We start from the raw sequence: 54677 nt of genomic DNA on the forward strand, positions 1-54677 counted from the left end.
ATGAAACTTTATAGTTGACAATCTTTTGATTTGAAATCGTTTAGAGCTTCAAACAATCAATTTACAAGTGATTTGGTATAATATATGAGAAACCAAAATATAATATGAATACAAGTAATAGTGGATAGGGAGGAAGGCACACGCGACAGAGCTTGATGGGGGGTGGGGGGGGGGGGGGGCGTTGCTTGTTGGGGGCCTCACCTGAAAAAAAAATCCTATTATTTTTTGGGGTTTTTTTGTTTCTATACTCAGCAATGACCCTTTTGCCGACCAAACATTTACCGTGTGGTCAGATTTTGCTAAGTATATTTGAATCTTTGCCAAGTGCCCCACACACTCAGCAAAGCACCAGTGTCCCGTAGTAGCTAGCAGCACCCATTAGATTTGATCCATGGTTTCAAACTTTGGATGTGAGGAAGGCAAAACGCTAACATGCAAAGTAGACGTCCCTGAAGCTGACACTGAACCTCCTCTCGATACGTACTGTTAAGTATGATCCCATCAAGCTTTTTCGCAAAGAGAATTAATTACATTGAAGTTTGGCATTCATGCATAAACATAACCAGTGTTCTTAAGTTAATCATGTCCATGATAATACAGAACATGTGAAATAGTAGAAGACAAGTTCTAGATATAGATGGTTGATCGGTGATCACCATACATCATGTCATCTAGCTGTGCGCCTGAGCCACAAGACAGCAGCCTCAATTTTTCCATGTACCGTACATCAAAAGATTAAACTATATATCCCTCAGTCACATAATAGAAGTCGTTATGGGATGCAAAAATACGTGCAACATTTATATCTCAAAATAAGTTTATTATGAATTAGGAAACCAAACCATCAAAGCATAACATATCAAGGAAACAACAGCTTAGCCGAACTTCTTAACACATTCAAAGGAACCATGATATGAATACTACTTCCACATTTAGCAGAGATAGAAGTAAGCAATATACAGGCCACTGTCACAAGTCATTAACTTTGGAGTTCAGATATGACAAGCATCTAGCATGGATAGAATGGAGGCTAGGCCCAATGAGATCAAGTCGGACCAAAACAATTCTCTCTGGACCTAACTGAAACTAGGTTCCAGTTGAAGCAAAAGCATACTGTTCTCGTTCGGTAGTAGCCCCTCCACAGCATATCTGTGATATCCAAATTCTGAAAAAGAGACCAGGTGTAGACAAAGTGAGAAGCTTTACTTTGGAAAACAAAGTGATCAAACTGAATGAAAGGCTTTATCAGCTAAAACACATGTCTCATAACAGATGCCAATTTGAATCTAGCTACTCCATCAGAGTAATGTTTTTACTCAAAAACAAATCGCACTGAACTAATTTTGAGACTAATGCAATCGAGCAGAGTACACAGCTACACAATATAAGCCTGCCACGTGTGCTTGCATGCCAGCACAATATCCAAATTAGACAACTGGATGCATGAATCACAAATATGCTACTGCTTATCGATGGAGCAAGGTCGAACTTTTTACGCTCAGAGATAGGTAGCTTGCGCAATGCATCCACGAATACATGTCACTGCTCAATGGGTTAAATAAGCTGTTGGCTAGTACACAAAAGATGCACTTTCATAGAGTTCCAGTGTTCACAAGAATATAACAAAACAGATGACATATCTTGCACAAATTCAATAGAATACAAAAGGGAAAAACAACTGACATACAAACTGATCAAACAAACTTAGCACGATGTCTCTAGTATAAGCATTCAGTTAGGAGCAGTACATTGGTTGCAATCACAGTTAAAGTTCTGACCATACACAATCAACCGAACTTGCTAACGTGTGCTTCGAATTGAAATCAGATCATGATACCAAGTTTTAGCCATGAACAAAACATCAGACTTAGGCCGACTTAATTGGATTTGTTTTAGTTAATACTTGATAGAAATGGATTGGTTGCAATAGCATGTCAAAATCACATTTTAGAGACTCCTGATATATGCAGTATACTCCTTGGCGACCATCGCTTTGAACTAGAACAAGAATTTAAAGGCAAGATATTGTCATCAAGATACTGTAACTACTTCTTAACAATATATATTAACTAATCAGATTTGTAAGGCAAGACATGGCAACTACTGTTTAACAATATGGAGCAAGTTAGAACTTTTTTACGCTAAGGGTACAGTTTGGGCAATTGAACGACACAAACATGAACAGTACATTTGCATCCCAACTCTACCTAGTGCTAGTGACCTAAAGACATGGTTGCAGAACCGTGGAAACAAATTCAGCTTTGTCGCTACACAGTACAACATCTGTTTGGGGTCTCTGAAGAATTCAGCAACCAACTATAGCCAGCACTGTACCTCCACACAATCTCTACTATTCCAGGGTTTTCATGGTCTAAACCATACTAAAGGCTAGAAGACCAATAATGTCTGGACTAATACATGAACACTAGCAATTATAGGGTTAACAAGCAAGGTAATACACTACTAACAGGATACTGGAATTTCTGAAATAATACACTAGTACAGTATAAATATTGATAATGACTGGCAAAGGAAAACTAACTTCTTGTCACTCACAGAAAGAAGACAGTATGGGGATCAATGGATCGCTTAGGGTACTGACTAGTACTCAAAATATGCACTTCCATAGAGTTTCGGTATTCACAGTAATACGAATAAAAACGGATAACATATCTTGCACAATTCAATACAATACAAAAGGGAGAAACAACAGATATGCGAACTGATTAGATAAACTTAGCACAATGTCTCTAGCATGAGCATTAAGTTAGGACCAGTAGATAGCTTGCCAAAATCACAGTTAAACTTCAGAGGATATGCAATCAACTCATTCTGCTACTCTGTGGTTTAAAATAAAATCGGATTATGATGCCTTGTTCTAGTCATGAAAGAAACATCAGGCTTAGGGCAACTTAGAATGATGGACCACAACAGACTTAGTCCCTGATTAAGGGATCAGATAAGCTGCTCGCTAATACACAATAGATGCACTTTCATAGAGTTCCAGTGTTCACAAGAATACGAAAAACGGATGACATATACTGCACAAATTCAATAGAATACGAAAGGAGAAAACAACATGTACAGCAAACTGATCAAACAAACTTAGCATAATGAATTCAGTTAGCAGTAGATTGGTTGCAATAGCATGTCAACTGAACTTGCTAATCTGTGCTTCAAATTAAAATCAGATCATGATGCCAAGTTTTAGCCATGAAAGAAACATCAGATCAGGCCAACTTAACAGGATGTTTTTTAGTTAATATTTGACAGAAATGGATTGGTTGCAGTGGCATGTCAAAATCACATTTTAGAGACTACTCCATCAGATTAATGGTTAATCACATTTTGCTCGTTCTGCCATTGAGTGTTCCACGAGTGCTCCAAATTAAACAACTGGATGCATGAATCACAAAGACATGCTACTGATTAACAATATGCAGCAAGAAAGAACTTTTTAAGCTGTGAGAGAGGTAGCTTACGGCAATGCATCCACGGAAAGCACGTCACTGATCCTCCACTGCCACTGGAGAGGCTCCCTGAATCAGATGGCTGTGGTCAAGTAGCAGCTCGACCTTCAGCTCATCAGGACTGATGACGCCCTTGCACATGGCGAGGGCGAGGTCCCTCATATCGCTCGCGCCCATGGTGTAGCCCTCGTGCTTGAGCTGTTCTGCGTCGTCCGCGAGTTCCTCCTTCAGCTGTTTTACCGCGGCCGCAAGCTCCTCCTTCAGCTGGGCGCTCTTGACGGCATGCTCTTCCTTGAGCTGCGCGACTTCAACACTGGCTGCCTGGAGCCGCGCGACTTGAACACTGGCCGTGCGCAGCTGACCCATGAGCTGGTCACGCTCGGCGACATACTCTTTCTCGAGCCGAACGAGCTCCTCATTCAGATGGTTGTTGCGGTCCTTGGCTGCACGGAGGTGGGCGATGAGCTTGGCGGTCTCGGCGGCGTGCTTGGCTCCGGCAGCCCTCAGCTCCTTTTGCCATTGAGTGTTCCAGGCTTTCACCAGGTGCAGCTCCTGATTTAGCTTCCCAATCATGGCCGCCTGCTCGCTAGCTTTGACTCTGGCCTCCCACAACTGCAGAGCATCGCTAGCACACATCGTGTGCGGCGCCGGCGGGGTGATTTCGCTGCTGCCTCCGATACTAATAACATCTTGAGCTCGAGCTCTCATAGCACGCAACTCCCACGGCGTTGATGTGGACTCACCGAAGCTCCGTTGCTGCCACGGCGGAATATGCCCGCTGTGGCCTCCAGTGCTAGAAGCTCTGAATCTGATAGGAGCCAAGCCCAAGCCCAGCGGCGGAATATGCACGATGCGGCCTCCAGTGCTAGAAGCTCCGATAGGAGCGAAGCCCACCGGCGGAATGTGCTCCCTGCGCCCTGCAGCCTCCAGTGCTAGAAGCTATGAAAGGAGCCAAGCCCGCCGGCGGTGATGTCGGCAGAGGTTGTGGTTGGGATTGGGAGTGGGACAAGACCGCCGCCGGCGACAGCCTGCAGCGCTTCCTCGTGGATGCGTTCTCTGCAACAGCACCGGCTCCGGTGGCTCCGGCTTCCGCTTTCAACGCCGACTGCAGCGGGGAGAAAGCAGCTGGGGGGTCGCCGACGGGCATCTCGCGGTTGGCCAAGAAGACCTTGATATCGATGCACCCCATCTGCTTCAGCGTTTCTATCACCGTGTCGGTGAGCTGCACTCGACGCGCGTCCTGCCTCCTCGGCTTGCCCCACTTCAACTGGCACTTCCACCCCGATGGGCAGTCAAGGAAGAAGAACCTTGACTTCCAGCCGCTCCAGCTTGGCAGAGCGCCGGTAAAGAGGCGGCGGCTGCCGTCGTGGTACGGCTGGAAATGGTGGCAACCCAATGGCTTGCCATCGTGCCTGTGAGCGCATACAGTGAAGAAGTACCGGAACGCGGACACCAGCGGCTCCACGCCGGCGTCCTCGCAGAGCAGCACGAAGGCGGCAAGGTAGGTCCACGCGTTGGGGGTGAGCTGGGACGGCGCGAGGCAGTAGTGCCGGAGGACCCTGACGTAAAACCCGTGGAGAGGGAAGCGGAGGCCGGCCTCGAGCGCGGCGGCGTAGACGCACATCTTGTTCGAGCCCACCGGCGGCGGCGTGCAGGCTCTCCACCCCAAGTGCTGAGCGCAGACAGGAGTGAACTCGTTGGGCACGCCATGCTTGCGGCACAGAGCGACGAGCGAGTCTTGGCTAGTCAGCGTGGAGTTGGTCTCCGACGCCGCAGGCCAAGACGACAGGCCGGGGCCAGCGGCACTGATGTCGCTGAAGAACAGCCTTGAAGTGGCGTCGTCGAGGTCCGCGGCCTCGCAGAGGTCCACGGCGGAGGAGCTGCTCGAGGACATTGCCATTGCCGTGGCGAGGGAAGGGAGCTGCAGCAGTGATCTGGAAGCGGCGCCGGAGCTCGACGGTGGATAAAAAGTTGGTGTGAACTCTGCTCTGTTTGATCCAACGTAAATACGCGTCATGTTCTCCTACCCTTGTTTACTTTCGTTAGTATTTAATTAACTAGATTTAAAAGATTGGTCACATAAATTACCGGTAAACTGTGTAATTAGTTATTTCTTTTATCTATATTTTGTGGAGCTGCTTCACAGTGGAGTTTGTGGAGCAGAATTTGTGGAGCAATCACAAACATCCTCTTAGTGCTCTATGCATGTGTCACAAGATTCGAAACGGAGAATGTAAAAAATATTGCAAAAATATTTTAAGAACTAAACAAGACGCTAAGTCAGACCATGGTCTTGTTTAAGGCCTTGTTAGCGAAATTTTTCAGATTTTGGCTACTGCAACACTTTCTTTTATATTTAGTAATTATTATTTGATAATAGGCTAACTAGATTTAAAAAAATTATTTCGCAAACTACAAACAAACTATATAATTAGTTATTTTTTATCTATATTTAATGTTTCATGCATATATCCAATGATCGTATGCTTGAACTGTAGCAAAAATTTTATACTCATTGAATCATTTATAACTTAGTTATAGATAAAGTATATATTCTAATTGATTATATAAAATCATATATCTAAAACTACAGTAAAAAACATATACTAAAGTATATCATATTATATATTCACTATGTAGATATGCTAATATAGAGTCCAACAAAAATTGGATTTTTTTATTTTATAATTTATTATGATTTTTAATGATTTTGTTAAAATAAATAAAAAAAGAAAAAGACAACCGTTTTATTGTAGCAAAATCACCGTCCAAACCATGTGGAGAATTAGTTAACCGATTTTGAAAAGTTCTGAAAATAAAAATATTCAATTTATTAGTTTGATAGATAAAGTAATCCATCTTAGGGTTATATAGACTTAAATGCTAAACAATATTACTCCTACTCCATTTTACTGCATCGGCGCCGCCCATAGCTCGCGGGAAGGAGAGAGCCTAGCATTTTTGTTTGTATTTGATAAATATTATCTGATTATAGACTAATTAGATTTAAAAAATTTATCTCGCAAATTATAAATAAACTGTGTAATTAGTTATTATTTTTATCTATATTTAATGTTTTATGTATATGGTGTAAAATTTGATGTGACGAGAAATCTAAAAATTTCGTGATACTATAGCATTTTCGTTTGTTTGTAATAATTATTGTACAATTATAGACTAACTAAGTTTAAAAGATTCATCTCGTAAATTTCGACCAAATTGTGAAATTAGTTTTTATTTTTATTTATATTTAATACTCTATATATATATACGTTTAAAGATTCGATACGACAGAAAATTTTAAAAAAATTTAAATTTTAAGGTGAAAGTAAACAAGTCCGTGTGAAACGAAACGTAGACTTTGGAGGCTGTGGGCTGTCTATTACCAGTCAAGTCTATAGGAAGGAGGAGTAGTGTAGAGGCTAGCTGTGGGTCCGTCCGTGTTTCATGACCCTCTCGCTGCTCGCTTGTTTCTAAAATATTTTACCAATTTTTTTATATTTTCTATCACATCAAATCTTGCGTTACATATACAGAGTATAAGATAAAATAAGACAATTAATTACACAATTTATTTATAATTTATGAGATGACTTTTTTTAAATTTAGTTAATCTATAATTATATAATATTTATCAAATACAAACGAAAATAGTAGCAAAAGTTTTTTTTAAGGAAACAAGTCCCTAGGTGCTGACATGCCCTGCTCAGCTGCACTGCACGCCGCCTGGGCGCTACACCCGACTGGTCCAAGGGAAACCTCTTCCAGCACGGCAAGCAGGCACATCAGGCAGCAGGCAAACCTCTTCCAGCACGGCAGCTGGCAAAACTCTTCCTGCCCTCGTTCTTTGCATTTGCTAGTGACACGACGAATAGAATACTGTAATTTATTACAAGACAAAAACATTATTCGCTATTAGAAAAAAGAGCGAAATGCACCACAAATACTTAAACTATTGTAGGGTCTTAAATAGATACTCCAACTTAAAAACCAACTACCTAGATACTTAAACTATTGTGAGGGTCTCAAATAGGTACTCTAACTCAAAAACGAACTAATTAGGTACTTAAACTATTATGGAGGTCTCAAATGGGTACTCTAGCAAACATGTGGATAAGGCTCACATGAGACCACAGAATTATTTACATAGCAAAATAATTCTATCACTGGCCTGTCCGAGCCATCCGGTCATCGGTTAGACACTGGCCCGTCCGAGCCGATCAGGTTGTTTTTATTATTGATTCTATCATTTTGTTCGGTAAATAATTACATCTTCGCATATGAGGGATTAATTTACCTGTGTTAATTACCGACACATCCGGTCACTGGTCAGACATTTTTTTATTACTAGTGACTATTATATCTAGATTATTTTTATTACTAATTCTATTATTTTGTTCAGTAAATAATTACATCTAGCATGTGAGCGGTTATTCACATGTGTCAATCACTCAGACATTTTTTATTGATCCTATCATTTTGCTTAGGCCTTGTTTAGTTCCAAAAAATTTTGCAAAATTTTTCAGATTCTCCGTCACATCGAATCTTTAGACGTATGCATGGAGTATTAAATATAGATAAAAATAAAAACTAATTGCACAGTTTGGTCGGAATTGACAAAATGAATCTTTTAAGTCTAGTTAGTCTATAATTGAACAATATTTGTCAAATACAAACGAAAATGCTACTATTCCTATTTTGCAAAAAATTTTAGAAATAAACAAGAGTAATTGACCTGTGAGTGGTTAATTTACCTATGCTAATTACTGAGGCTTTTTATTACCGGTATTATCACTTTATTCGTAAATAATTATTCCTATCCTATGAGCGATTAATTTGACTATGCTAATCATCGGGCCATCCATCAGGTTGTTTTTTATTACTAATTCTATTATAGTGCACTCACCGGACACGTCCTAGGAGGAAATTATTTGCTTAATAAAATAATATAATTTTTTAGTAATAAAAATTAGTTTGACAGTGATCTAGACATGACAGTGATTAGCACAGGGAAAATTGTTCGCCCACATACCAGTGAGGGAATTATTTGCTTAATAGTTTGATATTAATAGTAATAAAAAATAGTATGGCTGTGAACGATCACGCCGTGATTAGCATATACAAAATAATATATTGTTGGAGGAGATTATTTACTTAATTATTTGATAGTAATAGTAATAGAAAATAGTTTGGCCGGTAATGGTCAGACTACTTTTTATTTCTAATAATATTATTTTGCTATGTAAATAATTCTGTCCTCTCATGTGAGCTTTATCCATGTATGCTGGAGTACCCATTTGAGATCTCTATAATAGTTTAAGTATCTAGGTGGTTGGTTTTTGAGTTGGAGTACCCATTTGAGACCCTCACAATAGTTTAAGTAACTAGATGGTTGGTTTTTGAGTTGGAGTACCCATTTGAGACCCCCACAACAGTTTAAGTACTTGTGGTGTATTTTGCTCTAGAAAAAATACAACGTATAAAGCAAATAAACAGGCTAAAAAAATCTACCACAGTCTCATATTTTAGTATATTAAACTTAATCAATCCTGTATATAAAAAAATATAAATAGTTGTGATGTAAAAATAAACATTATTAGATTGGTCACTAGATATATATTCTTATAATATATTTATTTGGTGTCAAAAGCACTATATTCGGTCAAACTTCGAATATTGGAACAATAAAAATGCATAAATTGTGGGGATGTTTGGTTGCTAGCCACACTTTACCACAACTAACTTTAAGCAAGTGTGGCAAGCCACACAAAGTGTGGCTAACAAATTGGTTGCCACACTTTGCCATGCCTAAAGGAATCTTGCCACACTTTTTAACTCTATGACATGTGGAGCCCAAAAAAGTTATGCCTAAACTTAGTTGTCAACCAAACACTTACTAACTTGGTCAAACTTGCCTAAGGTAAAGTGTGGCAAATTGTGACTAGTAAGCAAACAGCCCCGGTATCTTTTCCAACAGAGAGGGAGTTGCTCGAGTGTAAAAGAAGCTTCACAGAAAGTCATGATCCTACAAATATCTTATAATTTGAATAGGATAGTTTTCTCGTGATATGCAAACACAACTTCTAGGACTAGGACCTTGTTTAGTTTACCCTAAAATCTAAAAAATTTTTAAGATTCCTCGTTATGTAAAATCTTGTAGTATATACATAGAATATTAAATATACATAAAAAATATAGCTAATTTTGTAGTTTGCGTGTAATTTATAAGATGAATCTTTTAATCTTAATTAATCTATAGTTAGCAATAATTACCACATACAAACGAATTCTCAGCTAAGGTTCATGAAAAATTTTAAGTCTAGCTATTGTATAATTTTTTTTAGTCCAACTATAGATTAAATAGATTTAAAAGATTCCTTTTATAAATTATAAACAAACTATATAATTATTTAATGTTCTATATGTGTCACAAAATTCGAGGATAGAAAATGTTAAAAAAAATTTGAGAGTTACTGACGAGACACAGTGACGGTCTGGTGATGTGTCCTGTCAAACAGCTACTCCTGCGTATACTACGAAGTGGGAGACATAAAAAGATTATTTTATACATTCTTAAATTATTAAATCCACGTGCTCCTCTCATACTTAGGCTCTTTTAGACTGTAGATGAAAAATTTTTAGGTGTCACATCGAATATATCGAAAGGATGTCGGGAGAGATTTTTAAAAATTAATAAAAAAATAAATTACATAACTCGTCTGAAAACTGCAAGACAAATTTATTAAACATAATTAATCTATCATTAGCACATGGATTACTGTAGCACTTAAGGCTAATCATAGACTAACTAGGCTTAAAAGATTCATTTCGTAATTTTCAACTAAACTGTGTAATTAGTTTATTTTTTTTATCTACATTTAATGTTCCATACATGTGTCTAAAGATTCGATGGGATGAATGAAAATTTTTTAGGTGGAGAACTAAACAGGGTCTTAGGTGCATGAAATAGATCAGCTATTTATTTATCACTAATAACTACTCTATCTTCTATTTTTTTCTTACCGCATCAGATCTAACTAGCAATAGCTAACCATTAAGGTTGGTGCGACCCTGAGCAGCCGAAATGGCACACGATGGTTGACGGCTCACACTATGGCCTTGTTTAGTTGTAAAAACTTTTTCTTCATAACATTGAATTTAGTATAAAAAATATAAATATATATAAATGACTAATTCTATAATTTACTTGTAATTTGCGAGACGAATCTTTTAAGCTTAGTTAGACCATGGTTGGACAATAATTACCAAATACAAACAAAAATATTATAGTAGCTAAATCTAAAACATTTCACAAACTAAACAAGGCATTAGTTCACTCGTGAAAAGTTTTCAGATACTGTAGTACTTTCGTTTTATATTTATTAATTATTGTTCACCTATAAATTAACTAGGCTCAAAAGATTTGTCTCTCATAAACTATACAATTAGTTATTTTTTATCTATATTTAATATTTCATACATATACTGTAAGATTCGCTGTGACAGCCAATCTTGAAAAGTTTTTTAATTTTATTAGGTGCAAACAATGTCTCCTCGTTGAGCAGCCCTTACTACTGCTTTTTATTGAATGCATAAGTATTTTTTCTTATAATAAATTAGTATAAGTCAGATCTCTTACACTAAATTAATAAATTAGTATAATAAATTAAAGTGCTTTTTACGAAATCCGCACCATACGCACTGCCTTCTCATTGGCCACGTCATCTAAAAAAAATCTCAATCGTCAGATCTCCAGCAACGATTAATCTGACCATCAAACCTCATATGCCATAGTTTTCTCGACGCTTTCACACACAAACACGCCTGAGTTTCAATTGGACTTCGAAGTGCCAAGTGCGAGGTTTTAATATCTATTACTATATAATAGAAACATTACTTTTATAGTTATTATTAGATCAAGCGTAAAATATATAGCTACCACATGTGAAGTACTATTCAATAGTGGTACTATTTGTACCATACTAATTTCTAAATAAATCAGTAAAGTATACTTCTATCAAAGAGGTACCTTATATAAAGTGCTATCCTATTTCTATCTTTAGATGTAGGGACTAAAGTTTAATAGGTGTCACATCGGATGCCATAAGAGGTGGGGTACTAATAAAAAAATAAATTACAAATTCCATGAAACAAATTTAAACCTAATTAATTCATCATTAGCATATTTTTTACTGTACCAATCATGTATTAATCTATCATTAATTATAGACTAATTAAACTTTAAAAAATTGTCTTGTAAATTAGTCTCAATTTATATTTTTAGTTTCGTAAATAGTCTATATTTAATACTTCATGCATGTGCCAAACATTCGATGTGATAGGGACTAAACTTTAGTCCATGTAACCAAACGGGGCCTAATTGAGTAACATTGTTTTTCTCTCATAACAAATCAACTAACGGTGCTTTCAGTTATAGCTTTTCTGTCGCGATATTATTATTGAGTGCATTGCTTGCTTGCTTCACCTTTTCCTCCGCTTGCTTCCATCACCTATTGCTGACTTATTTGTGGACATGCCTATAATCTCTAACCATGTTTTGTTTAAAGTGGCTATATTTTGTCTACTGCAGAGAAATAAGGTTACTCCAAGACAATGAATATGCTATTTCTGTCACGGGGACATATCAACAATTCAATTCAGTGCTAAATACAATATGCAATTGCAGTGGTGAGGCACAATTTGAACTCCCATCTCCTTTGGCCAAAACATCATTTGTAGCAAGTGGATGAACACATGATATATAACACCTGGCCCGCTCCATAGATGGCCTATGGGCATGTTAGGCTTCGCGCAGTTTTTCTAGTTTTATCTGGCAACCTGCAGCCTGACGGGGAACTGCAACCTCCTCTCGATTACGTTACCATCAAGTATGATCCTACGGCTTCTCGTCAAAAGAATTAATTACACTTGAAGTTTATCATTGTTGCATAAACATAACCGCTGTGCTCAATCATGTCCATGATAATACAAAAGATGTGAAATACAGTAGAAGACAAGTAAACCGATACTGAGCTAAGCCCACCAGACTGAAACTTCTACATTTACAAGTTCTACAAAAAACACGGTTGATGGGTGATCACCATACATCATGCCATCAAGCTGTGCGTCTGAGCCACAAGACAGCAGCCTCAAGTTTTCCATGTACCGTACATCAAAAGATTAAACTATATACAGGTAGTCTTTTGTTTTCCTAACATATTGCAAGTAAGAAACATCTGAGAATACATATAAAATTTGGTACTCATTCCACAATAGTAGCTTATGAATTGTAATTATCTGGTAAAAAAGGCCAAACAAACGGCAATAAAAATGAACATATCACTACCCTTTGTGTCTACATAAAGCAGCAAACCAGTGGAAACCATTTCATCTCCCAAGTAAATCCAAGTAGCTGCCAGAAGATTCAGTATGCTCATCGTCCATTCTTCTAGTTCTGCTGGTGAAGACAATCAAGCTTCAGGTTGCATGAGAGAAGCGCATTAATTTGAACTCAAACTGAGTTGCTTGCCAAAGAAAGCTCATGTATTTCTGTAAGCATCCACTCTTCTCCAGTTTGCCCACCAAGCACGATTGCTTTTGTCCCTCCAACAACACAGGTGCTGTGGCCCCAGGCGAATCGAGGAGGGCGCCCAGGGACATTCAGTATTCTCCAGGTTGGCTTATCTTCAGTTGGATCCAACAGATAAAGCTGTGATGCTGAGTGAAGACCTGCCACTGAGCCACCAAATATCAAAATTCTTCCACCTGGCAGACTCACAGCAACATGATCGAGACGAGGAGGTGGACCTGCACCAGCAGGATTTCCAGCCCCAGGCATTCCACTACCAGTGAGGCATCGCCAGCAAGGCTCTTCTTCACTCAAGTCCATTGTGTACACATCACTAGACCGGAGCCGCAGAGGGCCGCTCTTAGCAAGACCACCAAACATCAGGATCTTCCTGCCACCATACACAGACATTGAGTGCCCCAGCCTAGATGGCGGTTTCCAGGATGCAGGAACTTCTCTCCAAACTGGTCTATCCATGGTTACATCAAGAAGATATGTGTCACTGAGGAGTACACCTGAATCAGCACAGCCACCGGAAACTACCAACTTTGTTCCATCCAAAGTGCAGGAGCTGTGCCATGAACGCGGAACTGGGGGTGCAACTCCAGGTATCTCACGCCAGGTTGGTTGTTTTGCATCCAAATCCAACATGAATACATCGTTAAGCAGACCCTGCCTTCCACATCCACCAAAAACAACCAACCAAGAGCCATTTAAGCATGACAGAGTATGGCCCCAGCGACCTGGAGGAGCTGCGCTCACATTGATATGCCTCCACTCTGGATTGCTAGCATTTAAATCCAATACAAACGTGTCATTCATCGGTTGCATGTTAACACCTTCCCCGCCAAAGAGAACAACACGGTTCCCCACAGCACAGGCACTGAAATTGCATCGAGATGGCTCCACTGCACCCCCAACTGTCAATTTCCTCCAGGCAACAGCTTCCAAGGTTGTCAATTCTCTTGCCAGCCGACCCCAGCCCAGCCTTCTGGCAGCAGGCACTGTCTCAAGAGCTCGAGTAGTCTCACTACCCCAAGCATTCTGGCAAACCATTCTCCAGAGATCTTCATTTCTTGTCAAATGATACAAGCGCCTGCACACAGAGCTCACAGACGCTATATCTCTTGGTGACAACCTTGACAGTATACTTTGACAAAGCACTTCATCCGTTAACTGGAACAGGCTAGAATATTCCCGGCAGAAATTGCTGTGCTCTGGCCCCGTAGAAATGGGTCGAAATGAGTTATCTGGAGCAAACCGCGTTGACCTCACTGGTTCCTTTGTCATTGAACAGGGTAATGGTCCCAAATCAACATTCGCATCAGTGAAGAACTGAATGCCCATATAATGTGTTATGGTTTCATCATCTCCATATATAGGGGTCAGATGCAACCTGTTCATCAATGGAGTTCCATCTTTTCTGAAATTTAGTAAATCACCACGGAATTCAATGCCATTGTCTATGCATCTTCGAATCTCTGACACCACTGCAGCATCAACTAGGGGGTGCCTCCTTCGAGCAAATGGTCCTCTGCACTGCAGGAATCGGCTGAAAGAGAGAAGAAATATCACAGTAAATTGAGTAATAAATAAATTGCATAGGTTATATTGTATTATTGTGACATAAAAATAATTTAGGAAAATAATGAAACAATCGAAGAGGAGAGATGAATGCAGACAGGATCTGCCAACACAAAAATCCGAGTACCATACATCATAAGCACTGCCAATAGAACTAAGGTTGTCTCAGCCCATGACAATACCTAAATCCTCACATGTTTTAACATGAACAATAGTGTTTGGCAGCCAAACACAACTAAACATCTACTTGCATAGGGTGTAACATATAAATCCTGGAACTTGAAAATTGCCCAGGTCCCTACAAATATGTCAGTCCAACTATCTTCGAACTCTAAAAAAATTGCTAACTAGACATATTGGCACGTTCGGCTCACCCTAAATTCCTATTTGACAATACAATTGTGTTATATCAGATGAATAAGTATTGTACCTATTTGGATACGGACGGAATTTTAAATATCTTAGATATCTTTGAACTATAATTCAACATAAAGAACACCAAAGCGCACTTGGATTACTAGTTACTGTCATGAATCATGTATCTGCATGTCTTACTCAAGGTTTTAAAGGAATTGATGGGAAATCATCAAGAGGCAAAAGCAAGTTTAGGACCCAATGTGCATTCACGGTATTAATATTTTCCAATCTTCACTTTTATCTACTACTTTTAGCAAATTACAGATTCAGAGTTAATCATTTCCTTACACTACTCTATGTTCCCTGTTTCGAGTTACAGCTTGTTGGTGCTATTCTCGTCTAGGCTAATTATCTTGGAAATCCCTCTAAATCACATGTACCTACCATAGAGCAGTTACCATATAGTTTTCAAAGTACAGATGAAAATTACATCAGATCTGACCATTATCAAGTATTGACTGTTCAACCATCAATTACTAAGTTATTCCAGCAATCTGGACAGGTAAAAGACTGACTAAACATAAACCCTCGACTAATCAGGTCCATTGTTTTCTTTCCCTAGAAATCAATCTATTGATTCACATTTGAAGTGCTAGCTTACCTTAGATATTTCTCTCTCCAAACAATATTGAAGGACATGACCTCAAAAGATCAATATCATGCCAGTTAAAGCCAAGCATACGATTTTCTTTGTAATCAGTAGTATGGTATCATGCCAAACAATCCTAGAATGAAATCATTATAATTGAGAAGTATCAAAGATAAAACTCACATACTGGAAGAGATATGAATATGATTAAGTACTTCTAATCTAGAATAAATAGACTTGATTCTAACCTAGAGTAAAAAGAATCAGAACATGATTCTAATAAATTTTCAAGTAGGCAAACCCTGCAGTATGCACAATCAGATGCCTGATTCTAAGCAGCAGCAATCCTTGCACCTAAAAACAAAAGGATGCCACTCTATTTTGCTGAAAGGAAGAGTATTCCAACAGCTAAACTAGGCACCTCGTCTAGCTCACTTCCTAAAAATCACAACAACAGATGCTTAAAACCTATAGCTAACGAAGAACTATCGACTCTACATGGCAGAGACCACTCCTTGGAACCAAATAAAATTAGTGTGTAACGAATTGAAATGAAAGCATATGGGATAAAGTACCAGCAAGCAACATGCCGAACACATCCTCGGCGTGGTAGCCCATGACCTCGAAGCTGCAATTAACATAGATGATGAGCCAGTCGAGCCCGAGCGCATCAACGACGACCACCCCGCACAGCCTAGATGCGCACAGCATGCCTTCAATGCTGAGGTGGTGGGTTCAGGATTGGTTGGAAGAATGCCTTGCTATTTCAGGGAGTGAGACGGACGCTGACGAGTGGATGGGACAAGGGTACAGTGGCCATCAATCGTCTCCTATGCACTGGAAGGATCCGGTCCACTACATTATTGGGTGATGACCATGAAGGTACATGGACTGGCTGAGATGCGATTAAGTTGGCCTGGTTGCTTTTCTGCCTAAAGCATTCACTCGTGCATCATAGATACCAGCTGAGCTACCCAGAGAGCTGTGATTTGTTCGTGCAGCTTTTATACCAGCTAAATGATCAAAAACGGTAGAGGGGAAGCCCAAAGTAGCAAAAGGATGTCACTACTACTACTTTCCGTTTCACTGGAAGTGCAAGTCTTGTTACAGAAAAACCAAACACCTGTCATTCTAACCGCAATTCCAATACTCAAATTGCCAAAACAGGAACCCATGACGAAACAGAAATAAAGGTAATAGTACGCTTTCGCTGAAATGGATGCCACTTGCACTTAATAATAGCAAATTGATGCCACTTGCTATTTCACTGAAAGGAAGAGCATTCCAGTGTAAGCTCGCTCCTAGTGCACAAACAGCGGTAGTGGGAAAGGCTTCTCTAGCAGCTAATATAACAGAAAAATCAAGCACTTATCATGCTAACAACATTTCTAATACTCAAAATCGCCAAAACAGGAAACCATGATGTCATGACAGAACAAAGAAAAAAGTACTATTACGTTCTTGCTGAAATGGATGCCACTTGCACCTAATAATAGCAAATGGATGCCACTCCCTATTTCACTGAAAGGGGGAGCATTATAACAGCTAAATAAATAACCCTCCAGTCTACTCACTTCTAATGCACAAACCGTGCTAGTGGGAAAGGCTTTTTTAGCCGCTAATGTAACCGAAAAACCAAACAACTACCATTCTAACAGCATTTCTAATACTCAAAATCACCAAAACAGGAACCAATGACGAAACAGGGAAAAAAAAAGAAGCAATACTATGTTTTTGCTGAAATGGATATCACTCCACCTAACAATAGCAAATGAAAGACATTGTTTTGCTGAAAGGAAGAGCATTATAACAGCTAAATTAAGAACCTTCCAGTCTAAGCTCGCTTCTAATAGACAACCAGCGCTAGCAGGAAAGGCTTTTCTAGCAGCTAATGAACACAAGGAGTAGAGAGGAATCCCAAAGTACCAAAATGATGCCACTATTGCCAGTTCACTCTATGTGTGTGTTCTAATAGCAAAGCCGAATAACTTCTAATAATATTTAAAATTATGAAAACAGAAACCCATGACAACAAACAGATAAGCAATACTACATATTAGCTCGATTCTATGTGGAAGCAATCCGTGCACCTAAAAGTAGCAGAAGGATGCCACTCTTGCTATTTTTCTGAAAGGAAGAGTACTCCAACACCTAAACTGAGCACCTTCACTCTAAGCTCACTCTAATACTAAAAGGGTGCTTGTAACGTAGGTAACAAAAGAAAAAACAGTAAGCTCTGCTCTAAGTGGCACAGACCCATCAGGCCATCCTTGAAGTCAAACCAAATTTTTGTGAAACAAATAGAGGAAAGCACATGAGATAAGGTAGCACCGACCAATCCAGCTACACACCTATTATTGTAATTGCATTTCTAGTGCTCAATCACCAACACAGAAACCACGACAAAACAAACAAAAATAATAATAATACGTTTTGCTTCCTTGCACCTAACGATAGCAAGAGGAGACCAACCCTTGCGCCTAACAATAGCAAGAAGATGCCACTTGCTATTTCACAGAAAGGAAGCGTATTCTAACAGCTAAAACAAGCACCTCCCAGTCTAAGTCTCTTACTCAAAATCATGACAAGATTCTTACAACATAAAGCTAACTAAAGAACTAACAGTAACAGTAAGTTTTGCTCGATTCTAAGTGGCACAGATCAATCCTTCCAACCAAATGGAACTGGTGTGTGACCAGTTAAAAGGGGAGACTAGTCTAACAGCTAAAATGAGAGTCTAAGCTCGTTTCTAAGAAACAGAATCATGACCGCACATGCTTACAAACATATATACAGCTAACAAAAGAACTAACAGTAGGTTCTGTATGATTCTAAGTGGCACAGAGCAATCCTTGCAACCAAAAACGAAACTAGTCACGTGACGATTTGAAATGAAATCATATGGAATAAGGTAGCACCGACCAGTTCCTGCCGAGGACCTCCTCAGCGCGGTAGCCCGTGGCCTCCTCGAAGCCGCGGTTGACGTAGATGATGGGGCAGTCAGGCTCGAGCGCGTCGGTGACGACGAGCCCGCACGGCCCGGACGCGCGCAGCATGCCTTCAATCGCGAACGTGAACATCCCACCGGCACCCCCGGCGTCGCCACCTCCACCCTCGCTTCGCCGCTCCTCCTCCTCCTCCTCCTGCTCCTGCTCCTCCTCGCCGGCGCCGACGCTGCCGGCGCCGTCGGACTCGCTGTCCCACTCCATGGCGGTGCCGCCGAGGACCGGCGGAACCCTAGCTCCGGATCCGGGGCTCCCCCACCGCGACGCGGTCAGCCCATGGATGCCACGCGCGCGCGAGGCGTGGCGCGGGGTGCCTAGGGTTTGGTTGGCCTGGCTCTGGATTGGGTTTTGGGCGGAGGTCGGAGGCCGGAGGTAGCCGCGAGCGGAATGGACGGAGCTCGTGGGTTCGGGCTTGGGTTTGAAGCCTCGCTGTCTGTCTCGTCTCGGCGGGGGCGCAAACGAGTGGACCGGACAAGGGCACAGTGCAGTGCCCGTCAACCGCCTCGCCCGTGCACCCCAAGCGTCCGGTCTGGAAGATCTGCACCGTTGGATCGTGACCGTGGGGGTACGTGGACGGCTGCGATGGGATCAAGCTGGTCTGGTTGCTTGCTCATGCTGCCCGTAGTTTTTGCTCCTGCGTGCGTCTGTCTGCTGACGCTGCCCCAGGTATTCGCTTGTAAGCTCAACACACTAGGGCCTTGTTCCAAAAACCAAAAAATTTTCAAGATTTCTCGTCGTATCGAATCTTATGGTATATGCATAGAGCATTAAATATATAAAAACAAAAACTAATTGCACAGTTTACTTGTAAATCGAGAGACGAATTTTTTAAGCAAAATTACTCTATAATTAAACAATATTTATCAAATAAAAACGAAAATGCTACAGTATCAAATCCAAAAAGTCGCATCTAAACAAGGCCTAGCACTTACTCATATTTTTTTTCCACACACTACTAATGTAGATTTCACCAATGGTAAGTGTGAAATTTTTACAGTGAAGTGTGATGTCACCGATGCTTATTGCGTTTATTATGGGTGCCATGTTGCTTAAATGATTTTTCTCCCAAAGATTCATGTTTTTTCTGTACTGTATGTATTTGTCAAGCTTTTTCCGTTGATAGTTACACTCCTAGTACCAGTGTGAACTCTGTCCAAAATTGGTTAAGCTGGGATAACTAAAGAGGACTGGAACGATCTGGGAGGTGAGGTACAGCTGGGTTAGCCTATAGCGTCCTGCCACGTGCCCTGCAATCCCCATCATGCTTTCCCTGTGGCCTGTGGCATACGGCCTGGACTGATGGGTCCCTGGTGGCGCGCGTGCGCGGTAAAACTTTAGTCGGGCCTTTTCATGTGGAAATGATCGTTGTATTTTGGCCCATCTGGCCCAATTTATAATTTTACCAAAAACATGGCCGGTGGAGTTTACAAAGACGACGACCCTTCACTGACGCCGGCGGCAACCGGCGACGAGGCGCTACAACCCCCTCCAGTACGCCATGCCTCACGCCGCCGCCACCGCCGCTGCGGCGGTCCCCCGCGCCGCTCTGCTCACTATCTCCGTGCCGCTCCGTGACTTGCTCGCCGCGGCGCCGTACGAGCCCCCCGCGGGCTCATCCGCATCCGTTAAGGCCCTCCTAGCCTCCCTCCTCCCTTCGCCTTCCCGTTCCCCGCCTCAGGTCCAGGCGCCGGCGGGCAAGGAGGCCGGGGACCTCCTCCTCTTCTGCGCCGCCGTCCTCGCGGCCTCCCCGGAGTACCCCGCCCTGCACTGGGTCCCGGCGGGCCTTGTGGGCGCGGCTGCCGCCGCGGTGAAGGAGATGGCGGCGGCGGGAGGTTGGGGCAGCGTCGTGGAGATGGTGGTGGCTGTGGCGCCGGAGGTGGTGCCTCCTCTCAAGGCCGTGGTGAAGGACTCGTGCGTCGACGCTGACAGCGACGAGATTGGCGCTGTGAAGCCGCCCAAGGAACACGTGGCGGTCGCCGCGCACCAGTTCCGGTGGCTGGTGTCTCAGGTTTGTGCTCCGTGATGGATACTTTGGCATTGTTCTTGCTAATGGTTTGGTTGTTTATAATAAAACTTTTATAGAAGTTTAAAAGAAGCTGATGTTAGGAGAATTTGGTACTCTTCGGATAAAATGTTACTGTTATGAGAACATTTTGCCCTGGAAACTTGTAGTACTAGGCTACTAGCATAAGCAACAGCAGAACTGTATCCGTAAGTGAAGCATCATAGAGATGCTTTAAGTTTCTATTTTTGTATTTCAGGTTAGTTACCCTAAGCTTGGGGATTTGTGTTGGTTAGTCATTCCATGTGCCCTGACAACCTTGGATCATTGGTCACCAGAAATTAAGGTACAGTGCTGTTTTGGTTTCTCTATTGGGGATAACTGTAGTATAGAGTGTATGTTAGGGGGTATTTGGGACTGCTCTACAAACTTCACCATGGAGCAGCTCCACGAAAAACTAGAGTTTGTGGAGTACCTCTTTAGGTGCTCTCACAACTCCACCCTTTTTCCTCGAACTGAGTGCGTGGAGCTGAAACCATTTGGCTAAAAAACGTGGAGCGGAGTTGAAAAACGTGGAGCAGAGCAGTCCCAAACACCCCCTTAGTGCCAACTATGTTTCAGTAGCATTCATTTAAATTTTGTTTTCTAATTACAGTTCAAGATTTGGCCCTGTTGATGGACGTATTCCATATAATTGACAGGAACAGGGAATGGTTGGTTTCGTACACATAGCAAAGAATGTGAAAGTAACAGAATTAAGTTTGTACGAAGATGCCATACTTGACGCTTGCTGTCAGAACATTCCTGCGGACGATGAGTTATGGTACCAAGTTATTGAGGTATCTGTGCTGTTGCTAACATGCACACAGCAGAGCAATCCCCGTAGCCCTTGGTAAAGTTTCTCTCTAATTTGAATCCTTTTTACTTTTATAGTCAGTTGTGATCAAGTCTGTTCTTCCTAGCTTACAGATTCGAAATAGGTAAACCTATTCTGCTGTGAGATTATGCTGGACTGTGGATATTCAGAATTTTATATGATAATATGTTATTTCTATCACAACCATTCAGTTTATGAACTGTGAACTATGGCATCCCTTTTAAATTTTGCACCAAAAATTAGAGGAAGATGACTCAGGGAAAAAAATTTGCATAATATTTTTAAATGAGGTACGTCTAGCCTGTGAAAAACAAACATTTGCGAATTGAATGATTTGGACCAAAAATTTCAACATATAGCATTTGTTGCAGTTACATTGGGATACAGAATCATTGCTAAACAACCTATAAGTAAAACATTAATGGTTACTCTGGAGAACACAGCCTATAATTAAGTATTTGAGCTGACTATTGGCTGATATTTTGCATTCTATATGAGTTCCATGCTTGCATCGCAAAATCTTGCTCAATTTAGTATGAACATCCACAAAATATGTTTATATTTCTTGAACTCCCCCATCTTTCTTTTATTCAACTTCATTTTTTAATTGGTTACAGGTATGATCGAATGCTTAGTGAGATGTTGGGCCACCTGGAACGGCAGCCACTAAATAAAGAGCGCCGTGTTGCATGGCTGACCCTTATTGGGCCAGTTTTTGATGCTATGGGCCTTTTCCTATTGGCACATTTTCGCCGCCTTTTCTCACTCTTTTTCCAATGGATGCATACTGATGATGATAAGACAGTTCTTCTGGTAGGGAAAATGTTCTATTTTTTAAGTAGCATTTAAAGAAGTACTCTAATACATCCTCACATTTTTCTTCCTGCCAGATAATGTTATCAATTTATAGGATATGGAAACTGTTATCCTAATTGATTATGGTTTTTTTTCTATGAATTTGATCCATGAATATTTTTTCAGACTTTAAAGCAAATCCATGCCATTGTCAAGCTTACCTGGATCAGGAAGTCACCTTATACTTCAAGGTATTAGAAGATGTGATATATCTCTTCTTCTTACTTATCTAATTCTGCTTGTTGTGCTCCCAATAATATAGCATCAAATATTCCTGATCCAAAGGCAGAATAATGTGTTATTAACTAGTGAGTGGCTTCAAATCGACTTCTTTTGTGTATAGACTGGTGGATGAGCTTGTTCTATTATATAAAGAATCGGCGACAAGGAGCAACCGTGAAGTCATGCGAGAGCATATCCTGGAGATACTTGTACTGCTTCAGAAGTAAGAAACTCTGATTTGGTAACAGTTCTTGTTTTTACATCACATGCAAGCTATTTTAGTGGCAGTCAGACTTGCTCTTGCTGGCTGCTGTTCTACTCCCTAAGTATCACTAGGTTGCATGTAGATGTTTTTCACTTTATTTATCTATTTGGAATCAGTGTTTGGAGATCGATCTATGCTATTTTGCACTAGCTTTTATCTGACAGGTTGAAGATAATGTATCCACCTCAGTAATGGGATTAATTAGAATGGAACTTAATGTAGAGGTTACATTATTTTGTTTTAAGGGATGGGTCTGACTACGTGTTTATTCTCGTTATCTTCTCATCCTTTTGTGCTAAGCATCCCTTTTCGCCTGAGGGATGAGGGTGGGTGTACTGTGCACACATGGTGTGTTTTTTTTTCTTAATGAGGACGTAACTTGGTTGTGCCACATGAACTAGGAAAAGGTTGCTGTATCCACTTCCAATTTTGCCCTGTTATCTCTGTTACTTACAGTAATAAAGGGTTTACTGATGCAGCTGCAAGGGACAACAGTTTGAGGAAGCTTGGAAGAAGCATGAACTAGACCCAGACTTGACGATGCTGATGTCCACTTTCAGTGACCTTTGTATAAAAAATAGTTCACCATGACGTTGAGTTTTACTAGGTGTTATCAAATCAGTGTAAATATTTCACCACCGCCTATTCTGCCATTAAATATTTCGCCATTGCCTATTCTTCCATTCTCATCAGCTGAACGAAAACCAGCCTTGACTCTTGTTGCAAATCCCTTTGAAAACTTCTAAGTACTTGTAGGGGCAGCTGGACAAAGTCTGAACAACTCATGCCTTGTTGACAGTTTCTTCTTCTGCATCCATTCTGGTATACACGTTTGTATTCTGCGCTCATCATGGATGCACTGCAGCTGACTGCACCAGCAAGATGCTGCAGCCTGTATTTTGCTCACAGCTTGATGCATAGAGTACAGAGCTACCCAGAGCTCGTAGCATATATATATACCGATACAGCTGACTGACGCTCCCAGGTTCTAGTACTACCAAGACTTCTAACTGAACCAGTCGGAGCCTTTATTTGTACTCTGAGTTTCGAGTATATTTCTACCTAAATTCTACGCTCCCAGGTTCTAGTATTGATGATGGTGCGAGTCTACGTCTGGCCGTATTTCTCCGGGAAGCTCAGTATCTGCGGGTGCAGGTACTTGCCGTGGTAGATGAGCCTGGACATGGCCCTGTACGCCGCCTGCGTCATGTGTATCCCGTCCCAGCTCAGGTACGTCGACGGCTCCGCGCACGCCGCCGCCCCGTTGAAGCCGCACATCCTCCGCCAGTCGAAGTTGTACTCGCCGCCGCCGGCGCCACAGCAGGCCTTGCGTGTGCTCGCCGCGTCAAAACCTGATGAAGAGACAGAGAGATGTGCATGCGTTGGTTAAGCGTATCTGCTGAATTTACTAACCATTCAACAATATTCTTCTCTCTTAACGAATAATACTTTTAGCCATGACTTTTGACAAAACGGAACAGCCACGAATTGCGTTAGGCATGCCGGTATGTGTGTGAGTGACCGTGCGTGCGTACCGAGCAAGGAGGCGTTGTGGAGGAGGGTGAGGAAGGAGTCGAAGTAGTCGGCGTAGGCGACGGCGGCGTGCGGGTACGACGCCTGCAGGTCGGCGACGGCGCGCCGGAGCCGCGAGTTGTGCTTGGCGGCGAAGTCGTTGAGCTCCCGGAGGCACCCCGCCGAGTCGTAGTCGGCGGGCTCCGACTTGGCGGCGTTCATGGCCAGGTACCCCGGCACGCAGCCGATGGGGAAGTTGCCCGGGACGATGACTCGGCTGGCGCCCATGTCCAGCACCTCCTTGGCGGCGTCGATGATGGTCTTCACGACCCCCGGGATGAGCTTCTCCACCTCGGCCACCGGCTTGTCCTCAAAGAAGGCGTAGTTGTAGTCGTTTCCGCCGATCTCCCCGACCAAAACCAGAGAGGTTCGAAGCCGTCTGCGTATCTCTGCACGCATGCAGTCACACAATGCAAGAATTTGAGCCTTGCAGTGCATCGATCCATGGAGGAACGTACGGTTGATCGAGGAGGAAGGAAGTGTCTGTGGTTGCTTGCCTTGATCGGTGCCGAAGGTGTACTTGAGGAAGTCCTTGAACCACCGGAGCTGGACCTTGAGCGAGTTGGAGGCGACCGGCACGGGGACGGTAACGTTGTACTGGTCGGCTGGGTCCACGGCGGTGGCTCCGGCGACGGCGAAGTTGACGCCGTGGTCGAAGCTCTTGTTCTTGCCCAGGTACGGGTTCAGGAACGGGAGACCCAGGTCCTGAGCTGCATCAACCATGCCATGCATTGCGCATATATATAGACGTGGATCACGAGAAAGCAGATCGATCAGATCATGAGATCAATGCATTGTGCTTATGCATGTCGTCACGATCACGACTGTGTACTGAGCTTAGCAGCTTCTGTAAATTAAGTGAAGTCATATACATACCCAGGAAGTCGATCATGAGGAGGCCGTCAGAGCACCGCCCAGTCGGGTGCCCGAACGTGACGCCGTAGGGGAGATGCTTGATGGTCTCGAACATGCCCGGAGGCGCCTCCTTGACGAGGTTCCCGGTGTCAGTGATGGAGTCGCCGAGGCTGTAGATGGCCGTGATACCGTTGCCGCTGCCGGCGTCGGCAGCCTGGCCATGGCGGCAGCACAAGTGCAGAGCGGCCAGGGAGACCGCCAGAAGGAGAGCTGACGCAGAGGAAGCCATGGCCATAGATCGATGATGATTACTCGGAAAGAGATGGCGCTCGAGCTCGAGTGACGACTGACGAGGAGTTACATGGCGGCCACAACGGCCTTCTTATAAAGCATTTGTTGGGTGGATGGGCGAGAAGAGAGGAGGCCGGAGATCCAGGATCGGCCACAGCATGTTCTAGAACAAACGAAAGCCTGGATGGGTGGATCGGATGGAGATTTCGCCGCCCAGAAAGCTCGGTCGGCCGCGCGTGTAGATGGAGATGGATTTCCACCGAGGACCATGCTTTTGTCACCTTGTTAGCGAAAAGAATGCGCCATAAGATCGGATCGAGTCCGAGATTACGGGGGCTCTCTCCTTTTGACTGACAACGGTTAGTCGGTTAGTTCCTTTTCATCAGTCTTAACCGTCGGTGAATCAAGCAGAGGAAGAATAGGACATGCAGCTGATTCTATGATCTAGGCTCTGTTTGGTTCCACCAACTAAATTTTAGCTAGCTAAACTTTAGTCATTTTAGTAGCTAAAGTTCCAGACACATTGACTAAAAGGAGCTAAAATAGTTTAGTTCCATTAGTCACCTAAGAGTAGCTAAAATAATTTTAGCTAACTAAAATTTAGCAAGGAGAACCAAACAGGCCCCTAATAATTGTGTATATAAGGCCCCGTGTGTGGCACGGCTCCACTTCATCAATGAAGTTGTTTTCTAAGACTTTAGCTCCATGAATACGCTGGATTTGGAGCCGTTTTGGTAAATTGTTTGACAAAACATCTCATTTCTTAAAATATGCTCTCATAGAACGTAACATAAGCCGCGAGAAGCCACTATTTTTTTTTTGCTCCTTCGCACCTCAAAGCTCTTTGAGAGCATGTTTTTAGAGAGCTTCTCATTGGTGGCGTCATTTCATTTTACCGTATTTGGCAGAAAACGGCTCCCGGTGCCGCTTGAAAAGCCCTGCCAAACAGGACCTTATTATTACAATAAATAAAAAGAGAAAGGTGTATACAATTGATTTTTATATAATACTAGCGAAACGTATCCGTGCATTGCAATTGATGTTATTCTCTACTAAGAAATGACACCCCTCCTAAGTCACTGTACCATGGAGCCACTTATTTTTTCTCTCTCTTTCAATATCAATGTGGAGCTAGGACAATTTACGTACGATTTTTGTGACTCGTTCACAATACTAAGTGTGGAGCTAGAGCTGAAGGAGCCCTTCTAAAGAGGGTCTAAGTCATTATCATTCACTTGCATAGCTCTCTTGCGCTGACCCCACCACCGGCTAGTGCGTTTGATGGCGATAGCTGACAACACTCAAGCATGTAGAGACGTACTCCCTCCATCCAAATTGTAAGTCATTCTAAGAATCTTGGAGGGTCAATTTTTTTTAAGTTTAACTAAATTTATATTATAAAATAATTATTATTATGGTACTAACTAAGTATCATTAGATTCTTTTTTAATTATATTTTCATAGTATATTCACTTTACGTTACAAATCTTAGTATTTTTCTTTATAATTTTGATCAAACATGAAAAAACTTTGATTCTCCAAAAATTTTGGAATGACTTACAATTTGGGATGGAGAGAGTATATTGCTTAGCTAACAACACCCTTGAAGTATGATTGGGTCTCCGCTGAATTTACCACAACGCCTAGATGTTAGCTGACCTCCATGTCCGCATGATGCCTTCTAGCTTGAAGACCTACACGGAAGTTATCTTGCTTGGTCGCACCAAGGGAGCTGAGCTCGCCACTATGGGTGGGTGCACAGGGTTTACATGTGTATCAAATATGTCAAGGAGATCACTGTAGATGTTAGCACAACTACTCGACGTACGATTGTAAATGGACAAGCATGTTTTATAAATTAAAGGCCATTTCTCGCCACGACTGTCAAGGAGCTATGCATTGGAGGTTTAGCTAGAGATTTATTATATAATGATAACGTGTATTTCTTTGCATGTTCGATAGAAGGCCATGTCTCATATAAACGATAGTATCATCCTCGTATATACTAAGTCTAGAGATACTTCGTTCACTAAATGCAGAACTACTTCTGTGATTGCCCAATTTCCTTAGCCGTTGATATTAGTATATAATATTGTTAACGTATCCGCAAAAAAATATTCTAAAAATATTGGTGTAAGAAGACCCTTTCCGAAGCCATTTTGTTCGAAAGTAGTGGCCAACATTATTATTCCCTTTAACTCCCACACATCCCTTTTGTAGCAAAAGTCCTCAATCCAACACCATATACCTGAAATTCCATTCATTTGCAAAGAATGGTGTAGAAGGACCATTTCACTTTATATTATGCTTTCTCAAAGTCCAAATCGAGAATGACACCATTGTTTTTTTTTTTATTTGACAGACACTAGTTAAGTCAACAATGACAATTATATTATATATGTCAAACGATGAGTTTTAACAATGTTACCACAAAAAATTAAACATATAACTTACTAATTGTAAATTACAGACATATATATCCAAACTCTTTGCACGTGACTTAGGGATACAAAATGTTGTAAATTGAACTGTAGACTATATGGACATATCCGAACTCTTTGCACCTAACTTAGCGACATAAGAGTTAGACATTACGTTGTAAATTATAGGTGTCCCTTTACTTCCTTTTTTTTTAATACAACTCTAGCTTTGTCCACAACGAATTTATATTAGAAAAATCCTTTTTTTAAAAAAATACAACTCTAGTTTTGTCCACAACGAATTTATATTAGAAAAAGGCTACCAAACTTTATATGACCGATAAATATTATTAAATCCATTATGAAATATATTGTTATAACATATCTACTTGGTTGTTATTACTCTTCTCTACAAATTGGTTAGACTTAATAATAGTTTGAATAATAACAAAACTAGAATTGTATTGCTTTTATATTATGATACAGTACTAGTAGAATCATGTGTCACGCTCAAGAAGTGGAATAACCACCATCAGTGGCACAACAAATTGACCACGAGCATGATCGTCAGGTTGTCATTGTTAAGGTCGCCATGGTGGTCTCTGATGTTATTCCCTTCATTCCAATTTACAGGGTGTTCTAATTTTTTTAAGAGTTAGAACATCTCAAATTTAAATTTGATCAAAATTATAGAAAAGATTATAAAAACTTATGATATCAAATAGATATACTACAAAAATATAATTAATAACTAATCTAATGATACTTGTTTGATATCATAAATATTACTACTTTATTATATAAATTGGTCAGACTTAAAGTTTTTTACTTTAAAAAAATTAGAATAACTTATAATTTAGGACTCATAAATGAAAGGTACTTACTTTATAATAAAACCCAGCAATATACATCTTTTCCCCTTAATCGATCAGTAGACGACTGTGACGCTGGAAAAAAGTATCGGAATATGTATGTATATATAGCCAGGCTATTTGCACGAGTGATCTCGATAAATGATCGTCTTTGATTGATATATAGTTGGCCACTTGGGTGCACACATCTTGAGAGCTTTGCTAGAAATGCAAGTTTGTGTGCGCAACCGAACCGAGATGCTAGTGCTGCACTTGTAGTAAAACAGCACCGGAGAGAAAATCGTGGACCTGAAATAATAATGCACCCCATTGGCCGCATTATTGCTGCCGATTTGCGGTAAAAAGACCCAACTTTTTAGGTCATTCTAAATGCATATTTTATAAAAGTGTCATGCACATTAAATAGAGTGTCATAGAAACAAAATTGTTAGTTTAACAGAGTCATTAAATGAAGAAATTTCATCAGATGAGAAAGGAGTTTGTTCGCGCGCGCGCTGGGGGCAAAGTAGGCCATTGGCCGTCCCCGTCCCCTAGTCCTCCCAACTTTTCGACCGGCCGCCGATATTGATAGGGCGGTGGCGGTGGTGGATGCGATTGGGCTTGCGCGGATTGGAGTGGCCGAATCTTTGCCGTTTTCCCGTGTTGGATTGGATGGAGGCAACCACGCCTGGTTTTATTTGGGCGGCGCACCTATATATACATAGTACAGTACTCCTACAACCAATCAAAAAAAAAAAAACTCCTACAAAGTTCCTTTGCAATTGATTGAAGCTACTAGTGGCCGTGCGCCTTCGTTGCGCTGCTGCTTGGCCGGGGTCGGTGGGTGGGTCACCAAGTGTGTGATCGATGGATCTGCATGTAAAGCAGGTGCAGATCGTGTGATGACCAGGGCCAGGGAAGGGGAAGGTATCGTATCGCTCGAGTATATACTCCAGTGCTCGCGAGGCGTCCGGATCCAGGTAGGAGGCGACGTGAATGAAGAGGAAACGAACCGTGAGAAATTTAGAGGAAAAAAACCCTTATATACACTAGTATATTTTTTTTGACGAAATATACAATAGTATATTACCCGTGCTATAAGTAACTTTTTCAGTTGCACACAAATTGTACGAAAGAAAAATATGTGAGATTAACTTTCCCAGATTCAAGTAACCGGAATCTTCAAGTGTATCATCTTTTGTATAAATGACAACAAAATTGAGTTCATGTAAGAGAACATGAAACTACCTTAAAATACAACAAAACCCACAGATGAGGTGCCACTTACTGTTAGCAGTGACTTGGCGATCTAAGAATGATCAGATTCGAAATTTTTCGTATGCATAAGCAAAACCGATGTACACCCAAACTGAAGTGCTAATAGTCAAAGGCACACAAATCACTGAAATTGCATAAACAGGTTCAGGATAGAACCAAATACAGGAGAAACAAATTGCAATATATTAACAATTCCAAACTTAAATCCATATACTATGAGTAATTGCTAAATCTAACACTATTGAAGAGGTTGACAACATCAAGTAAAAGAACTGAATGCTACTGCAAGCCTCATGCTGAAATAAGAAAACATGCTTCTTCTCTACCCCTAAACAAAACACCAGTATATCAATTTTTAGGATTAACAGCAGCATACCCTTTTTTAGGATGAACAGCAGCATACATTCAACAAGTTTTAGGCAGCAAAATCTGCATTATATTTTTAATAGGAAGATCTTGCTGAATTTATTGTATCCATGGCACTGAAATATGCACACCATATGTATATGTAACAACAGGGTCATAATTAGATGCAGAAAGGGAAATTTAGTGTATCCATGGCACTGAACACTATCACCTAGCTTTACTGCTCTGATATCAAGGTTTATTTTGAGGACTGCAAAGGATCCAAGTTGTGCTTCATCGTCAGGTCAAAGTTCATGGATGGTAGCTGAGAGATGTTTTGCATATCACAGGAAAAAAAGAAGGAATGAAAAATTCAATCATCAAAGACAAGATTTAGAAAAGAAAACTCTTGCAAAGGAATAGGGATTTTTTTCAGATAATAGTTTACCTTGTATGAGAAGTTGCTGAAAGAATATTTCACTGACAACGGCACGCCAAGTTCTTCCATGCTGCCACACTCATCATCCTGCTACCTATTAAATTAAAACTCTCGAGATGTGATGAGACTTGTATCTGTTATGCTCATACAAGCCCAGTATGTTCTCGCGATTCAGACTGGCAAAAAATTCAACATGGATCCAATGCATTCCATAACCATCCCCCTACCTGTGCATGCACAAGATTCACCTCAAACTCATAGACCTACGGTAACAACATGATGACTGCTTAACACAGCAATGGCATGTTCATTACCTGTCCAGCTAAGTACCATGGGTACCAGTGGATCATCATCTTTAGACCAAGATGACTGATTCCAAACCTTGTCGAGGTATGATATTAATATATTATTGATATGATATTCCATTTTGTTCTAGCAAAGAAAATTCAGGAGTCTGTTGGTATAATTGTCACTGAATTTTTGGATTAGTTTGCCTTGTCTCCCAATGATCGCCAGCAGTTCTCTTGTAGAAGCAGCGGCCGTTCAATTCATGCCGAGTGACTCAAACAAATTCGGGGCCAACAAATTCACAAGGCCAAGCAACCGGTGAACAAAACCTAAACTGAGAAGCAACAAGGAGAAAGACCGGATCGATACACCTCAGTCAGGCGCCTCGATCAGTCATGCGTCACACTCGAAGCTAAGATCATATATGTGTGCACATACCATCTTTCACCTCGCCGTAGTCCGATCTGCCAAAGAGAAACTGATTTCGTGCCCAGTTAGGAGCTACAACTAGTTCACGTCCATGCCTGGCACCGCCACCGCCGCGTTCACCCTGCACGGATCCTGAGCCCGAGTTGCTGCCGTCGCCGATACCCACACACGCAAGGCCATCGGGACGAGGAAGGGCGTTGCGGCTGCTGTTAGGAGGGGATGGGGAAGGGCGCCGCCACGATTGAGGATGATGGCAGCATGTTGCGGGGAGTAGGGCCATCGTCGGTCGAGGGGAGCAAGACAGCGCCGCCATCGATCGAGGGGAGCGAGGCCACTGCCGATCGTGGTGGTGGATAGGCACGGTTGCCAGGCTTCAACGCGAGGGAGGCTTCAACGCAGGCAGAGGCACGATACAAAGACTCCTCACCATCAGATCATGTTGAAGCCTCCAGCGAAGGTTTAGCAGCCATAGATTTTAATGTTGTTGTATTTTTGGGTGCACGTTTTAGAGTGTATGAAGGAAAAGTCATGACTGTGGGGACATAAATTGTGAGTGGATCTAGTATAATTTGAATTGGTCCCTTATAGTATAGATAGATCAATAAATTTGTGTTAAAAGTGCCTCTAAGATGCTCGCAAAAAAAAAAGTGCCTCTAAGATGATATTAACTTTTCATCCGCCGAATTTATGTTGTATAAGAGAAATTAATGGTCAAGAATCTATTTTGTATGAATTTATCTCTAGCCTAATACAATTATCATTTTTTTATAGCAAGACATACTCCAGTTCAGGGTATAGGTGAAGGTGAACTCCTGGAGATGGAGCCCGGCAGGCTGCAGGCCCAAGCCTACGCTATCGACTCCTCCGTGGGCCCCAAACGATGGGCCTGCACCGCCCTCCGCCCGCCCGAAACGACCGATGGCCCCGACGTGCACACAGCCCAGAAGACGATTTTCCCATCCGCGGCTCCCGCGACCACGGACAATTTCGAAACCAACCTGCACCCGCGACGGCGAGGGCGACGCTCGTCCGTCTCCATGGCGTCGCACCTCTTCGCCTCAGGCTCACGGCCGCGCCCATGACGCCTCCGCCGGCATGGTCCACCTCGCCAGGCGCCACGGCCACCCGCCCGCTCCACAACCGCGCCCGCCGACGGACCTGCCGCTCCCGCTCCTCCCGCCGCCGTCGCTGGCCTCGCTGCTGCTCGCCGCCGTCGCGTCCTCGCCGTCCCTCCCGCACCTCCGCCACCTCCACGGCCTCCTCGTCCGCCTCCACCCCTACCTCCCTCTACCCTCCACCCCGTTCCTCCTCTCCCGCCTGCTCCGCCGCCTCGCCGCGCTCCCGCTCCCGCTCCCACCCACGCCCACGCCGCTCCGCTACGCGGTCGCCGTCTTCTCCTCGCTCTCGCCGCCGGACCCGTTCCTCGCGGCCGCGCTGCTCCGCTTCGCGCACCTCACGCAGCCGCCGCTCGAGACCTTCCGCGTCTTCTCCGGCCTCCGCCGCGCGCACGGCCGCGACCTCCCGTTCCTCCCGTTCGCCTTCTCCCCGCTGGCAAAGTCTGCCGCGGCCGCGCGCTCGCTGCCCGCCGCGGCCGGCGCGCACGCGGTGTCGCTCCTGCTCGGAGGGTTCGATAAGCACCGGTTTGTTGAGAACTCGCTGATCGGTGCCTATGTTGCGTGCGGCGACGTTGGTGCCGCGCGTAAGGTGCTTGATGAAATGGTGGTGAAGGATGTCATTTCGTGGACGAGTATTGTGGCGGCGTATTCTAGAAGCCGTGATATGGGTTCTGCTGAGGAGGTGTTTGCGCTCTGCCCAGTTAAGGATATGGTGGCGTGGACGGCGATGGTGACGGGGTATGCGCAGAATGCCATGCCAGTGAAGGCGCTCGAGGCATTTGAGCAGATGGCGGGGGCTGGGATGCCCATTGATGAAGTTTCGCTCACCGGTGCTATCTCAGCTTGTGCGCAGCTCGGTGCGGTGAGGCGAGCCGTCTGGATTCAGGAAATTGCGGATCGGAGTGGTCTTGGGAGGAACGTGGTTGTCGGGTCGGGGTTGGTGGACATGTATGCCAAGTGCGGTCTCATCGACGAGGCGTGCAGGGTTTTTGAAGGGATGCAAGAGAAGAACGTATATACCTATAGCTCAATGATTGTTGGCCTAGCATCACACGGGAGGGCCAATGATGCAATTGCTTTGTTCAATGACATGGTTAGGAGGGCAGATGTGGAACCCAACCATGTTACCTTCATTGGAGTATTGACAGCCTGCAGCCATGCGGGGATGGTAAAAGAAGGGCGCTACTACTTTGCGCAGATGAAGGACAGGTATGGGATATTGCCTTCTGCAGACCACTACACTTGTATGGTTGATTTGCTTGGTCGGGCTGGGTTGGTGATTGAAGCCCTTGACCTTGTGAAATCAATGACTGTGGAGCCTCATGGTGGTGTCTGGGGGGCACTGTTAGGGGCTTGCCGAATCCATGGAAATACCAAAGTCGCTAAGGTTGCAGCTCAACATCTTTTTAAGCTTGAGCCAGAGGGCATAGGGAACTACGTGTTGTTATCAAATACACTTGCATCAGCAGGAGAATGGGATGAAGTCTCAAAGGTTAGGAAACTGATGAGAATTCGGGGGCTGAAAAAGGATCCTGCAGTGAGCTCGTTTGAAGGCCGTGATGGTTTGGTGCATCAGTTCTTTGCTGGTGATAATACACACCCATGGATGCATGAAATAAAGAAAACATTATTGGAGCTACGGGCAAGATTGAAGCTTGCAGGTTATGTGCCAGTTCTTAGTTCAGTCGTTTATAATGTAAGTGACGAAGAGAAAGAGAGGTTGTTAATGGGTCATAGTGAGAAGCTTGCTCTGTCATTTGGATTGCTCACACTTGAGTCTAGATCCTCAATTAGGATAGTAAAGAATCTAAGGATATGTGAGGACTGCCATTTGTTTATAAGATTAGTGTCAAAAGTTGAGCCCATCGAGATTATAGTCAGGGACAATATGAGGTTTCATCACTTCAGAGATGGAGAATGCTCATGTGGTGGATTCTGGTGAATGCAGGATATGTATTATTTTACTGAGAAAAAAAGTAAACATAGGAGAATAAACCTCCATCTATTAATAGTATCTTGTCCAACTTATTTATCTGACATGTTTTTGAATATAGCAAGGTCAACTCTGAACAGCAGGGCAAAGCTTGGGAAGCCGCTTATGAATTAAAAAAAAATGGCAATCTTTGTTTGCAATGAAGAGCTATGCAGGGCAGATCTAGATAGCAATGCATGGGTAATGAGGACATGTTGATTTTGAAAAATGATACTTAAAACCATGGAGTTCACACAATACAAATGCAAATAGTAAAGCATCAATCACGGTGGGTCATTCAAAACTACTAAGTATATTATTGAATGTAACTGTAATATTATTATTGCTGTAGGAGAACTGAAAGGGAATTTTCGTTTGGTTCTTTCAAATTCAATACTTACCTAATGTTTTTTATCGCTTTTGTTCTGAAACTCAAAATTATGCACAAGACAACCCAGAACTGAATTGTCACCAATCCTTTGCTTGGCATTACATTAGTGCAGTCCTACTGTCCTAGCCACAGCAAGTATTGGTACCTGTGAGACTCTACGTTTTTGGCATACAGATCACTAGTGACTAAAGAATTCTGATCGAAATCTGATGGAAGCATTTCTGGGCCTTGTTTTTTTTCTTTTTCTTTTGGCTGAGGCGCCGAGCTAGAAGTGCATTTTTCTTCAGGCCTGTGTTTCCACAAATCCACATGCCATTTTTAATGGAGGCTTCAGCTTTCTCAGCATATGAAACTATGGTGTGCTGTGTTTTGCTTCTCGCGCCATCAAACTAAATGATCAGATGTTTACTAGCTTGCTCTCATCGATGCTGACCAGAAGGGTTTCTTTCCCTGCTTCCTGAGAATAGCCAGTGCGGTCTTTTTGGTGAATGTGAACTGGGGCCAATGCTTAGTTTGAGGTCAAGATCACTCCCTACAGAGGCATTCCAACTTTCATCTTCTGCTGATTTATGGTTCTCCCTGTGAAATCTTTCTTTGACTGTTGAGTTTTCTTCACTAAAGAGGCTGAGGCAGTTTACTGGCTTGCATTCATGAAGACTCAAATCTTCAGTTACTTGCTGGGGAGTTGAGTGTTGTGCATTACCAAGGCGAGCAGATTGATTTGTCCCTGAGGTAGAAGGACTACTCTTGAGATTCGACCTTGATCCCTGCACCATTTCATGAGTTTCTTCTGTTCTCGGTTGATAACTATGGTTATCGCTTTCAGCCATCAATGATCTTTGTACATGATACAAACGATGCAGCTCATGCACCTGATGCAAAGAAGCAGTATCAGATACAAAAGTTCTTGTTGCATGAGTGACAAGACAACTTAGGTCTGACTAACAACTGGTTGTCAACTTATCACGAGAAAGATGAAGGTTTAATGCAACATAAGCATTAGTATGCACTACAATATATTACAAAACTGGAGCAGTATGTGTCTATGTGTTCAAATATACCTCAGCAAATCAAATGGCTCAGGAGTCAAGACCTATTAGGGTGCCTGATCTCCTTGCTTTCTTATGTTCTATATATTTGGTGAATCCTTATGATATATGGATAACTAGAGTATGTGGCTACATACTACATACCTGCTGTCTGAAGACCTTATCATGCTCCATGATTGTTCTCCGAATTGAGTCCTTGCTGTCTTGTATGCAGTGCTCGTCCATTGGCTCTTCCAAGGTGCATAAAAGCTTTTGCTCACCAGCTTTCAGCAATAATTTGGTTATTTTCTGGATATTATCTTTACCTTTTATATATCTCGCGATGATTATTCCCTTTATCTCCAACAGGGTGGAGAGGATTCTGTGAATATGAAGCAAATCAATAGCCATACCTGAAACAGACAGTTTGAAAGATCAGTACCTTGTGTAGTACGCATCACTAAGAGCAGGAGTGATTTGCCATAAAAATTATAACTGTAGCTTGAGTCAATTGCACTATGCTTACAAAGTGAATGATGCGTACCGAGCTAACACTGAACCAAGAATCAAAACAAAGAGAAACTGAAGATTTACTCACCTGTATCCCTGGTTCTCATGGTCCAGCTGCTTATCTCGCATTTTTCCTCTTCTTTGGTTACAGATCATAGCCAGTGGCAATCACCATATGTTAGCAGGGACACAGAATGGGAGGTGACTTGCTCAACTCTATCCTCAGCACCCATTACTCATTTCAGAGCCTAACTGCAGGAGAGTTCACTTCGTGGGCAGCTTCCACGCTCTATCTCACCTTGTGCTTATGAAGCAAACAGCATCCTTTTGTACTAGAAACAAGAGATGCCAACCAAAAGTGAAAAAAAGCTAGTAATGCAATGGCTGACAGGCTGTGTGAAGCTGAAGGGTAAGCAGGATATAAGGGCCGCAGTGCAAAAGGATGAGAAGCTGGAGATCGTTTAGTTAGCAGGAGGTATGCTGCGTCGCTATTTGTTTATCGAACTCGAGGAAAGATCAGGGAAGTGCAGCCAGCAGCCAATTGGAGAGCCAAATCTGGTTGGTTTAATGAAACAACAAGCCAACCTAAAAACATGTGAAGCAGATATGCCACGCAGGTTTTGCCGGGATTAAAGATATCAGGATTTTTGGACTTGGGCAACCTCTCTCTCTCTCTCTCTCTCTCTCTCTCTCTCTCTCTCTCTCTCTCCATCTGATAGATAAGCTAGGCCATACATATCTTCACATGCTTGTAGTTTGCAGTGGAGATCTGAAGATACCAGGGGCCCACAGCCATGAGTTATCCTAGGCTGTCCATCCTTGTTACAATCCCAACTCTGGGATCTGCCCACAGCCTCAGAAAAGTAAATTGCCGTTTAAGCTTCCATGTGCGTTGCAAATCCCTTACTTTGTGTCTCTGTGTGTTTTTTTAACCTGGACAGGTTGCTGCTCTACTGCCGCCCTCTGCATGTTCCGTCACTGTCCCTGCCTTCCCAGTATTCTTGGACGGCTGGATCTCAAAACCAAGATCTTGTTAATTCGTTCATCCCACCGACACAGGTACTAAACTAATACCTCTTTCTGATCTAAATCATACTTGAGTTGCTCAGTTGACTTGCTACAAACCAGGCTGTTGATCCGTTCATGATTTGATGCAGTAGCCAGTACCTATGAAACTCCTGATGTGCATAATATTCTAAACGTTAGTCGGGTTTGACTTTTTTTTTTTTTTGAGTTCCTGGATCCCTTGATCAATCTTTCCCTGCCTGTATGTCAGGTAGCCTTGCCACATGAATGTTATTAGAGCTTAACACGATTTTCTGCTATGTGTGGTACACAAATAGGACAGTAGGAGTACAACATAGGATAAGGTTATGCCGCCCATCACTTGGCTTTCCAGGATTCCTTTGTCAACAACTAAAGATTTAATGCCGGGACCAATGATAGGCCTATATATGGTGCTTGCTATCTATTCCAAGTCCAATATGCATTCACTTCTTAGGGTTTCCTAGCCTCCCCGCAAAAGAAGGGATTCTGAAATCACAGTCCCTGTTCCCTGAAAAGGATAAGCACTTAGATAGCATCTTAAACCCTTGACGTTCATTTTCTTTTTCATTTGGAAAAGCAAAAGTTCTATTTAGGTCGAGTCACGACTAAACACTAGTATACCTCATTGGTTAGAGTAGCATGTAGGCTTAGCCATCCCTCACCAGTGTGACATCACTGTTGCTCTTCCTTCCTCGTATTGATCCCTAAATTATCCGTTTGTTGAGTTAAAAGCATATATGATATACGAAAAGTAAATATCTTACTACGAAAGTTAGAAAGGAACTTTGCAGCGCCATGACCGTCCACGTACCACGCGAAAGCAAAACCAGCAGCATCCGCTCATATACGCGGATAAGCCTGACAGCGATCAGATGGTTGTTGCTGTCTGTTGTCATAGACATTTTTTTTTGAAAGTAAGTTGTCATAGACATCAGACCGAGCCGACCAGCTGCTCATAAAAGTTAGAAACGAATCATGTTTAAATTTCTTTGGCACTGTTTTGAAATCCTATTGCACATGGCAAAGATTTGCATGCATCTCAGAGCTAACCTGTATATTCTGAAAGAAAAAACAGAAATTGCAGGCACACATGGAAATGAGCATGTGCAGAGTCGCCAAATCGCAGACTCTGATGCTACCGCTCTGAGATGGAATCAAACGCAGGCAGAGATCCCAAATGAGGAGGACCAGCCAGCAGCAAGAGGAGGAGGAGCCAAATAATGTTAGCAACTATCTGTCACAGCAGCTAGCGCTCCCCTCCAAAGGCCGACAGGCTACCTGCCGTTAATCCTTTTCATCGGCGTCGTGATCTGCACAGGTGATGCAGCCATGAGCCATGTATGCATCCACGCCGCGCTTGGGCAGACAGAGGCAGAGGCAGAGCAAGAGCGCCATCAAACTGGCTGGCTGGCTGGCTGGGGGCTGTGTGGCTCACATGGACCACACACCCACGCCGGGGCATGCAGTCCACGCTTGGTGAAAACATCTTTGGATGCACGTAGCCCTCAGCTGCTGGTCATGGCCATGGGATACTTGCAATTTGCAAACTCCGCTCCGGTTCCGGTCAGATCTACTTGCAGATGCAGATCAGGCTAATTTGTCAGTGGAGTGCAGTTTTCGTGCGCTTTCTCGGTTAAAGTCTTTATCTTTTTGCTTATCTCATCAAGTGGATGGATTGCAAGTAGTGGTGGTATGCATGGTAGGCGATTCCATTGCATTGCGTCCCTTTGGGTGGCGTTTCTGTGGCTAGGATCAGTTGGGGGAGATATCTGCGCCCACATCACTGATTTGGACAGACTTCTGACCTGAAAACCTGAAATGGACTCGCATTTTCACCCAGGTTCTGTTCTATCCATGTTGGTAATGGTAGCGAAGACTTTTCTGCTCCCTTCCATATATGGTTCTGTGGTGTGGAAAAATAATCCTACGTATGACATGTATTCTGCGGCAGCACAAAATTGAAGGTCCGTGCAGTACCTGGATTGTAATTTTCTTTCATAAGACGGTTATTAAGCATATATTTTATATTACAATTGCAGCTTTAGTTCATTGTAATTTTGTAGGCACAATTTGCATTTTTTGGTTCCGAGAATAAAAAAACCGTTATACAAAACCACAAACTCGATATTATAATTTGATTTGTGTTGACAAAGACAATTAACAATTTATAATTGTTTTTATAGTTTGACAAGACCAAAAAGTTGATAGGTTATGTTATGACACAAAGACAAATAATAAATCATAAAAATAATAATTTACTTGTACTAGTGTCGCCTGAAAACATGTTAAAATTTAGGCACCTGAAATATAGAAAAATATATTTATATATACATACCTGGCGGCTATTGCATCAATTATATATGGTCTAGCCCTTGAATGCACGAGATAATGATGTCTCGGAATAATTTCCTCATGCTGCTTTCATGTCATGTTGGTTGGTGCTCGTAACAAAATGCTGTTTCCTGCTATGCATCAGTTGTAGATTGTGTCGTGTGCCCATACTGATTGTAGTTTGCATGGATGGGGACCTACTTTCTCTTCTTTAAATTAAAAACCATATGCCCATACTGGTTTAACGCGTTCCTACGTATAATCATCATCATCATTCAACCATCGAAATCTGCACAGCACAATCCACAGTCCAAAGCCACAGAAAGGGCCAGTCGAATCGTTAAAAACAGCCCAAACAAAAAGCCAGGTTGCAATAATAGACTGGGCTGGCAGTAATAGTGGGCCCTCCGGAAAAAAAGGTAATAGTGGGCCATGGGCTCTGGACCTTGGATCTGCATTCTCAGAAGTTTCAGCCCAACAAGGCCCCCGCGACGACGGCGAACCACATCCATCCAGGAAACGAATGAATCAGCAACGGACAACCAACTCCCCTCATCTCTTGGCTGCCGAGAAAAGATCGGCAGAGATTCAGATGAGGCTCTGTCTCCGGCAAGCGGCGGCCGCGGCCACGGCCACCTGCAGCTCCCCCGTCGCAGCCACCCTCCACGGCAAGGTAACCTCACCTCGATCGCCGCCAGTCTCCTCCTCAGCAGTTCTTCCTCTTGAAAGGCTGCCTCCGCCACTGACATGCCCGCCCGCCCGCCGTGATTCTCTCCACAGAGTTCTCCAAGCTCCCTCGCCCATGGCCGGCTCAGCTTCAGCCACATGTCGCTGCAGACGACGCCCGACCATCGCCGACACCGAGCAGGTTTCTTCATCACAGCTTTTCTCTCTCTCTCTCTCTCTCTTTTTTCTGCAAAATCATAGCCACAAGTGTAAGTCTGAACGATCATGTGTAAAAAAAAAAAAAAAAACCTGGTGCAGGGTGGGCGGTGCGCGTGCTTCCGCTGACGGAGGAGAACGTGGAGAAGGTGCTGGACGAGGTGCGGCCGAGCCTGATGGCGGACGGCGGCAACGTGGCGCTGCACGAGATCGACGGCCTCGTCGTCGTGCTCAAGCTGCAGGGGGCGTGCGGCTCCTGCCCGAGCTCCACCATGACGCTCAAGATGGGTATCGAGACGCGCCTCCGCGACAAGATCCCCGACATCCTCGAGGTCGAGCAGATCGTCGACACCGAGACCGGCCTCGACCTCAACGCCGACAACGTCGAGAAGGTCACCTCTCTCTTCTCGCTCGGATGCAAGCCTGCAAGAAACTGTGATTCTGAGGACTGTTTGTTGATGAATGCAGGTGCTTGATGAAATCAGACCATACCTCTCCGGCACTGGAGGTGGAAGCCTCGAGCAACTCCAGATTGATGGATATGTCGTCAAGATCAGGATCAGTGGACCTGCAGCTGGTGTAATGACAGTACGAGTAGCTGTGACACAAAAACTGAGGGAAAAAATACCTTCCATCTTGGCTGTTCAGCTCACTGAATAGAAACGTGAGAGTTAAATCATCATCACAAACGAAACTCGGCTTTCTGGTGAATGTTCAGTCTTCAGTCTTATACTTCTGTCGTTACAATGAATTACAAAACTAAATAATACAATTGTCATGCAAGAATTCTTTGGCGTGACAAAAAAAATTGTTTTAGTTGTACAGAGCAAAGCTTACAACCCTTTCAAGTATATAAAAAGATATTATGCAATACAATCTCCCACATTTATTAAATCAATGACTAATCATTAGTTACATTTTACAATGGATCACATCAATGTATCAATTTCAAATTTGACGCGCCTTGTCTATAGCTTTTTCCGCACAACTGAAAATAGGAGATCCTTCAGTTGGACCCTCCATACCACTTCCCTCACAAATTGACAGCTTCAATCAGATATCCATTTCCATTCATTCCCTGTTCTCCACTGTTAAAGCTTTCCACAATTCTAGAAAGCTCGGCCATTGCTACATTTCACCATTGACATCAGAAGCCATCGTTTCATCAAGGAAAAGCAACCACAGGAGTGTTCGTACAGCTTCTTCAGTTTGATGACCGTACAATTTTATCGCATTCATCATTTGGCTGATCTTCTGAACCTTCCCAAGTTCCCACATCAACCTTATAACCCTTCTAGAACCCTAAACCCTTGCGTATGTAAATACTTGGATTCCTTTATGCTTTAATCGAGTGGCTTTCTGGTGGAATTCCTATTTCAGCCTTATAGTTCTGATTTCTATGTGCAACGTGACAATTATAATTGTTATGTACAAGAATTCTCTGACTCGACAAAACAGAAGGGATGAGTTTGACAAAAAAAATAGAGCTCACAACCTTAACTATGAAAGATAATAAAATAAACTTCCAAGTTCCAATTCCAACTGTTGTTAATTCAGCGTGTAATCATTACATTTTGCACCGGATCACATCAATGCATCAGTTTCATATTTCAAGCACCTCTTCTTGGCAAAGGCCAAGTTCTTTTCACAGAGCTGAAACTTCAGTTTCTAGAGCTGAACATACTTCCAGGAGTTCCAGCAATAAACCCTTCACCAGGTCCAAAACTCTCAACAGTTAGAAGCTTCTCCATATCTGGTACACTGGCACTCTCAAATTGCAAGCTTCAGGATACCCATTTATTCCCTGTTATCCACAGATGTAAAAAGCTTGGCCACTGCAACATTTCACCATTGATATCATAGGTCATCAAACAACGGTTAACACAATCCAACGATTTCCTCAAGGAAAAGCAACTGTAATAGTGCTCCTGCTCATGCAGCCTCTTCTTCAATCTGATGCCCCTCCAGTTGGGCAGCCTTCATCATTTGCCTAATCTCCTCAACCTTCCCTAATTCCCGTGTCCGCCTTAAAAAGCCTTCCAAAACCCTAAATGCTCGCTCCGTTGGTGCCATCCCCATCTCGATTATTTCCCTGAAACACCTGTATGCCTCAGAAACCACACCTCTACAGCATAAACCGGTAACCAGAATGTCCAATGCATGCCGGTGAGGTACACATCCCTTTCCCATCAGATAATCCCACAGCTCCAGCCCAAGGTCAGGTCGTCCATTCTCGCAGAAGACCTTCATGAGCAGCATCGTCGTCCTGGTCCTCGGCATAAACCCTGAGCTAACCATCTTGCTGTACACTTTCCAGATCCCCTCCAAGTCACCAACTCTCTGAAACCCACAAAGCATCGTGTTGTAACTAACATCATCCAGACCGATCCCCTTTCTCTCCATGTCACCCATCACCGTCATCGCAGACTGCAGATCCCTACCCCTCACATAAGCTCCCATGAGTGCATTATGAGCACCGCGATCAGGAGTGACTCCCCACTTCTCCATTTCATCAAACAGGAGGCGTGCCCTCGCCGCGCTCCTCACAATCCCAGCTCCGTATATCAATGTGGTGAACACCTGCAGCGTGGGCTTGCAGTCCACCTTCTTGCGCATTTCCTCGAGCAGCTCGAGGGCGTCCAGGAACCTACCTTTCTTGCAGTACGCATCCATCCTCACGCAGTACGACACGGCGTCCGGCACGAAGCCCCGCAGCACGGCATCATGGTAGAAGAGGTCCAGCGCGTGGGCGTGTCCGGCCTCCTTGAACCCGAGCAGCAGCGTGTTGAACGTGCGCGTGTCGGGCGGGTACGCGTCGCAGTAGCGGTGGAAGAGCGCGCGGGCCTCGGCGACGCGGCCGCGGGCGCAGAAGGCGCGGAGCAGCGCATTGAGCTCGGCGGCGCCGAAGGCCCTGCCAGCGCGCGCCCAGACGCGGGCGGCGGAGTCGAAGCAGGTGACGGCGGCGTCGAAGGACGCGCCGGGTGCGGACGCGGAGAGCGCGGTCGAGAGGAGGACGGCGAGCGCGGGCGTGGAGAGGAGGTGCGGGTGCGTGGACGGGAGGGACTCTAGCAGCGGGAACGAGAGGTGGGCGTGGCGGCGGGAGCGCGCGAGGAGGCGGAGAAGGACCGGGAGGGAGCTCTCCGGCACGGAGAAGTGGCGGAGCGCGAGGAGGCGGCGGTACAGGGAGAGCGCCGGGAGCGGCGGCGAGTGCGAGAGGAGGAGGTGGGAGAGGAGCGGCGTGAGGAGGGCCGGGCAGGCCGGGAGGAGCGCGAGGAGAAGCGGAGGGGTGTCCGGCGCCTGGGCGAGGAGGAGGCGCGCGAGGTGGGGCACGGTCGGGGTGAGGAGTGGCGCGGCGGCGCGGCGAGGCGGCGGGAGGAGGCGGAGGGGCATGGGAAGGGGCGTGGTGTGGCCGGCGCGGAGAGGGACGGCCGGACGGGAGAGCTCGAGGTGGGTGGGCTGATGACGTTGAGGTTGGGCTATCCTGAGCCCATACAGAAGTGTTCGTGGGCCGGGTTGTGGAGCCAATTATTTTTCACCTTCCACTCAAAAAAATTTAATTTTCACTGAAAAAAAAGCATTTTTGCGGATTTTTGGCGGAGTGACCTCGAGTCGGATTCGAATTCCACACACCCAGTCGAACTCGATCCCACCTTCTTCGTTTATAAATTCCGGTCTTCAGGCGTTGGTTACGCACTGCGTACGCTGCTTGCCCGCCGCATCCCGCCGCCGCCATGGCCAACGAGGAGAGCGGGAGCCCGCTCCGACGATGGAGGCCGTTCTACAGCGCTTTCGGCGCCGTAGACGAAGCAATCGAGGAAGCCGGCCACCCGCGCGCCGCGTTCCTGGACGTGAGGGCCCGGATCGTCCAGCTCCTCCGGGGCGCCGTGGACGACGGCGTGGCCGAGCAGCTCTGCGCCGCGCTCGACGACGCCATGGTGGAAGCGCTCGAGACGCTGCGGGTGGCGCCCGTCCCGCACAAAGCGCTGGCGTCCACCGACCTCGCAAGGGCCGTCCGCGCCCTCGAGAAGCACGGGTCGGCCCGGATCCGCACCCTCGCCGGCGACGTCGTGCGCGGGTGGACGACAGCCATTGACGGCGCTACAGCTACAGCAGAGGAGGAGCTCCACAAGCTCTCTGATGATCGGATCCCACGCCAGGGCATGTCTACAGCAGTCAAGAAGCCAGTCGACGCTCAAAGCGAGAAGATGAAGACCAAGAAGCCGATTGTCACTCAAAGCGAGAAGATCGAGGATACGAAGCCGATCGCCGCTCAAAGCGAGAAGATGGAGGCCAAGAAGCCCATCGTCAATCAAAGCGAGAAGATGGAGAATACTAAACGGAAGCTACGTGATGGCTACGAAGAAGCCAAAAAGATCAAACGTCTTCACACGATTCAGAAGATTGACGACAAGGAGGCGCCAAAGCTTTTGGAGCAAAGCCAACGGAAGATGCAGAGAGTCCCAGCAAGATGTAGGACATCCTCGGGCGTTCGTCGTTCTTTGCTTCCCTCTCTTCAGCTGATTTAGGGCTCTGTCGAGTTCTTTGATAACTATTATTTAGTTTGTTGATTGATGTCAGTTACATATCTGTATGTGTAATGAGGTGTAATCGTTGGTAATAGAAAAGAGCAATTTTTGTCCTGCTTGATGTCGAAGCGAAATTCTTTGTCATGTTTTACTCCAAAAAGGCGCTCTAATGCGCCTGATGACTTCAGTCAGGCATGCGTGCATCATTCAGCACATAAACGTATCATATAATTCTAAGCGGGCACGGTGCATAACACTTGACATGCTGAAATGAAAAAAAAAGATTCAGTACAGGATTTGTTGAAACAGCGCTACTCAGACATTATAAAAATTAGCAAATTCGTGTTTCTCGAATATAACCGAAATAATAGATACAAACTGCAGGCAGCGTGATTTCTTCGGTTGCCGCTGTACTGCAGTAGTGGTAGATAATCTGCTCGGCCCAAACTGCTAGGGCTAGGAAGGCCTAGATACTGTAAGTGCATGGGAAATCCTTGACCGGGCATGACAGAATTTCTGAAGTGAGCAGCAAATCAGTTTCAGAACAATGAACAGGAGAAACTGAACTTTTTGCCAAATTTATTCGGAGACCCGACGCGTGCCCAAAATAATCAAGGATGAGTTTGATGGTCTCAAGATCAGTGCAGGATGGCCACAAAAACATCACAGCATCATCCAAAGAAAGAAACCCGGTGACTGACATGGTGCATGGGAAGTGGCTGCAAGAGATGAGGCGACGGGAGCATTCCACTTCTGCTGAACAGCATCCAGAAAGCCAGGGATTTTTGTCCAAAAACTTCTGAAATGAAAAGGCCGCTTGCCTTTTGTGCTAACCTTCAAACCTAGAATAAGAGGGCAATGATCAGAAAAAACTAAGGGGGTGCTCTGCAGAACAGCATCAGGGAAAATGTCCTCCCATTCTGAGCAACAGAAAGCTCAATCCAACCTAACAGGCGTTGAAGACCTTTCATTTGACCAAGTATATTTGCATCCCAGGAAGGGGATTTCCTTGACTTCAAAATCATATAAGAATCATCCAAATCTTCCCATCAAAGCCCTGTCCAGATTAGCAAAGATGAGAAATCAATTGACTGAGGGGGTCCACGCACTAAGCATCTGTGTTTTGCAAATAAATAAATGAATAGAAATTGGAAGGCCTACATCTACAACATGAAGAACTGCTTGTTTTCTGGTTGATCAAAGGCATCACCAAACTCAGTAGTCGGTAGCACTGATGCATCTAGAAATCAATTGATCAGAATGAAGCTGAGAAATAGTAGGTTTTTTTTATCACGCAGTAGAGCTATGTATCTTTGTATTAAAATGGGAAAGAAAGAATCCCATACAAAGCAATCCTATAGTTGGCCAACAAACGAAATCAGTTAACAAAACTAATTACATGGGTAAATCAAAGCAAGAAAATTTGTTAATCTGCAGTTATGTCCCTTCTCTGATTATCAATTCTAGCATCATTGTTATGCAGTTGCACTCTTTGCATTACTCACAGACACAGCCTCCTCTCACCATCCACCAGTAATACCTGAACCAGAAGTGCAGGACCACTAAACAGATTAACCTAAAGCTGCACAGGCATATAGTTCCTGATTTGCAACAACAAGAAAGCAGCCCAATTCTATGGAGTGAACTAATCCGTTCAAACTATTATCTATCAAAAAGGGGTCCATAAATTTGCAGTCTTTAGTTATTCTGCATTCACAGATTCCGGACTATTACAAACCGAATTACAGACTTTGCTTTCCTTTTGTAACCACTGGTAAGATAGCATAGTATCAAACACTTTATTGTATTCTTGGATGAATCCTGATGAGTGAAGACTATTTAAGAGTGTCATGCACTGATCCTCAGAAGGACAAATATCCATCTCTTTCATTTCTTTTAGAAAATTTAAAGCTTCAATCAGTTTGCTCTTCCTGCAATGGCCATCCAATAAAGCAAGATAAGATGTGCAGCCCACAAGAGAACCTTTTGCAACAAGAGCATCATGTAGCATCAAAGCCTTGTCCAAATAGCCTTGTTTGCAATGAGACTGGATCATGTTATGTATCACATCTAGAGGAACTAGTCCTTGGTTTATCATGTCTGTAAACAATGAGGACAAATGATCTGTATCACGATGTGAAGCATTCTTCTGTTGCAGCTCAACAAAAATCGTGTGTGCTTCACTGAGTTTCCCAGCCTCACCGAGTCCAATCACAATATTTTCAACAGTCAGCAGGCTAGGTACTATGTCTTTATCCATCATCACGTGGAGAAACTTCACAGTTTCCTGTAATTTTCCACGTTTACAGAAGCCATGGACCAAGGTGTTGAAAGAAGAAATAATTGCATATCCCCGAGCAATCATTTCCTCAGTTATAAACAGAGCTTGTTGAAGGTCTCCGGAGTTTGAGCAGCCAGCAGCAAGCACACTATAGACAAAAGCATCTGGAGCTACCCCCTCTGTAAGCATTTCATTATACAGATCAATAGCATCACGGATATCACCAGCTTTGCAGTATCCATCAATCAAAGTTGTATATGTCACACAATTTGGGGGTAATCCCTTACATATTATGCTATTGAAGATATTACGGGCATGAGAAATATCATCAGACTTACAAAACCCATCGATCAGGGCATTATAGCATGAAATACCAGGCTCTATACCTTTTTTAGCCATCTCATCAAGAAGACCAACAGCTTTCTCCATGTCAGCTGCCTTGCAAAAACCAGATATCAAGGAACCGTATATAAGCGAATCAGGAACTAATCCATTCTTCTCAATCACTGAGAGAACACTAACAGCAGCTTGCATATGTCCAGAGCTGGATAGATTGTGAATCACGATTCCATACAAACGGTTGTCTGGCATTAACCCCTTTTCTAACATGGATTTAAGAGTAGAGGAAACCTTTTCAAGATTGTCTGACTTGAAGTAACCTTCTAGGATTTGGGCATAGATAAAATCATTGGGATTTAGTCCACTGTTTAGCATCTGATGAAGTAACTGTTCAGCCTTTTCTAGATTCCCAGCCATACTATAGCCATGAATCAGACCACCATATGTGAAATCATTAGGCTGAAATCCTTTCTCCAGCATCTCGTCATAGTACTCTATGGCTTCATCCATCTTTCCCACATTAGACAATCCAATTATAAGAGAATTGTAGCAGTACAAATCAGGGGTTAAGTTTTCCCTGGTCATCTTTTTGAGAGTTTCACAAGCCAATGAGAAACTACCTTCCCTGCAATAGCCTGAGATAAGAGGTGCATAAACAAACGCATTGGGCTTTAAACCATCTGCAATCATTTGCTCAAGGAGACCACTTGCTCTTTCTGATTCACCAATTTGGCACAGCCCGTTGATGATTATGCTGTAAGTGTATACATTAGGTGAAATACCACCCTTCCTCATTTCATTAAGCAGCAAAAAAGCTTCTTCTTTGTTATGCTGTCGGAGATGACCTTCAATGACCAGATTATAAGTCATAGTGTCAGCCATATAACCAATTTTAGTCATTTGCTTCAGAATCCTGGAAGCCCTGCCCATCCGCCCCAGTTTACAGAGACCCCGGATGAGATTGTCATAGGTGATCTTGTTCGGCTGCACCCCAGCAGCAGACATCTCCTTGACTATCTTAAAAGCTTCATCTGCATTGCCCTGCCTCATGAACCCATCAATCAGAGTTGAATAAACAACCACGTTAGGCATCAACCCAGCACAAGACATCTCGTCCAGCAAGCACTTTGCCTGATCCGGCCTGCCACGCTTGCACAGACCATTAATGATAGCTCCGTAGGTAAACCCATCTGGAACCAGCCCATAATCCTCCATCTCCTTCTTGTATCCAAACGCCTCTTCAATGGCTCCAGCTCTGCACAGACCACCAATCAATGTATTGTAGGTCACTACATTCAGGCTGCATCCCGTCTCACGCATTTCCTCAACCACCTTCTTGGCAGACTCCAAGTCCCGGACCTTGCAGTAGGCCTCGATCAGCGTCGAGTAAGTGTACACATCGGGCGAAATCCCGGCGCCCTCCATGAAACCGCGCACCTTCCAGAGCAGATCCAGGGCGTCAGCGCGCAGCAGGTCCTTGAGCAGCCCGTTGCAGCAGCGAAGGCTGGGCGCCAAACCGAGATCTTTCATCAGCAGGACAACCTCGGCGCCGTCTCGGACCCTCCCGGTCTTCTTGTAGGTGTCGACGAGCACGTCGAGGACGACAGGCCGGCGACCCTGGTCGGAACCGGAGAGCGCGCGGTGGACGGAGCTGAGGACGAGGGGAGGGGTGGGGTAGGCACGGATCATCTGGTCGAGGAGCCCATTGGCCTGAGGGTATAGGCCGGCGGCACAGAGGGAGACGGCGAGGTGGGCAAAGGCGTCGGGGGCCGGTGCCGAGGGCGCGAGGCGGGTGCGGGACCAGTAGAAGAAATCGAGCAGAAGCTTGGGGTGGAGGCGCGGGGAGGAGTTGCAGCGGCGGAGAAGGGAGGATAAGGCAGCGGGAGAGAGCCGAGAGGGGATGTCGGAGGCGGCGATGACTTGCTTCCAGTCGCCGGTGCAGCGGGAAAGGAGTGTGGCCACCTCCGCGGCCACGCCGTCCGGGTCGGCGGCCATGGACGAAGAGGTATCGGTGGTGGAAGCGGTGGTTGTGAAGGGCGCGGGAGGCGGTCGGGTCGGGCGGATGGACGAGACGGCGGCGCCGGCGCCGGTGGCTGGACGCCGCACGCGCGCGAGGCGGAGCATTTTTGGGTACGAGAGAGGATGCGATGGATTGTTTGTGAGCTGTGACGTATTTTGGCCTCATGGGTACTGCTTGCTGCACCCGCAAGCCTGAGAAACAACTTCCTTTTTTTTTTTTGACAAATGCCTGAGAAACTTCCTTTTTTTTTGACAAATGCCTGAGAAACTTCCTTTTTTTAAAAAAAAAAATGCCTGAGAAACAACTTGATTCCATCACTAAAGTTTCAGTGCACTTATACTGGTAGTACAATCGTACTCTTGTATTTGATACATTTCAGAGTTTATAACTCAACATCTTTGGCGTGTTTAGTTCCCTTCTGTTTCAAAAAAATTTGGGTTTTAGTTGATCATTTTTCATAATAGAATTAAACACCATGCAAATTTTTTGGTAAAAAAAAGGACTATTCTCTATTTTAGATTTTGACCACAAGAGGTAAAAAAAAAGCTCAAAAGAGCCACAAGAGACTCTCATAAAGGCAATAAATTTTACATTTTGAATGGAATTAAAGATAACCATAAATTTTTTTACATTTTGCGTTCCATCGTTCAAAAGTAATTGACATTTTGCATTTTATGAGGAACTAACACCCTATGTTTGTATTCGTGAATGCTCTTATGGTTCGATCGCTTGCTTGGGCTCACCATGTGACACAGACAAGTTTGGGCCAAAAAAACGGAGAGCTAAATCACAAAGGTATTGAACCACTTTTGTGAGAATCCAAAAAAATTTCTTCGACATTAGCAGTAACAACTCACGTCAGTGACCATTAAAAAAAATCTACAACACCTGAACTGAAATTTAGTGACCTATAACGAAAGGAAAAATTCTTTGACAAGCTAATCAGCTCCTAAATTCTACAAAAAGAATGAAATCAGCCTTCCACTTGAAGGGCATACCATGCTTCTCTGCTATTGTGAGTTTGTTTCACTATATGCAGTTTCTATTATGTCTCTGTTTTCGAGTAATTGAACGGCCCAGACGAACTCGCCTGGCAGTGAGAGCATCCAGCAAGATATCCAACGAGCACTCCACTGCCTCAGCTTGCTTTTCGAACTCAAAAGCGCTGAGCTCAGGCCGCAGGTTCAGCTCCCAGAGGAGGCCAGCTGCAGCTGCCGCGGTGCAGGTGCGATCCCACGCAGGCTGCGGTCTGTTCAGTTTTATGAAGGAACATAGTATCCACATATAAGCATTTGAAAAGGGTGAAGGTAAAACACAAATGGAGACGATAAGAACAAATAAAGCTTTTCGCTCACCGTAGTTTATGCATCACTGAGGCACTAAGTGTAGATAGTGAGATACAAGGTATATCTTCATCTCCCCATATTGCAGTCCATCTCTCCTGTACAAGATAAAAGATATTAGGTCATATATAGCTACTTGTATATCACATGTGAACATACCTACTTGGTAATTTGGAGTCCAAATCTTAAAACTCCTCAATTGTGTAGTAGCAAGTGCCTTGCAACCCAACCCTACTCTACATCAATCCAACTGTAGTCTGCTTTTGGATTGTTCTGAATGGTTTTTGGTCAAGGATTTGCAAGTACATATTTTTAGGAACTAATCAAGAATCATCTACGGAATTATACAATCTAAAGGCTAAAGGTGAAACTTTTGATGTGAAACCTAAAAGATTACCATGCAGCCCTTCAGGTATGAGAAATGCCAAACTTTTGTATGTCTAGTTCCATCAGATAGCATTTATCATTAAACCTCTACTTAAATTGAGCCAATTTCATAAAACTAAAGTATTTGACATAATACTATAATAGTCAATCAAACTTTGGAGTCTCGGCCAAATATTTAATAATAATGTACACATCCATCGATTTAGTTGAATGTGAATGAATTCCAACAAGTGGGACCAACATGTCTGTGTAAATGTAATCAACATGCCAGACCCAGCAGCCAGCTGAAAAAATATCCGCAATTCTGTGTTTACAGGTAGTCTAGACTCTAGACAGTCTAATAAAGGAATGCTTGGGCCAAATGAGAAATGCATTGAACTGTACCTTCAGCCTTCTGTACAGTGCAGCAGAATTACTCCAGGTACCATCAAGCAACACAAAATTGAAAGGTTCATCCTGCAAACTCTGCATTTCAGAAGTTAAACCATTACCATTTGCCCAAATGTTGAAAGTTGATAAGGAATTGGTTCCAAAAACCACTACATACTCAACAAATTGAATCATTATGGATACTTGATATGATGGATTAAAGGTGCTCATGAAAAAAAAAATCCACATGGAGTATATATGTATAAAAGAAGGGAGCACAGGGAAATCATGGAATGCCATCGAAAAACAAACACTACCTCATGAAGGTCAGCTGTCAAGGACAAACCATCAAATTCAAGGTCTTTAACTGACTTGGGGGTGGTACTCTTGTTTGGATATAGAACTGAGATCTTCCCCTTTCCTGAATGAACACCACATCAGAATGGAATGAGACATTTATGAAGAGAAGGGGGAAAACACATGTCCTAGCTGAAGATAGAAATATGACTTATGCTAAATGATTGATTCGTGCAGAGATCTTCTGCAGATCACCCAAAAGTAAATGCATTCTGCATTTATTTATATGAAATATCAATTTGTAACATAGACAATAATGCAACAAAGGATGCAATTTCATGCTGTTAGGACCAGGTCAAACACACAATGCATCAATAGAACAGTTCACAGTGATCAAAATAGAAAGGAGCTCATGCAAACAGAAAAAAAACAAACAATGCACAGAATTTCAATGTGAAAACTACATTAACAGAACTAAAGAATCCTGAAAATCAGTAAATATGGACAGTTACAGGCCCCAATCTCCATTTCTCATAAACATGACAACCACAGTGAAAGAGGTAACACAAGGGACACATTCATTTAAAATATTTTGAATATCCCAAATTAGTCCATACATTATGATAAATCATGTTATAAATCAGCAAGTGTTAAATCAAGATCTAGCAAGCTCCTAAAACAATATCATTCAACAATTTATATGTTTGAGAAATCAAGGATGGTTCCAAGATCACCTGAACTCTGAAATGCATCCCACATGATATCCTCATGCTCTTGGATACCAAAGAGGCATAACTGCGCAGCTTGGATGCCAAATACTTGCCAGAGTAACTTTCCTGTGTTATTCTGGCGCAAAAAGTCCTGCAGAAAGAGATATGGTTACACATAATAGGAGGAAACATAAGAGAGTACTGCACAACCCTCTATGGGCAGGACAGACCTTTGGGTGCATATATAGCCAGAATTTCATCCCCTTCCAAAGATTGCAAGGAACAATATTTGTGCACATACAGTCTTCAGTTGGTAGCCAGCACTGCAATTTCAGAGACAGACGGATCACTTAACCACACACTTGGAAGGAGAGGAACCAAGAAGTTGAGCGCAGCAGTGCTCAAGCGCTTGCATTGCTGAGGTTGGACTTGGACACCACAGTACCTTCTGGCACAGATACCCTCTGCACCCTAGCAAACGACAGCCAATCTGCCGCGCGGAGAAATACTGCAGCTTCTGGTCGGAGTCAGCGAGCCTCTCGTAGACAGCCCTGTGCTTCTTGTCCTCCACGTCCTTGAAATTGCCCTGCAAAATACAGAAAAATCAAACCAAAAGATGCATCAGTTCGACTTCTACAGTGCTCGCACTGAAGCCTGAAGAACCTCCAAAATCTAAGGGGTTGGTAATAAAAGGTAATAGGAAGATGACGTCACCTTTAGCTTGGAGCCGACGCCGCCGAAGCGCATCTTCTCGCCGGCGGCGGCCTCCATCTCGAGCAGCTCGTGGATTACACCGGCCACCGCGGCCGGGAGCGGCGAGGAGGTGCCCCAGCGCCGCCACTCCTCGTGGCTCACATCACCCCAATCCCCGGCGCCGGCGCCGGCGACGGCCGTGGGGAGGGCTTCGTCCTCCGCTTCCACCTTCTCTTCGACCGCTGCCGGATCGGTGGAGAAGGCCATGAGGGAGCGCGCGAGGGGAGGCGCCCGCCGCAGTAGGAGGGGCACTGGGAGGCTGCGGTGGAAGGCGAGGGCACCGATGGAGGAGACGGGAGGAATAAGAGCAAGCATTTTTTTTTATTACTTCTCTATAGTCTGCCAGTTTTCTTTTTTTCTTTTGTCGTGCGCAAATGAAAAATGGCGGGCATTTGCCTCGGCGTTCATTTCAGACTAGTGACTGACTGTGGATGGCTACTTGTACATTCCAAGTATGAAGTTATGTGTTCTAATGTGATGAAGTTGCTTCTTTTCTTAGTGTTGGGCTCACGATCAGAAAGGCTAGTACAGAGGGAACTGAAATTTTTCATACTGGATAAATCTGTTAAATTTGTATAATACTAGGTGTATGTGACGAATGGAATAAAAGGGAATGTAATGTGTTGATAGATGTAATGGATTTACCTGGTCTTTTCTAGTGGCACATGCATTCTGTACGTTTGTTAGATAAGGATAAAAAATATCTGATCTCTACATCTAAAGATGTACACAGCCAATTATTACAAAGTTTGGA

The 54677-nt window shown here is 43.8% G+C and overlaps 11 protein-coding genes across 16 annotated transcripts; 4 read left to right on the forward strand and 7 right to left on the reverse strand.

Annotated features, from left to right (window-relative positions):
- LOC8063803 lies at positions 793 to 4548 on the reverse strand. The gene is made up of 2 exons (XM_021448485.1): positions 3483 to 4548; positions 793 to 1165 (listed from the first exon to the last, which is right to left on the reverse strand). The coding sequence occupies exon 1, from the start codon at positions 4176 to 4178 to the stop codon at positions 3507 to 3509; it is 672 nt and encodes a 223-aa protein (XP_021304160.1). The 5' UTR covers positions 4179 to 4548; the 3' UTR covers positions 793 to 1165; positions 3483 to 3506.
- Positions 12435 to 19076, reverse strand: LOC8065120 (adagio-like protein 1). Of its 2 annotated transcripts, XM_021449287.1 has the most exons (3): positions 18551 to 18679; positions 15641 to 15764; positions 12435 to 14590 (listed from the first exon to the last, which is right to left on the reverse strand). In XM_021449287.1, exons 2-3 carry the CDS (start codon positions 15676 to 15678, stop codon positions 12982 to 12984), a joined length of 1647 nt encoding a protein of 548 aa, XP_021304962.1. In that variant the 5' UTR covers positions 15679 to 15764; positions 18551 to 18679; the 3' UTR covers positions 12435 to 12981. The 2 variants fall into 2 exon arrangements, with proteins under 2 accessions (XP_021304962.1, XP_002438923.1); XM_002438878.2 differs by lacking the exon at positions 15641 to 15764 and having other exon boundaries at positions 18551 to 19076.
- Positions 20023 to 23615, forward strand: LOC8065121 (uncharacterized protein At2g39910). Of its 3 annotated transcripts, none has more exons than XM_021450478.1 (7): positions 20023 to 20641; positions 20895 to 20981; positions 21343 to 21527; positions 22130 to 22325; positions 22494 to 22558; positions 22711 to 22812; positions 23334 to 23615. In XM_021450478.1, the coding sequence occupies exons 1-7, from the start codon at positions 20132 to 20134 to the stop codon at positions 23443 to 23445; spliced, it is 1257 nt and encodes a 418-aa protein (XP_021306153.1). In that variant the 5' UTR covers positions 20023 to 20131; the 3' UTR covers positions 23446 to 23615. The 3 variants fall into 3 exon arrangements, with proteins under 3 accessions (XP_021306153.1, XP_021306154.1, XP_002437509.1); XM_002437464.2 differs by having other exon boundaries at positions 20024 to 20641; positions 21337 to 21527; XM_021450479.1 differs by lacking the exon at positions 20895 to 20981 and having other exon boundaries at positions 21337 to 21527.
- On the reverse strand, positions 23654 to 25803 carry LOC110431387 (acetylajmalan esterase-like). Of its 2 annotated transcripts, XM_021450477.1 has the most exons (4): positions 25303 to 25803; positions 24924 to 25136; positions 24390 to 24815; positions 23654 to 24206 (listed from the first exon to the last, which is right to left on the reverse strand). In XM_021450477.1, the coding sequence occupies exons 1-4, from the start codon at positions 25574 to 25576 to the stop codon at positions 23962 to 23964; spliced, it is 1158 nt and encodes a 385-aa protein (XP_021306152.1). In that variant the 5' UTR covers positions 25577 to 25803; the 3' UTR covers positions 23654 to 23961. The 2 variants fall into 2 exon arrangements, with proteins under 2 accessions (XP_021306152.1, XP_021306151.1); XM_021450476.1 differs by having other exon boundaries at positions 24390 to 25136.
- LOC8063804 (pentatricopeptide repeat-containing protein At5g44230) lies at positions 32453 to 34748 on the forward strand. Its single transcript, XM_002437465.2, has one exon. The coding sequence runs from the start codon at positions 32541 to 32543 to the stop codon at positions 34677 to 34679; it is 2139 nt and encodes a 712-aa protein (XP_002437510.2). The 5' UTR covers positions 32453 to 32540; the 3' UTR covers positions 34680 to 34748.
- Positions 35029 to 37343, reverse strand: LOC8063805. The gene is made up of 3 exons (XM_002438879.2): positions 36727 to 37343; positions 36294 to 36541; positions 35029 to 35972 (listed from the first exon to the last, which is right to left on the reverse strand). Exons 1-3 carry the CDS (start codon positions 36743 to 36745, stop codon positions 35520 to 35522), a joined length of 720 nt encoding a protein of 239 aa, XP_002438924.1. The 5' UTR covers positions 36746 to 37343; the 3' UTR covers positions 35029 to 35519.
- Positions 40377 to 41681, forward strand: LOC8065122 (nifU-like protein 3, chloroplastic). The gene is made up of 4 exons (XM_021450315.1): positions 40377 to 40689; positions 40797 to 40884; positions 41001 to 41290; positions 41367 to 41681. Exons 1-4 carry the CDS (start codon positions 40540 to 40542, stop codon positions 41556 to 41558), a joined length of 720 nt encoding a protein of 239 aa, XP_021305990.1. The 5' UTR covers positions 40377 to 40539; the 3' UTR covers positions 41559 to 41681.
- Positions 42831 to 44631, reverse strand: LOC8063806 (pentatricopeptide repeat-containing protein At3g61360). Its single transcript, XM_002438880.2, has 2 exons — positions 44593 to 44631; positions 42831 to 44354 (listed from the first exon to the last, which is right to left on the reverse strand). The coding sequence occupies exons 1-2, from the start codon at positions 44629 to 44631 to the stop codon at positions 42831 to 42833; spliced, it is 1563 nt and encodes a 520-aa protein (XP_002438925.2).
- On the forward strand, positions 44466 to 45545 carry LOC8065123. Its single transcript, XM_002437467.2, has one exon. It carries the CDS (start codon positions 44630 to 44632, stop codon positions 45422 to 45424), a length of 795 nt encoding a protein of 264 aa, XP_002437512.1. The 5' UTR covers positions 44466 to 44629; the 3' UTR covers positions 45425 to 45545.
- LOC8063807 (pentatricopeptide repeat-containing protein At1g62910) lies at positions 45725 to 50221 on the reverse strand. 2 transcript variants are annotated; one of them, XM_021450314.1, is made up of 3 exons: positions 46586 to 50221; positions 46371 to 46481; positions 45725 to 46266 (listed from the first exon to the last, which is right to left on the reverse strand). In XM_021450314.1, the coding sequence occupies exon 1, from the start codon at positions 50166 to 50168 to the stop codon at positions 47127 to 47129; it is 3042 nt and encodes a 1013-aa protein (XP_021305989.1). In that variant the 5' UTR covers positions 50169 to 50221; the 3' UTR covers positions 45725 to 46266; positions 46371 to 46481; positions 46586 to 47126. The 2 variants fall into 2 exon arrangements, with proteins under 2 accessions (XP_021305989.1, XP_021305988.1); XM_021450313.1 differs by having other exon boundaries at positions 45725 to 46481.
- Positions 50842 to 54398, reverse strand: LOC8065124. Its single transcript, XM_002438882.2, has 8 exons — positions 53885 to 54398; positions 53616 to 53756; positions 53401 to 53493; positions 53195 to 53321; positions 52481 to 52584; positions 52179 to 52259; positions 51420 to 51505; positions 50842 to 51313 (listed from the first exon to the last, which is right to left on the reverse strand). The coding sequence occupies exons 1-8, from the start codon at positions 54236 to 54238 to the stop codon at positions 51094 to 51096; spliced, it is 1206 nt and encodes a 401-aa protein (XP_002438927.2). The 5' UTR covers positions 54239 to 54398; the 3' UTR covers positions 50842 to 51093.

The sequence above is a fragment of the Sorghum bicolor genome, chromosome 10 (genome assembly GCF_000003195.3).
Source record: "Sorghum bicolor cultivar BTx623 chromosome 10, Sorghum_bicolor_NCBIv3, whole genome shotgun sequence".
In the NCBI taxonomy this organism is placed as follows: domain Eukaryota; kingdom Viridiplantae; phylum Streptophyta; class Magnoliopsida; order Poales; family Poaceae; genus Sorghum; species Sorghum bicolor.

What these genes read in the sequence shown, in the direction of transcription:
- LOC8065122 (XM_021450315.1), top strand. Translation starts at nt 40,540, where the DNA reads ATGAATCAGCAACGGACAACCAACTCCCCTCATCTCTTGGCTGCCGAG. An exon ending in CAGCCACCCTCCACGGCAAG is followed by an intron (nt 40,690 to 40,796) that starts GTAACCTCACCT and finishes TTCTCTCCACAG; the next exon opens with AGTTCTCCAAGCTCCCTCGC. An exon ending in ACGCCGACAACGTCGAGAAG is followed by an intron (nt 41,291 to 41,366) that starts GTCACCTCTCTC and finishes TGATGAATGCAG; the next exon opens with GTGCTTGATGAAATCAGACC.
- LOC8063803 (XM_021448485.1), bottom strand. Translation starts at nt 4,178, where the DNA reads ATGAGAGCTCGAGCTCAAGATGTTATTAGTATCGGAGGCAGCAGCGAA.
- LOC8063804 (XM_002437465.2), top strand. Translation starts at nt 32,541, where the DNA reads ATGGCCCCGACGTGCACACAGCCCAGAAGACGATTTTCCCATCCGCGG.
- LOC8065123 (XM_002437467.2), top strand. Translation starts at nt 44,630, where the DNA reads ATGGCCAACGAGGAGAGCGGGAGCCCGCTCCGACGATGGAGGCCGTTC.
- LOC8063806 (XM_002438880.2), bottom strand. Translation starts at nt 44,631, where the DNA reads ATGGCGGCGGCGGGATGCGGCGGGCAAGCAGCGTACGCA. An exon ending in GCGGGCAAGCAGCGTACGCA is followed by an intron (nt 44,355 to 44,592) that starts GTGCGTAACCAA and finishes CAACGTCATCAG; the next exon opens with CCCACCCACCTCGAGCTCTC.
- LOC8063805 (XM_002438879.2), bottom strand. An exon ending in ATAAGGTCTTCAGACAGCAG is followed by an intron (nt 35,973 to 36,293) that starts GTATGTAGTATG and finishes TCTTTGCATCAG; the next exon opens with GTGCATGAGCTGCATCGTTT.
- LOC8065124 (XM_002438882.2), bottom strand. Translation starts at nt 54,238, where the DNA reads ATGCTTGCTCTTATTCCTCCCGTCTCCTCCATCGGTGCCCTCGCCTTC. An exon ending in GAGGGTATCTGTGCCAGAAG is followed by an intron (nt 53,494 to 53,615) that starts GTACTGTGGTGT and finishes CTGAAATTGCAG; the next exon opens with TGCTGGCTACCAACTGAAGA. An exon ending in GGATGCATTTCAGAGTTCAG is followed by an intron (nt 52,585 to 53,194) that starts GTGATCTTGGAA and finishes GTGTTCATTCAG; the next exon opens with GAAAGGGGAAGATCTCAGTT.
- LOC8063807 (XM_021450314.1), bottom strand. Translation starts at nt 50,168, where the DNA reads ATGCTCCGCCTCGCGCGCGTGCGGCGTCCAGCCACCGGCGCCGGCGCC.
- LOC110431387 (XM_021450476.1), bottom strand. Translation starts at nt 25,576, where the DNA reads ATGGCCATGGCTTCCTCTGCGTCAGCTCTCCTTCTGGCGGTCTCCCTG. An exon ending in CCTCATGATCGACTTCCTGG is followed by an intron (nt 25,137 to 25,302) that starts GTATGTATATGA and finishes TGGTTGATGCAG; the next exon opens with CTCAGGACCTGGGTCTCCCG. An exon ending in CCACAACGCCTCCTTGCTCG is followed by an intron (nt 24,207 to 24,389) that starts GTACGCACGCAC and finishes TCTCTTCATCAG; the next exon opens with GTTTTGACGCGGCGAGCACA.
- LOC8065121 (XM_002437464.2), top strand. Translation starts at nt 20,132, where the DNA reads ATGCCTCACGCCGCCGCCACCGCCGCTGCGGCGGTCCCCCGCGCCGCT. An exon ending in AAGTCACCTTATACTTCAAG is followed by an intron (nt 22,559 to 22,710) that starts GTATTAGAAGAT and finishes TTTTGTGTATAG; the next exon opens with ACTGGTGGATGAGCTTGTTC. An exon ending in ATACTTGTACTGCTTCAGAA is followed by an intron (nt 22,813 to 23,333) that starts GTAAGAAACTCT and finishes TTACTGATGCAG; the next exon opens with CTGCAAGGGACAACAGTTTG.
- LOC8065120 (XM_002438878.2), bottom strand. Translation starts at nt 18,837, where the DNA reads ATGGAGTGGGACAGCGAGTCCGACGGCGCCGGCAGCGTCGGCGCCGGC. An exon ending in GAGGTCCTCGGCAGGAACTG is followed by an intron (nt 14,591 to 18,550) that starts GTCGGTGCTACC and finishes TCTCTCTTTCAG; the next exon opens with CCGATTCCTGCAGTGCAGAG.